This window comes from Quercus robur, chromosome 8, assembly GCF_932294415.1.
Source record: "Quercus robur chromosome 8, dhQueRobu3.1, whole genome shotgun sequence".
In the NCBI taxonomy this organism is placed as follows: domain Eukaryota; kingdom Viridiplantae; phylum Streptophyta; class Magnoliopsida; order Fagales; family Fagaceae; genus Quercus; species Quercus robur.
In genome coordinates, this window is record NC_065541.1 from 61,853,989 (window position 1) to 61,926,077 (window position 72,089).

Below are 72,089 nucleotides of genomic sequence, written 5' to 3' on the forward strand. Positions count from 1 at the left end.
TGTTGGGCATTGGTGGTAAACCTGCAGGCAGTTCCTCTAGAAATAGCTTTTCAAACTTTTTAATCAATGGTTGAATAGCCTCAAGTATCACAGCAACCTTCTTCGACTCTCCATCTGTCACCACTACTGCATAAATCTGTTTCAACTCCTTACACTCCCTGTCAAACTCATCCTCATTCTTGACTATGAGAAGTGATGGCTTCCCCTCACTTTAGAAGCTTTGGGTACATTGCCTTCCTTAATAGGATCAAGGACAATCTTTTTTCCATTCTTAAAGAACACATACACATTATCCTTACACCTATGAGTAGCATCTACCTCTTCTTAAGTCCATTCACTATGACCTTATTGACAGACTCGGCCTATCCATTCCCTTATGGATAAGCCGAAGTTGAGTACCTATTCTTGATGCCCAATTCACAACAGTACCTCCTAAAGGCTTAGCTATCAAACTGAAGCCCATTGTTCGAGATGAGGGAATGAGAGATCCCAAACTGAGTGACAATATTTTTCCACACAAATCTCTTAACATCCACATCCCTGATATTTGTCAGTGGCTCAGTTTCAACCCACTCAGTGAAGTAATCAGTGCCTACCAACAGCCATCTCATATTCCCCGTTGCCTTACGGAAAGGCCTTACAATATCCAAGCTCCACTGAGTAAAAGGATATGGACTAGACAAAGGATTGAGGACAACCCCTGGTTGATGAATATTTGGAGCAAATCTCTAACATTGGTCACACTTGTTCATGTATTCTTGTGCTTCCTTTTGTATATTTGGCCACCAATACCCTTGAGTGAGGGCCTTGTGAAATAGTGATCTGCCTCCTGTATGACTTTCGCAAATCCCTTTGTGTAACTCTTCTAGAAGCAGTTCTACTACCTCAGGATGGACGCATAACAAATATGGTCTAGAAAAAGAGCACTTGTATAACCTTAGATCCTCTAACAACCAGAATCGAGGAGCTTTTTTTCGCACTTTATCAGTCTCCCCTTTCTCCTCAGGCAAGATATCATCCTTAAGAAATAGCAAATAGGATCCATCCAACTAGGCCCTACTCTAATTTGGTAAATATGGACCTTTTCCCCCTTCATCTCAGTAGGTTTACATAGAACCTCGACTAGGACAACCCGAGATAAACTCTACGCCGAGGAGGTCGCAAGAGTGGCAAGAGAGTCAACATGCGTTTTCTGCTTCTAGGGACTTGCCGTAAGGAAAAAGAGTCAAACCATGATTGCAAGTGCCTAACTTGATTTAGATACTCCTGCATTCTCATATCCCTGGCTTCCAATTCTCCCTTCACTTGGCCTACAACCAATCTCAAATCTGAAAATACCTCCACTGATTTTCCTCCCATTTTTTGAACCATAGTCATTCCCATCAACAAAGTCTCATACTCAACCTCATTGTTCATGGCCCAGAAGCCTAACCTTAAGGATTTCTCAATGATGATTTTTTCAGGAGATACTACAACTAGCCCCACTCTAGATTCCCTTTGATTTAATGCACTATCAACATATACCTTCCAAGATAGAGGTTCCTGTAAGGAGATCATCCCAACTGATTTTTCATCCATGTTCTGCTTCTCGCCATTTTCTTCTACCGGAGGCTCAGCAAACTCAGCCACCAAATCTGCAAGGACCTGGCCATTTATAGAGATGTGAGGCATATACTTAATATTGAAAGCTCACAAGATCGTTGCCCATTTTGCAATCCTCCTTATGTAATCAACTTTTCGAAGCAGTGATTGAAGAGGGAGTTGGGTAGAAACCACAATGGTGTAAGCTTGGAAGTAATGAAGGAGCTTCTGTGTAGCATGTACCACTGCCAAGATGACCTTCTCTAATGGTAAATAACGAACCTCTACCTCGTGCAATGACTTGCTCACATAATAAACTGGTCTTTGTACCCCATCATCGACTCATATCAGTACCAGACTCACCGCATAAAAGGCTACCGCAATGTAAGCAAATAGAACATTCTCCTCCTTGGGCTTGGACATAATGGGTGGCTGAGAAAGATATTCTTTCAACTGTTAGAAGGTCGAGGCACATTTTTCGGTCTACTCAAATCCCTTCCACTTATGCAACAACTGGAAGAAGGGCCTATATCTATCGGTTGACCAAGAAATGAATCGATTCAAAGTAGCAGTCATTCATGTCAACTTCTGGACCTCTTTGGGATCTTAAGGAAGCTGTAGATTATTAATTGCTCTAATCTGATTAGGGTCAACTTCAATTCCGCGATGGGTGACCATATAACCTAGAAATTTGCCAAAGCCGATGCCAAAAGAACACTTAGAGGCATTAAGGCACAATTTGTGTTTTCTCAGTATCTCAAAAACACTCCCGAGGTCGTCTATATGCTCAGACTCTACTTTACTCTTCACCACCATATCATTTATATAAATCTCAATATTTTCACCTAACTGAGGCTCAAACATCCTAGTCATCATCCTCTGGTAAGTAGAACTTGCATTCTTCAATCCAAATGGCATCGCTTTGTTGTGGTAATTCCTAGTGAGTGTAACAAAAGCAATATTTTCTTGATCGTCCAGAGCTAGCAATATCTGATGATAGCCTTGAAAAACATCCAAGAAACTCATCCGAGGATGGCTTACAGTTGCATCCACCAATTGATCTATTCGAGACATGGGGAAGGGATCCTTTGCACAAGCTTTATTTAAATCCACGAAGTCTACACATACTCGCCACTTCCCACTTTTCTTCTTCACCACCACTATATTGGCCAACCATTCAAGGTAAAAAACCTCATTTATGGTCTCAGCTCGTTTAAGCTTAACCACCTCCTCTTTGACAGCATTAGAATGTTCCTTAGATGAGCGTTGAGATGGCTGCTTTTTGGGGATGACAGAGGGATTGACATTTAGATGATGGAAAATGAAATTTGGATCCAGCCCAAGAGCCTCTAAGCATTCCATGCAAATACATCAATATTTTCCCTAATAAAAACTATCAACTCTTCCTTCTCCCGAAGAGGCAATTGGACTCTAACCTCACCAATAATAACTTTTTCTAATTCCTTACACTTTGCCCCTTCTATCACCACATCCATAGACAACACTGACATTGTTGATTGCTATAAACCCTGTTTAGCAGAGGCTGAGGACTCAACTCCAGTTTGATATCTAATTGCAGCCACCAAGCACTACCTAGCCATGGACTAGCTCCCAACTAGCTCCTCAACCTGGTCCCTAGAAAGATACTTTACTTTCAGGTGCAAGGTGGAAGATACGACCCCATGGTATGAAGCCAAGGTCTTACCACAATAGCAGTATAGGGGGAGTAGACGTCTACCATGATGAAGTTCACATCCACGACCTCTATCCCTACCTGAACAGGTAGTCGGATTTGGCCTTTCAGAAAGATAATCTTCCAATCAAACCCTATTAAAGGGGAATCATAGCAGGCCAAGTCCTCGGTCCTCAGCTTTAGCCCCTTAAATAGGCTAGGGTACATGATATCTGCACCGCTACCTTGATCTACCAACACCCTCTTCACATCATACCCACCTATCCTAAGGGTGACCACCAGAGCATCATTATGTAGCTACAAGGTTCCAACCTTATTTTCATCTAAAAAACTCAAAGCTGGCTGGACCTTTATTCTACCCCTCTTTGAATCAGAGGACAAGTCCTCTACAGATGGCCGAGCTATAAACATCACCCTAGATGGTTGAGAACTAGTCATTCCTGGAGCAACAAGAATGACACTAATTTTACCTAAAGGTGGTCTTGTAGAAGCATCTCTTTGAGCCCCCGACCCTACCTAACTACCTTATCCGTTAGGTTGATACAGGAATTGCTTTAACTTCCCAATCTTAACCAATTGCTTTAAGTGACTCCATAACATCTTGCAATCTTCTACAGTGTGCCCCCGCTCCTGATGGTATTAGCAGTGAAGACTTTCGTTATGCCTCGTGGGGTCTCCCCCATCTTATTTGGCCATTTGAAGTACAACTCACTCTTAATTTTTTTCAAGATTTGGTGCACAAACTCTCAAAACACAGTGCTAACCACCTGAGTAGCAATAGATCCGGATTGCCCAACAAAATTTCTCTGAGGTCGGTTATTGTTGTATCTATCCGACCTAACATCCCTTCTATCCTGTGAGACCACCTTAGCTTTCCTTTTCCCTTATTGTTGGTCCTCCTCGACCCACTTATATTCGTCAATGCGATCCATGAGCTGATGCACACTCCTAACAGGCTTCCTTGTCAAAAAATTTCTCAAATCATGCTCAGCATGTAGGCTGACCTTGAAAGTCCTTATAGCCATATCATCAAAGTTTCCATTTATCTCATTAAATATCTCCCAATATCTATCAAAATACATTTTCAGGGTTTCCCCTTCTCTGCATAGTCATAGACAACAAGGAGTCTAAGGGCCAAGGAACTCTACCACAGGTAAGAAAACGAGCTCCAAACACCCTAGTCAATTCCTTAAAGGAGTTGATGAAACCTTCCTTCAAACCATCAAACCACATTATCAAACTGGATGAGAACACCTTGCACATCAAGGTTTCATTCTTAGAATAAGTAGTCATTCTCTGGTTGAAGTGGTTGACATGCTCTACGGGGTCTGTCCTACCATTATACATAGTGAATGTGGGCTGAGCAAATCGTCAAGGAAGCTTTCCTCCTTTAATCCTACAAGTAAAAAGGGACTTAGAAATCTTGTTAAGAACCCTGCTCATAGCATCGTTGCCCAGACCTCTATAGGATGGACTTTTACTTCTACACTTATAATGGTGATCCTCATCATATGAAAAAGACTCAATGGTAGGGGTCCTTGACCTAGATTTGTAGCTGCCATCCCTATCGTCATCAAAAAAAGGATTAGAGCTTGAAGGAGTGTTTCTCCGCCGCTCGCAACGCAACCTTCTCCGTAAGCGGTCAATCTCTAACTGCATGCTTCTAGTATTCTCTTCATGAGAGAGGTGACTCCTACTTCGAGATTGACTCCTAACTAGTACTTGTGGTATGTACACTAACCTCCTGGTCCCTTCTTCACTTAAGATTGAGGAACTAATCTTAATGTTGGGAACTAACAAACTCCTCTGGGTTCAGCCCTGAACCCACCATAGCTAGACGTTAAACTCAACAAAGTTCAAGTTTCCCACATAAGGCACCAATTGTAAAGGTAAGTTTTAGATCCTAAGCCCAAAAGGTAAAATGATTAAGGCCCAAAGAGCCCAATATAAAGAATTTGTAAAAAGTGGGGTAAAAACTAGGTTTCAATGAATTGGACAATGCTCACAATGGACTAAAGATGGTGAGAAAGCAAAAAAAAAAAAAAAAAAAAAACAAGTTCATTACGAAGAAATTCTTCCTCGACAAAGTCCAAGGAGAGTAGTTCTTGAATATATTTCTCTTAGACTTGATTACAATTATCGTCCTTAGTGCTACAATGTTTTTTACTACAAATTCTCCGATCCCCCTTACAATGGGATTTTTCTTCTTTATATTACCCTCCTTTGCTCCATCTTGGCCCTCCCCATGTAGATCAAATGGTTGGTTTTTACTTCTGTCCCATCAACACCTTCCTGAAACTTTTAGGGGTAGCTGTAAGGCTGAACATCACTATTTAGGTATCACTTCTACATTAATGGGGCCAAAGAGTTAGTTACAGAGTATTTAATGTGATGGTAGCAGCTTTCCCTTAGATATTTCTTACCTTCCCCTTATCTTATTCATTTCTGATGATTATCCTTACCAGGAGAACTACCCGGAACGTTGCTCTTGATGTCAGGTCAACCCTTCTGACCTCTGCATCATTAAAACCGAGGAGGCATTTGTCCTCGAACCACCTTCCTGAACCCTCACGACCAGTCCCCTTTCTCCATCCACTAATTTGCACTTCCACACTAACGTTTACCTGTCCTCAAACCATCAAATGTCTTTGGATAGGACCCACGGCCCAATATACATTTCTGGGCCTGTCATCCCTACAAAACCATTCTTGTTTTTCTTGAGATACAAAATTAGTTCTAATTAATTTTTATATTTACGTTTTATAGCAAATCTTTTACCATTCATAATAGTTAATCCTCTTAATTTTATTGTGACCTAAATGATATTATTTGGCACACTCATGACTTCTTTTTATTTTTTATTTTTTATTTTTAATGCAATAGTTTAGGATTTTAATTTGGTTGAATTTTTATTGGCTCAATATAAAGGCCTTGGAAGTGGGGGAATGCAAGCCAAATATATCTTCTTCTTTTTTTGGCTTAAAAAAATTCAATTACTATTCTATGTTGTATGAGACATTTTTGTACAGTTTAAGGACTTTCGTTTATGTAATGGAGAGCTTTAGGGCTCTTTCCTAATTTCTTGGCAAAGGGGAGCCTTATTACATCAAAAATATTAAATTCATTTTGCTATAGGAGAAACTCAATTATCAAATTTTCAAAAAAAAAATTAAATTATTTTTTCAATTAAAATTCTATTACTAACGTTAGAAAATTTAAATAGAAGTTTAATTAATCTTAACGTGTGCTCAAAGGCTCTTCTATTTTTTTTAGATAAAGTGAGCACGTGCTCATAGACTATTCTATTTTTTTGAGTAAAGGTTAATAATTCGCATTTATTATAATTTAGAAATATATTTTTTATTTTTCAAACAAATAAAAAGGATAAATTTTAGAGATAAGCAGTAATTTTTTTTTTTTTTTTTTAATGTGAAGGTAAAAAAAACCTAAATTTTAGGAATTCTCTTTTTGAATTCAAAAAAAAAAAAAAATTGTTATTTGAAATTTATGACCCTATTTGTAAATGAAATTACCCTTTATTAATGAGAGTGTTTTTTAACCACATGAAAGTCCAGTTGAAAGAGGGGAATTCTCTTATATATGTATGGATAGATAGATAATTATTAGTTGGACAAAATTAAGTCTTACACTATTACTTTCATCATAAAACTAAAGATATTTTCTTTTATTAAGTATCTTATTGTTCAATTTCGATTTTTAATTTTTTGGGAAAATTTTCTTTTTTCAAATATCAATTTTCATTATTAACCCGCATTCACACCAAGCTACTGCTTTTTCTTTTTCTTTTTCTTTTTCTTTTCTTGTTCGAGAAGATAGGTACTGCTAATTTATAAGAAAAGTTTGGTTATTCTTCTTTTCCTTTAAGGTTCGTTATCTTATTATGGAGTGGCTTTAAAACTAGTTGCAGTCGAGTTAATGGAATCATGACTAGAAAGTAAAAGTTTCTATAATTTTTTTTTTTTTTTTTTTTAAAAGACTAGAAAGTAAAAAAGATGAGCTCTGTTTCAATCCGAAGTCATTTTCTACAGCCATCTCAAAAGAAAAAGAAAAAAAATGGTAATCTTTAACAAAAAAGAGATTGCATTAGCTATGTGGATATATGCATCATTTTCTTACCTCACGTATTATGAGGAGATATGCCTATATCCAACTCTTGAAATATTCAACAATATTACAAATACAAACATTTTTACACCAATTTTCACAATTTGTTGACTTATGCAATGGAGTGTTCGTTTCAAGCCTCTATTTGGCATCCCTAGCACTAGAGACTACAAATCTCGCACCAAAGATCCTAGAACTTCAACCAACGGAGCCAAACTCCTTTTCTCCCTACTGTCTACCCCTCTCCTTTTAATTCTCTCACTCATCATTCAATGCCAAAACCTATCCAATGAAACTCCCATAATTAATTGTTGATCCAAAACACTCAATCCAATCAAGTAGTTTGATGGATTTCATCAACGCCTGATTTTGTTTCTCTCCATCCAAAAATAAAGCATAACCTTTTAAGTATGGATCATGCTAACGAATGCCCTTAAAACATTGGTTAACAATCCAATTAAAAAAAGTTTTTATGGAAAAAAGAAAAAAAATTAATATTTTAACAGCTTTTTTTTTTTCATTTTTCATAAAAATGATGTCAAAATTTTCCTAAAATTGATTGTTAACCAATGCCCTAAGGGCATTCGTTAACATTTCCCTTTAAGTATTGAGACATCAAAATCTTTACAAAATAATTTATTATTTTTCATAAAATTGAGTAAGTAATAAAACATTGAAAAAGATTATGTACTAAACTCCCCAAGTTGATGTCATTTTCAAGTTAAATTCTAAAGTACATACACAAATAATTACTTTTTTGTTTTAAATTGTAATAATTTAATCATTGCATGAGTTTAACAAAAGTGAACATAAGTTGTATTTGAGATTTACATAATTACTATAAATCATTAAATGAGAATTATAAGTAAAATTTTGATTTAGATAAGGAAAAAAAAATACAATTAATAAATAAAAATATAAATCTCTTAAACATAAAATATAATATGTTATATCTTTATGTATTACGTAATCTGACATTTTTTTTTTTTTAAGAAAATCATAATCGACATTTTATGATTTGGATTAGTATTAAATATTATATATACATACAACGTGTTTATCTATGTATCTTTGAAGATGATTGGAAACATGTATATTAGTTATAGATTTTGGGAAATTATTCCTCTCACCATTGAACCCTCTAGTTCCCTTCCATTTTTAGGAGGATGTGAGACATGTGACATTTATTTTTAAATACCATGTATCTTATATAAAAATATTAAAGAAATTTGAGAATTCAATTGGAGAGGACTTTATACCATAAATTTGCCTCCCCATAAATTTGACATGGAGTGCAAAATCTCTATTTGAGATTTTTTGAGGTTTTAATGGGCATTTTCACAGTGAAAAGTATATATTACCAATTTCAAATATAAATTATCTTTTCCATTAAAATTTTATGAAGTCAATTTGCATATAACCAATAATCCAATGGATCGGGAATAAACAAAAAAGAAAGTACCCCCAAATTATCTTACATGCCGAAACTGCGAGGTTAGATCTCCGAAAATTGTAAAATTTTCTCAATGCAAATGTTCTCGAAAGAAGGAAGCGTATACCCTAACGCCTAATCAGGTGTCACTTTTCTTTAATTCTTCCAGATGAACTCCAATACGAAGGCTCAATTAAAAATTTTCCACATACGGGTTCGATATCCAAAAGACATTAGCGCAAGCTCCCAAAGCATATTTGGTATGCTCAATGGATTCACCTTGGATCCAGGTATTTCAGACCAGTTCACAGATATCTCAATCATTGGGATGCCAAACCACTTACACAGAAAAACTAACTCAACATCAAAACACCACCTGCACAGAGTCCACATTGTAAGTCAGTTCCCGCAACATGTTTTACAAAAAAATTAGAATAATATTTGAATACCATGAGTTTCCTTCAACTCTACAAATTATACAAAAGATGGATAACATGGAAGAGGTAAATGGATCCTTTATTTCTACAATATCCTTAAAACGCACATAAATGCTGTTACCTCTTCAAACGAATATTTGTGAAAAGCTTCCTTGCAGCAGCCCTAGTAAACATCTTAAACCCACACTGTGATGCAGTGAAGAGACAACGTCAGGATAAACAATTAAGTGTATTTTACCCAAGATTATCGCACAAGCTTCATTTACAGCATAAATGAAGTACTGGACTTCTACAGTGGTAGTAGACTGGACGTCAAATAAAATAAAAAAAATTGAAGCAGAAATACCTGAGTGTCACGAATTCCAGGTCCCGCAGTTAAGACAACCACAAGATGGAAACCCTTCATTAAAAAATTACGGTACCATTTCCTCTGTGACATCAAGCAAAATGATTTAGCAAAGCAAAATATAAAACAAATTTGGCAAGAAAAGTGCATAAAACATCAAAATAGCGAGCAGCTTAGCAGACTGAACCGTAGCTAGAGCCTTTTCCTCAAGATGAGCACGAGAACCAAATGCAGCAATTGGGATATCAGATATCTTAATACTCGAATCACTGGCTGCTGAATCCCCAGAATGATACTCGTTTCTGGCAAAAGCATGAATCTGGTAGGCATAATAACAGATAATTTGCAGTAGCTTTATTAACATCTCCACATTAAACTAAAATTTCGACGACTAAAATGTTTATACGAAAGTACCAGTATAAATGAGGGATAATACAAACCTGATTTTCAAGTTTTTCTAGGTCATTAACCTTGGTTGCTCCATCAGCATCCAGCATTAGAAGCAGTTCACCACGTGAATGAAGCATTCCCTGTTTTACAATGCTTTCACAAAGGTAAAGCACTTCAATCAATTGTTGTCAAGCGTAAAAGAGGAAAGATGGAAGCTTCTCAAAAACATCAGAACATGTTTATAAGTGAATTGTTAAAGTTAGACTCACTTTTCTAATAGCTTCTCCCTTGCCATGATTTCTACCAAGAAGGATAACCCTCACATTGTCTACAGTGTATTTCCTTACAAAGTTAAAAGCTGCTTTTTTAGTCCCATCAGAACTTCCATCATCAACAATCACCACCTGGTAAAAATCATCCATTCAAAAGTTAAGCAGCAACAAAAAAACGTAGTACAAAGTACAAACCCAAGCTAGCAAAACAACTGACATTATTTTATTGAAGGAAAGAAAAATGCATATACGGTAGAATGAGTGGCAGAGACAATGTAAGATATTTTCTTCCACTACCTTTTAATGAGAACTTATGTAAATTAACAAGAAGGCCTACAAAGCAGGAGGAGGAAAAGCAGTAGCTGAGAATTAATTGTGCCAGGGGGAAGAGGTGATACTCATAGAAGTGAGAGTTCAAATATTAGGGCCAACGTTTACTCAATTAAACACGCTAATGCAATAGATATATCAGTTCAATAGGCTTCAATGCCTTGTTATTAGGAACTTGACATAATAGCATTTATGAAAAATAATCAAACCTTATGATGAAGCACACAAGATCTCATTTTGTAAAAAACAAAAATACTGCAGAGCTCAAAATGGGAAAACCTGTCTAGCATCTGCTTGTATGATAACCCTCCATTACAAATCCAGTAAAGAACTAGAAACACAAATATCCCTATTTGAATTTCTTTTATAAAACATAAATACAGCCCCAGATACGATCTCAGGGAGCAATAATATAATCATAGGCCATGATAACCAACTCAGATTATTTAGTTAATGGAGGGAACAAAATGATACCTCGTAAGAAAATGACTTATCCTTTGCCGCACGTTGTTCAAGATAACTACAAAGAAACAGACATAATTATCAGTACAATTCAAAATGCAACCCTCTCAGTAGTAGCCACCTACAGATATTATTTAACTACTTCATAAGTGCAGTTCTTAGGCAACTAGACACACATTTATGCAAAGCCCCCCATCTTCATTATGTACTACTACATAACAATAAATGGTTATGCTACACATAAATAATAAAAATTTGTACAAAATAAAAAGGATGAAAGTGTCCTTTGTGAGTCAAAAAATATGAGTTTGAGCAGGCACAGATCCATATATCATTCCAGGTGCCAAGTCTCAATTGGTTAACAATCAAGCTCTGAAAGCTCAACACTGCCCCCCAGCCCCCCGAAAAAAAGAATTAAGAAGAGAGAGAGTTCACAGAGCTGACTAAGAAAAAGATGATATGAAAGTAGACACCTTTTCTGATTTTCATGCTAAAATTCAAGCAAATATGAAAAAAAAAAAAAAAAAAAAAAAAAAAAAAAAACCCGGCTTGGTGAAAGAAAAAGTAGAGTGCAATTACTTATGATTGTACTTACTTCATAGTTTCCTCAAGTGCTCCAGGAAGTCTATGCTCTTCATTGAATGCAGGTATTATCAAAGATATATACTTCTCTGCCGGATCAGAAACATGAGGACAAGGAACCTAGAACAAAATCCTTCAGAAATGTCAGAATCGCCCAAAACGACTACAGACAGTCCATAATATTCATACCAACATAACATTGTACGGTGAACATACTTATCACAATAATAACAACAAAGAGTCTAAAACAATAACCAACATATTTCTAGAAAAAGACCAAGAGAATTCTAATATTTCTTCACAGATACTTTTGAAGACAACATATTGCTCACTAATAACTAAAAACTTGATCTCAGAAGTTTATACATCTGCAAGGCATTTATTAAATTTAGATTTAGAAACACACATCATATATCCTTTTTGGATAAGTTATTCTTTTCATTATGTTCTAATGTTAAAGTCTTTCATATGAACTTCAGATATCATGATGGAGTGTAGGTCGTTAAGGTGGGGGGGAACATAATCTACTGTATAAAAATCCACCTTGGATTATGTCTCTATTATTATTCTTTTAGAAGCACAGATTGTTTCCATGAAGCCTATGGTCCAACCAGAAAACTGTCATCCTCTGTAAAAAGGGTGTTACCTATGCCTTATACTACAAAATAAAGATATATCAGAAAATGACTACACCAAGGGAGCATAAAAGCTAGTTTCGGAAGGGAGGAATGGATCTGAACTCTGAAGAGAATGGTGGGCACCCACCATCCCCCATTGGAGTTTTTATCGTTCCAATTTTATGACATCATACGTCCTGCAAGGTGCGTTTTCAGGGTACAGAAAGGAGAGACAATGAAATCAGTCATTCCATTTCATTCCTCTCCAATGGTCATATTTTTGTATGCAAGGGGATCGTGATATGCTTTCCATTTTAAAATTTTACCTTTTATCCTACTTTCTAGAGAAGAGTATAACACCAATTTTTCGTAATCACATTCCTTTCCATTCCTTATCAAAAACCACCAAACAAAAGATTCTAAAACAGTGAGAGGAACATAGTATTCTTTTTCATTTCCCACCTCATTTTACTTTTTCCACTCTTTTATGAACTCTCAAATACACTGTAAACAATGTCTTGAGTTAACCACCGAGGCTTCAAAATATAAACGGCAACAGCGATTCCTCAACAGAATCAAACCAACCGTGCAACACAAGAACAACATTTGGACCATTCTTAACAAAAGCATTCATTTCAAACCACTAGTTTCCAAGATGAATTTTGAAACCCATGCATAAGCCTAATCTCAATCCCATGCCCTCAAGATTCACACTCGCAGATAAAACCATAGTTGAAAAACAAATTTCCAAAAAAACTCCTAAATAGCAGGAATTCCAAATTCGTTTATTTCATTTTCTCATCAACCAAACGGAGGGTTACAAATCTCATAAACACCACAAAACCCTAATTTGAAGCTAAAATCGCAAAAATAATATGCAATGTAGATTTACCTGCTTTAACGAATTAGGGTCCTCGAAGATCGCGGGGGCTTCGACATGCCTGGCCAATAATAAATAAAATAAAAAGAAAAATTAGATCAAGCAACATTCAATTTAACAAAAACTAAAACCAAAAACTAAAATGGAAGAGATTGTGAATCGAAGAGAAATTGACAGAGGATTAGATTGGGTACGTGTGGTTGTAACTTCTTCGAGAAGCTTCGATGAAGATTGCAGAAAGTAAAGCAAAGAGTGCGATGATAATGAAGGCGAGCAAGAGCTCCAGCAGCGTCCATAGAAACCCCATTTTCGGTTTGCGGAGTTTGTGATCGTTTTGGTCAGCTAGGCCTAGCTGACCTTGGAATTGATTTGATTAACTACTGAATGAAATGGATGAAAAGCTTGTATTAATATGTTTATATTGGATTATTTGAGAGGTGATAACAACAAGAGCCCGTCTAGCTCAGTTGGTAGAGCGCAAGGCTCTTAACCTTGTGGTCGTGGGTTCGAGCCCCACGGTGGGCGATGTTCTTTTTTAACTTTTCCTAGTCATTTTACTTTGGATTAATTGCATTTTCCCTAAACTATTGGCTTCATTCCTCCCTCCCTAAATATCAAAATTGACTAATTGAGCAATGGCAACACACTCAATCCATTTAGCAACAATTTAAAAAATAAATAAATAAATAAATCAAAGACAATTTTCCTATTAACGCTTTGTTTATTTCAGTATTAACGTTTTCTAAAAAATTATTCATTTATCATAAAGAATTTTTTGGAAAACTATTTTATTTTTCGGTATTTGGAAACAACCTTGAAAATGACCTTGAGAATGTTTTTTGGTGTTTGGTATGCAAATTTTTTTTTTTTAATTTCTTGTATAATTAAAAACATGTGTGTTATGTAAACCAACTAATGTAATCAATATAAATAAATAAAAAACCAAGAATTAATTTGTTTTTGTACTAAAATTTTGACAATAGATACAATCAAAATTAGTTGTCAAATTTTCATGACCTTTGTTGGAAAAATAGTATGTAGTGAATAAGAAATTGATATTTTCTATGTTCACTTAGATGCTATTAAAAGTGGTAAAAATTCTGAGTCCCACATAGGAAAGGAAATAGAAAATATATAAGTTTATATGCTCATGAGTTGGACATTGTGTTGGACTTTTGGCATATGTGGACTAGGCCTAATTGTCCAAATAATAATATTTTATTATTTTAATTTTTGAGTCAGTTAATCTGTGCATAGCAGTTATTACTGAAACAGAGTGCCTGTTCAGTAACATACAATTTTTCATTGTCCCTCATTTATAAAAACTACTTTACAGAAAACTCTTTAAGTGAGAATATTTTGTGCATTCATTTTGTGTCTAAGAGAGAGAAAGAGACATTAAATAGTTCGCAGAGCACGACCTTGTGTGCTTCGTTTTCGTGCATTTTATCTTGAGAGACAGACGTCCGTGAGTCTCAAAACACCACAGTGATTGTGTGAGAGGCGAAATCTGCTTTTAAGTAGATTGTGTCAAATACAAGACTTAATCTAAATCATTCATTCTTCACGCATTTAGTCTGTGAGTTTTTAATTATTTGCAGATTTCTTCTTAAATATATTTAGTATTTGTTTATTGCTCTTGTCTATCATATCTGTTTGTGTTATTGCTTATATTTAGATCTGTGTGTTGTTTCTTTTACTTTATCACAAAAGTAAATTGTTGAAATATATCTAACAATCTCTACCACTCATCTTGCTCATATATATGGATAGTAACGTACACACAAACACACACACACACACACATGCACACACACATATAAACCGTACATACATATAAAGCTGGCTTTATACTAGAAGCAAATGTTGGGGTCGCCTAAGGTTCCAAGTAAAAAAAAGCCCCCAAATTTTAACCAATAGTGTTTTTTTTTTTTTTTTTTTCATTATAAATGTGTGTTTGGCAAAAATTAAAAGCTAGTTTATTTTACTATTTAGCTTATTTTTGTTACTATTTATGGGCCCCATTGCACTTTTTGATATTATTCATGAGTTTCACTGTACTATTCAACTAACTTTTACCTTTATCTACAATACTTTCAGTAAAAAGTTTTCAGTTTCAGCAAAATAAGCGGATTCCAAACAAACCCTAATAGTATTAATTAAGTTCAAATATTAGTCAATAAATAAAATAATATTTTTTATCAAATGAAAAAAAAATAATAATAATAAATAAAAAAGAGAAATGCTACGTCAACAATATTTTTCATAATAAATTCTAAATAGTGGGTTCAGGTTATTATTAATGACAAAAAATTAATTTCAATAGCGAATTCAAATTAGAACCAATAACAACTTAGAGCATCCACAGCATATGTGTTAAATGCCAAATATTTGGCACATTTGCCACACCAAACACAAAAACGGAGTTTTATCAGATGTTCCAAATCTCAAAAATGGTATAAATTTTATAGTTTTTTATTCTCTTTTCTCTTTTCTCTCTCCTCTCTCTTCACTTTTTCTTTTCTCTTCTCTCTCACCGGTTCCTTCTCTCTTCTCCCTGTACCGGTTATTATCTCTATACTCGTCTCTTAGAATCTTCGACCAGTCCGGGTGTTCACCGGCAGCGACTATGGCGTAATTCTGACAATGACAACACGGTCCACTGACGAGGGCCTAGAGGATAGCTTCTTGGAAAAGCACGAACTCAGAGTGGTTTGTTTGCAGAACTCATCAATTCCCTCTTTCTTACCTCTGTTTCTCTCACCGATTCCTCTCAATCTTTCTCACCCTTTGAAGTCACCACCACCGATCTCGCCCAGTCATCGTCAATATCGCTCAACCACGCTCGATCTTGCCGATCTCACTCACAGTCTCACCTTCTCCAGTCACAACCAATCTCACCCTGAGGTCGCCGTCGATCTCACCCTCTTCCCTCTCCTCTCTATCCACCTTTCACTCTACCTCTCTCTGGTTGTGGGTTTTTTTTTTTTTTTTTTGGCTGCAATTTGGGTTGATCTGATATTAGTGAGTAATTGTGGTGGTTGGTTTGCAGTAAAGGTGGGTTGTAGCGGTGGTGATTGTGGGTTCTGATATGATGGGTGAGTTGTGGGTGATGGTGGGGTGTGGGGGTGGTATGGGTTTTGTGTTTTTTTTTTTTTTTTTTTAAATTGTAGGTGCCAGGTGGTGGTGGGCTGTGGGCTGTGGGCTATGGGCTATGGGCGATGACAATGGCAGTGGTAGTGGGCTGTGGGGGTGATGGCCGGTAGTGGCTGTCGATGTTGTTGCGGCAATGGATATTGGTGACTGGTGGTTGTGCTGTTAATGTTGTTGCTGTTGTTGATGATAATGGAGATGAGATAATATATTATTTTAATGTGTAATAAATATTATTTTAATATATAGAATTGAATTATAAAATATCTGATAAATGAGATATTGTAAAATGATGTGGTAAAATAATAAAGTAAGCTTTTGGTGTGTTAAAATGACATTTTTTTTTTTTTGCAACATCTGCTATAGATGCTCTTAACACATAAAATTTCTTGTAAAAATATTGTGAATGTAGCACTTCTCAAATAATTAAAAAAAAAAAAAAAAAAGCAATACACAAAAAAATTCACAACATTTTTCACAAGTTGAGTTGACAAACTTTTACTAGTTTTTATCTAAGTTCATCACTAACATCACTTTTTTACTTACTACTGTCATTCTGCCACATCAACAAGTATAAAAAGTTTTGTCAAATTTTTTGCGTATAGACTTTGTAAAAAAAAAAAAATTGTGTAGCTCACGTGAATTAGTTGTAATTTTTGCATTTAAAACAAAACAATAAAGTTTAAGTAATATTTTAAAAAAATTTTAAATCATATTTAAATATATAAAAAGTTTCAATTTCAATTTTTGTCTTAGGCCCTCAAATACATTAAGCCGCCTCTGCATACATAGCGCATAAAAAGCAGTGGGTCTCATCCTTATTTTATATATTTTTTTACACTTTTATGTGCAAAAAAAGAAGTAACTTCTGCCTAGAATCCATCAAACCGAAAATTTCTTAGAGAAAAAAAAAATCAAGCTTGGAATTCAAAACAAAGAATATATGATTAGATAAAAAGCCAAGAGAAGAGAGAGAAAGTGAGAAAGCTTACTATGAGAGAGAAAAGACGCCAAAAAATCATGTTTCCCGCGACTACAAAAGAATATAATATTTATAGGAAATACAACGAGTGAGAGAAAGATTGTTTTCCATTTTTTTTTTTTTTTTTTTGGAAAACAATCTATAGAAAATAAGCCTTATTTTTATTAGGATTTTTGTTGACTAAAAATTGTTTTCCATTAACCATTTTTTTTTTTTTATGCTACCAAACACTAAAAAATATGGAAAACTATCTTTAAAAAAAGTTTTCCAACGAAACAAAGAGAACATAAAATTCAACAAAATTACTTATTACAAATCATAAGAAGAAGAGGAAAAAAAATATTTGGTATAAGCCACACTATTTTTCATCCCAAAAATCTTTTTGGCCTGTGAGAAAACAAAACAATAATAATGTTTACCCCTTAAGATGTAACGACCAAGTAATTGGTGAGCAAAACTGCGCATTACCCACCACCATGGCTCCAACTCGACATCCTCCTTCAACCATATCTCCCTCACCGTTTTCATTGGGCTCAAGTCCTCCACCTAACTCCTTAGTTGCTCCTCTCACTAGCAACCATGCCACAAACATCACTATGCTCGTCGTGACAATTACCGCAAAGCAGACTCAAGCCAAGAGTACGAGCGGAGCTCTACAACTTAGTCATGTCCCCTTTGAGCCAAGTGAAGCATTCTTGAAGGAATCATATGCTTCTTTTAAGCCTTTACCTGGTGCAGTTGGGTAATTTTGAACAAGAGACCTTGCCCATGAAGTAAATTACCACACCTATGGTTCAACCAATTAGGAGACAATCAATTTTTTTTTTCCTTTTTGAAAGCAATTCATCCTTCCCAAACATAGAATACAACTCTAACCACCTAGATTCAAAAGTTAAGAAGCTTTTGAGAAGATTATGTGGATTAATATCTAAAATTCAAAAAATAAAAAACTTCACTCAATAATTGAGGATGGAGACTATTACCTCATCACTTCTTTTGCAACTGCTAAAGATATTTGGAATTACATAAGTATTATTTATTCTTAGGAAGATTTTCCACCTTTCTATCAATTGCAAAATGAAGAACATGCATTATCTGGCAATTTGAGCCACTATCGTGGAGATTGTATTGAAAAATGCCACATATACCTTGCTAGTTGTCTAACATCCTAAACCCTTCCTCCCTCGAACCAATTACCCATTCCCCAACCTCCTTGCCTATGCATTTAAATAAAAAATCAATGGGATATTGGTCGATTTCAATGATAAAAAAGTTCTTTGTATATGTGTTTTGAATCTAATGGAAAATTTGATATTATGGATTATTTGCATGTTAGCAATAAATCAACGGGACATTGCTCGATTTTAAAGTTGGGTGATATTATAGTTGATTCCTTACTTAGGAGAAGTGCAATTTACCCTTTTATTTATTTGGAATAAAAGGTTAAAAGACCATTTTTCATTTGCTTTTGGTAAAAACAGTCAATTACATTTATACTTTGCCATATGCAAACAGAAGAAGTTGCAGGCCTGTGTGTAACTTGAACCATTTGGGGGATGAAAACCAAATGCTAATCTTTCCTTTCCAGTTTCCTTCCCAATTTCCACATGTTAACACAGTTGTATTCCAATCAAGACATATATAAAATTGAGGTGTTCGCCTTAGTCAAGGATAGCAACATATAACCAAATCACTAGAACCTCTCAACAGCATGATGTTACAATTGCCCAAACAGGTTTCCAATAGGAGATGACAATGGAGCTGGCAGATTTGGAATAATTGTTGGAATGGACAGTAGTTGTTATCGAAGAGCAATTAGAGCTTATAGTGTATCTTTTTTATTGATTGGACCCCTAGCTAAATTACTCGCGTTACAGCTGCTCTCTGCAAGAATTAAGTAAGGAAATTCTCTACCTTATTGGCTGAGGTGTCATGAATTAGTTTGGTTCCCAATGACTCTTCCTGTTAGACTCCTATGTAAGATTCGTAGTAATTACTAATTAGATATAGTTGTTAAGAATATATTTTCATGTATCAGCTCACAGCACATTCTACTAACTGATGATTGCTTCTCAATCTACTTTATGCCAACTATTGAATAGGACTAGCTTCATTTGTTTAATTAAACCCTTTTCTTGAAATTTAGACTTGTTAGGTCCAAGTCATATCAGGTGTTTTAGGGCATCTCCGATTGGTTCGGCAGTCCTTGTTCCTCTCCAATTTTTACAAAGTGAAATCCAAATTTCATGTTCCAACAGTCAAAAAGAGTAGCCTTGCATTTCAAATATGTTCCATGTATGTTATATGCACTATGTACAATACATACCTAATGTAACTTTTTGTTTTTTTAAAATAATTATAACATGTTACTAATTACGCAATTCAAACTCTTTCACCATCAAACTTTTAAGCACTTTATGCATTTATGGCTCGAAACTTTGATCTCTTTGGAAACATCAACATATTTAATTATTTATATACAATTTGTTTATCCCCGTGTTTAAATTATAGCAATAGTATAGTACTATCCTTCATGGTGATTTTTGGTACTGAAAATTATTCTGTATATAAACTATATATAGCATGTGATTCCTATTGCTCACTACTCCTTACACCAAGAACATGGAATTGTACAGAGTACAGACGCATATTTATTCTAGTTGCCTCAGAAGGACAAAGATGTCCAAGACTCATGTGATAAAAGGTAGTTGGCATGGGGCCTTCTCTCATGGCCATGATTAAGACCAGGGAGGTGGAAATAAGAAGAAAAAAAAAAGAATGGTTTTCCTTTCCCGTCACTTTTTTTTTTGGTAGACCATAATTCCAGAGAGGTGGAGAAGGTGGCCCTTTTGCTTTTTTACAGTACCCCATTTCTGCTTTTCCATCATGCCAAACAGCCTTTTTTTTTCCCTCTCACCACCATCATCTTCATCACATTCATCCATGCACCACACATCATTGCAGTTATATATATCATCCATTTATTTATTTACTTCATCATAGTTCTAAGTTATGACTACTACAATTTGAGTTCACATGTTTATTATGAGGGAAATTATTTTTTAACCTTCGAGAAATTTGGCTTTGTAGAACGAGTATTAAAATATGTAAAACAGTCGAATAATATCTATGGCACGCGTTCTAAACCAATTGCCAGAATGCATGTGTAGCTTCGACATTTGGGTTCACCGTTCACGGATTATATCTAGGCACAAGTTACTAGAAAACAGTGCTAACGGAGGGAGATTGGGTTGGCCCTGAAATTGAGATATCGTTAATGCAAGCTAGCTTCCTTTTATTGAGGTATTCAACTATTCATATGCAATTAGACCCTGAAATATATTTACTGTAAATATGGTTGATAATATTTAATCTCAGGCTATACAAAAGTAACAAAACAATCTCTAATTAAGCAATTCAGTGCCAAGGGATTTATGATGTTCTGGACTTGATGCGCAAACGATGAATTTTCACGTCCAAGTGTGCGTTTAGATTAACTTTTCCCTTTATTAAAAGTGAATTTTTAAAAAGTTATATATATATATATATATATAAATCAATCAATCAAAAAATAATAATAATCCAAAGCTCATCCTAAGACAACTGAGAATATAGTGGCATCAAGGTCCCAAATGAGAGTTTGGCATGAAAAGGATAGTCATAACTAGCTACCCTACACATATAGTCAATTGTATTATTTTTGTACTATAGTTTGTACAAAGAGAATGGAAGAATGAAAAAAACTAATAGAATTGATGCGGCAAAGGAAATATGAATAAGGAAAATTATTTACTATTTTCTTAAAAGAGAAACAACAAATATTGACAGAAATAATTATATTTTTACATAGTTGTTATATTCAAGATAACAATCACTGAACCTGTAACATGTGCCACACTGCAAAAGAACAGAGGCATACAATTCTGTGTCATATATAGAAGTCGGTCCAATTTATTCATACTAAAATACAGTTTCTTTTTCAAAAAGAGAAAAAAGAAAACAAAAACAAGATCTCCAACAAATAAACCTATCCCCCATCATAATCATAACCAAGAAAAAATCATTAAAAAGTCAAACTAAAATTATTATATAAAAAAAAAAAAAATTCCTAAGATAAGATGACGAAGATGATGATGATGGCATTGATATTCTTTAAGCAAGCTGATGATAACAATAAAAATAAAAATAATAAAAAGAAAGAAAAGAGAAAGAAAATGTTGCCTAGTGAGCCATGGCCACAGGAGGTGGAGTGGCATAGCTAATGCTTCTTTGGTTAGGCATAGCAAGCATTGCAGTGTGATCCAAGAAATCATTGAGTGCAACCACAGACTGTAGTATGTTCCTGAGATCATCAGCGCATGAAAAGCTCAAGCTTCCGACTTTCCTGACTGCGTACACATAAAAAGTTATGCACCCTTTTCTGAACTTGAACCTAGCCATCTCGGACCCTGCCAAGCCTCTGATGAGCCTCTTGTTCACTTCTCCAAGTGGTATCTCCGATGGCCAAACACGGTCTAGAGCTGACTTCATGGACTCAGTTTCAAAAACGAATAGAAGTACTTTGGATTTCTTGGTGCCAAGGCCTAGTGTGAGGGTGTGCCAGGCATGGTGTGCCAAGATTGTAAAGTTTGTGGGCAAGAAAGCTGTGGTTGAAGGAAAAGGGAGTTTATTGCTGTTGTTATTGCTGTGGGGTTTGGTATTGGTATTGGTATTGGTTGGTGGAAAAGAAAGGAGCTGTAAAAGTTCAAGAGGCCTAGCACGACGGATTGTGAATGATTTTACGATGAACTGGCCGCCGAATCGGAGACCCTTTACGTCGGAGCAAGGCTTGAAAGAGAAATCTGAGGTGGGTTTGGTGGTTTGGTCATTTGGGTGTTGGTGCTTCTGCTTCTTGTTGTTCTTCTTCTTCTCTTTTTTTTCCATGGCTGGGTTTTGGTGGTGGTGGGGGTTTTTGTTTGTGTATGATAACAAACCAATCTAAAGCTTTTGGTGGTTTACAAAATTACAATAATGGGTTTTTCTTTTTGAGATTAAATTAATAAGAATAGGGTGTACTAAAAGCTTTATATACATTAAGACTAATACACTCAATCATACTTTTATTAAAACTCTATTATTTAATATAATTAATTAGAAAATTTTAAAAACCAATCATGGTTAAAATCAACTTCCTAAATTATATAAATACACTCAAAAGATACAAAAAATAAAAAATAAAACTAAAAACAAAGTGTTGTTTAACAAGTTTTTCATTAATTAATTCAAAAGTTTGATAATATCAAAGCAGTTTAAGGGCCTTAAGTGATATTTCAATGGCTATGGCTTTGTGATGCCCCATATCAGCGGTTCAAATTCTACCTCTACTTCTTTTACTATCTACCCAAAAAAAAAAGTTTAAAAAATTCAATTATATTAAGTAATAGAGTTTTAATGAGAATGTGTAATTGTATTTATTAACCTCTATTTTTTATTTTTACAAAAATCTTATGTAACATAATATTATTGTAATGTATAAATAAAGGTTTTTTTTTTTGTAGGAAATATATATAAGGGTTTTTACACTAACTTTGTATTGAATCTAAATTGAGAGAGAAAGAGATTACAGTAAAAAAAGATGGGTTACTCTGTAATGGACAACCACTTTAATTAAATTTCATTTTAATTTTTTTATTCCAAAAACAAAGTATTTTTAGTTTTTGTTGTCAGTTTTGTATTGTTCTTATATTGTCATTGTACTATTTTACAGATGAGCTTTGAGATTGAGATGCAGTTGGTTGGAGCTCTTGAGTACACTTCCTTTTTCTTTTTAAATCTTTTTCCTTTTACATAAAATAGCTAATGATGTTTTTATTTTTTATGAGTAATAGCTCATGATGTTGCGAGGCCCTTTCATCCAATACACTGGACAAGATTGACAAATGGCACTAGAAGCAAGCCCAAACCTTTTATGTATCGTCTTTTTCCTGTGGTTGAAGCTTTAAACACCCCAGTCTCTCCCACCACAAATTAAAAATTAAATAAATAAATAAAAAGCTGAAACTCACAAATACATCATACATTAATGTAAATGCAGTTTTTTCAAATTCTTCACAAAATAATGTCCATGCAGACCAGAGAGATGTGTCAGGTGTGCATTATCATCACCAAGTTGTGGTCATATATATCAGGAACCCAACCATCAAAAGATTTCATTGGATGACAGAGATTTTTTACTAGATATGAAATCTAATTTCGTTTAAATACATTTATTCATTCTCAAAGCTTTTCTGGGTTCGATCATTTCCAAACCCAATGACAGAGAAAAGTGCTTAATTAAATAAATAACTAAGCACAACATGTGCAATTTGATGATTTCGGGCTCATAAATGATAATTACACACTTAATATGGTATTTATGCACACTAACTTAGGATTGGGACCACATTATGAATCCCAAATAAAGGAAATTGCCGTAATCTAGAACTGACTTGTTTCCCGTAATCATAATTAAGGCCATCTGTTTATTCAGTCCTTGCATCGGCTGGCTAACACTTTTTTAATCACCAATATCTCAATCATTCAATCTACCCAAACTCAACCATTTTTGTTGCCAATAAGAAATGTACTATTATATACTATATATGTTATGTGATCCCTTGGTTGGAGTTGTATTATTAACAGGTTTGGTAGAAGTTGTTCACCATAAGATTTATTTTATAACAGTATACATATAAAGAAAAAAAACTAAATAGTAGGGTTATATATATATTTATATATATAAAGTTTCAATCTATGACATTCACTTCTAATGATTGTACTATTTATCATTAAATTAAGATATCAATCAGTTTTTTGTATAAGTAAGGATTAAAGCTCAAATCTCTTATTCAAGTATCAGAGACTTTACTAATTAAATTAACTGAAAATTTAAATACAATTCCTTAATCGATATGCTTTAAATTTTTAAACTAAATTCAAATATATGGTTGCATTAACTAATCACTAATGCGACACAAACAATATTATCTTTTTAAAAAAATTATTTGAAGAATTTAAGATACAACGAACATTTTTTTTTTTTTTTTGAGAATGATACAACGAACAAATTAAGTATGTAAATTAACTTATTTTCAGCCAACTTTATTCTACTCCCTCCTTCCCTCAATCCATACTTGCCCTAAAGAAGTATAGTAAATTTTAGTCATTAAAAAAATATTAAAATGTAAGTTAAGTATCAGAGAGATGAACAAATTAAGCAAACAAGTGGTTGCCTTCATTCTTTCTGTTAGAAAGAGAGATAAGGTTGGCTTACCTCATTGACAACCCGAAAGTCTTCTGATTAAAGTTGTTTCCTTCCAAAGGCACCATTTGCCTTTAATAATTTCATGGGAAAGAAATTCCAGAGGTCAGTGACTCGTGAGAAAGACCAACCTATAAAGCAATGACAAGAGGGGCCACAAACAATGTCCTAGCCAACACAATTTTCTACTATGGGATGCTATGCTTTTGTTTATCGTCCTTTAATAAAGGTCTAGCGAATTTTGTTGTGTTGAATAAATATATAAGAGAAACATATAGTCGTAAAGTGACTTCTGAGATTCCAAATTATGTGATTCGAATTCCAAACTTAAGTCATTATGACTACAAGTGAAAACAATACCAATCGATCACGTTTTTTTTTTTTTAAGTGTACTATAATTTATATAAATTAACTACTAGATTTTTTAGACCCAAAATTAAAATTATTGGTTTTTTGAATTTCAGGTACTAGATAGGTTTTATTTGTGGGCTCCAATTAACTCAATTGATAAGTCTTTAATGGTTAAATGAGAAATCCGGTGTTTAATTTTTGTTTACACCAAAAAATCGATTAATGTCATAGTCTAATGATAAAGAGTAAGATCACAAAAGCAAAAACCATAAGTTGAAACTTTATAAATAAATAAAAAGATAGGTTTTATATATTTATTTTGGAGAAACGAATTGATAGGTAAGTTGGTTGCTAAGGTTCCAACAAGTTAGCTCGGATTAGTTAAGAGGGTTACAGCTTACCAGAAAGCTTCTGTCCAAATCTACTTAATTGACGCGGAACTTACCAATAAGCATCAATTATCAAACATGCAAAAGAAGCCTATGTCCATGACATAATTAAGTGTAGCGAAGCTGATTTTTCCGACAAATTAATGTTCTCTGTCTGAATTTGAAATTTTGAACCATAAACGGGGTCGCAAAAGAAGCATCTCAATTGAGGATATTAAATTAAAGAGAAAACCTTCGGTCAGGTCCTGGTGTAAAGAAGACATTTTACGCCACTAATGATGTGCCACCACGTCATATTTCCATTGATCTTACAATATACTCTTGCACACACAAGTATAACTCAATTAAACACAACATTCTCAAACACCTATCAAACCTGAGAAGCTCCAACGCCTCTCCTCTCCTTGTACCACTAGACCTCCACCCCGCCGTTGGAGCCGCCGCACACATCAGTCAAGAGCTAGCGTCGCCACACCGGATTCTCATCAAGGTATCACAAATTTAATGGAATTTTGGGTCCAGCTTCCTTCTCATTCTCTCCCATATTTATTTTTTTTTTTGAGACATGGGTTTGTGATTTTAAGCTCAAAAGAGAGAGTCTTTAAGGCTTTTCTGATAAACCCATTTGATTTTAAGCACAAGGAAGAAAGAGAAAGTCTTTCTTTTTTGTGTCCGCAAAAGTCTTCTAAGCTTTTGAAACAAGCCCATTAGATTTTTATCAATCTTAAGCTAATTCCCACCTCCAAGTTGTTTCAATCTTTAAATTTTTTTTTTTCTCTTTCTTTATTGTTTCTGCAGAATTTTTAAGACATGGGTTTTGTGAATTTAAGCACAAAAAACAAATTTCTTGAAGCTTTTGCTGTAAACCCACCTCCATGTCATTTTTTTTTCTTAATCTTCTTTTCCTTAAATGTGATAGTAGTCATTATCATTAATACGTATTCGAAACCCAATGTTTCAGTGTTCTTGCTTTTCAATTTAACACCCAATGTTTCACTGTCCTTCATCAAACACATCCCTACAGAACTATCAGCCACTAAAGAACCATCTCCAGCAAGAACTCTCTTAGGAGCTCAAACATTTGACGAGGAGTGGAAAAATGAATTGGGTTTCAAAGCTCAAACCTTGCCTGACGAGGAGAAACCGGTGCGACGGTGCCAGCTCTCGACCGATGTGTGCAGTAGCTCCGACAGTGGGGTGGAGGTCTGGTGGTACGAGGAGATGAGAGGCGTTGGAGCTTCTCAGGTTTGATAGGTGTTTGAGAATTTTGTGTTCAATTGAGTTATACTTGTGTGTGCAAGAGTGTATTGTAAGATCAATGGAAATATGACGTGGTGGCACATCATTGGTAGCGTAAAATGCCTTCTTTATGCCAGGACCTAACTGAAGGTTCTCTCTAAATTAAATTAGTTTTCGACATTAATTTTTGACGTGGTCAGCATCATAACAGTTTCACAACAAATTATAAATAATAAAGTTATTAGTTGTTTTAATATGAGTTCATTACTTAAATTATTTTTTTACACCAATAACAACTAATAACAACATGTCACATAAAAAAAAATGCCACATAAAATTTATGGTGAAAATATTATAAACATAACATTTTTCAAAATTTTTTTTAAAGAGTTTCAACTTATGTGATTCACTCCTGATAATAGCTCTTTATCATCAGACCAAGATACCACTCGATTTTTGGTGTAGGTAAGAATTAAACCTTAGATCTCTTATTTAATCATTAGAAACTTTATCAGTTGAGCTAACTGAAACTCACAACATTTTTCAAATGTAAATGAGTTATGAAAAGTCATGATTCTAATTATTATAGATGAGCAAAGCAGGTTTGCTGTTATTCTCAAGCACGTTAGGTTTGCATGATTATCGTGTTAACTGCGTACTTCTTGCACATTTAATTACTTTTTTTTTTTTTTTTAGAAAGTGCACATTTAATTACTTGATTTCTAATTTTCCTTTAGCAACAACTATTAGCTAGGAGCCCTTCTCAAAAAAAAAAACTATTAGCTAGGAGCCTAGTACAGTAAGTTCCGTACTAATCGATTTAATTATTATAATTTTTTTTTTTTTGAGAAACATTTAATTATTATAATTTCATCTTACTTCATTGTCAATGTAACATAATATCCAGTGGTGCCGGGGTCCCTTAGTTATGTTATGGTTTTTTTATTTTTCTTTTTTTAACAACAGCTTTTCACAATCCATAGATAACTTTTCTCAATATTACAATCATGTAATTTAAATCATATGTGCTTATATATTTTTTATGTACTAAAATCATCTCATCAAATAAATAAATAAAAATAAAACCATTTTATATTGTGTTTTTTTTTTTTAATTGATACTAAAGTCTAAAACAATGAATAGTTAGTTCTAAATTGAGAAAATGTTTTATGGTAAACTTTTATATTTATTATAATATATATACACATACATATATATATATATATATATATATATATATATATATATATATATATATTTATTTATTTATTTATTTATAAATATAAAAAATAGTGGTAAACCCGAAACAGTACATCAGTATTGATCGGTATCCGAAATATATTGTACCGCTGGTCAAACCGGTACAACCTCTAGTACGGTATTGACTCCCTTGCAATCACTACTCTCATATTCATATCTAATAATGCTCATCATCAGTTTCAAATTAACTTGATTATGGGACACATACAATAGGAAAAATCAACTTGTCATAACATGTGCAATCGATCAATAGTTAGCTAGCATTTGTTGTCCATATATAGCTAATAGCCTTAGCCCCCATATATACAGTGTTCTCTCTCTCTCTCTCTCTCTCTCTCTTTGTTAGCAATGTGATGGATCTAGAAATAGAATCCTAGATCACTCCAAACTCCAAAGGTCCAACCACCAGTGGACCAAAAGTTTCGGGCTTAGTATATATAGTTGTTACGTGATGTCAATGGTCAACTAACGTTTGTTTGATTGGTCATGAAATGCCTTTTTTTTTTTTTTTTTTAATGGGATATATTGCTTATAATTAATTAAGCTGCATCCTCCCTTTCTTTTTCTCAAATGAGTTATTAAAAGAAAGACCCTCAAAGGGTCCTCTGTGAGCGTTGTCTTACTTTTTTTTTTTTTTTTTTGCTAAGTTGTGACTTGTGAGCAATGTCTTATGTTAAGAAGCGAAGATGAAAACTATCTAGTAAATGTCTAAATTACCATAGGAAAGAATTCATTGTACTTCTTTTGGAGCAACTTTATGGGCTTCATCCTCCCTTCTCATTTTCAACGAAGTTAGGGGAAAATAAAAAATAAACTAAATTCTACAAATACCCTTACCAAAAAATAAAAATAAAAACCCTAGAAGCCAAAAAAAAAAAATTGTCAAAATCAAAGTTCTCTTAGCTAAAAGCCTGTTATCACGTTACTCTATTTGATAAGTGTTGGTGAATATAAGAATAAAGGATGGCAATTACTGAAAATTACAAAAAATTTATGAATTAATTCAAACAGAATTGAATTGAGGTACAAAAATCTCGCTCTCTTTAAGGAGTTTCAAGCGCTCTATAATTGGCAAAGCTCAATATTCGGTATAACAAGCCTCAACCTTATCGTGACCTGTCTCTTCCATGATATAACAGTATAATAAGGTTTTTAGGCTTAAACCAACTCTATACAAGTGTGTGAACCCAAAACTTTACCACAAGAACACCTATCTTTACCCATAATTTCTCTAAAACGCTTTACAGGTGAGCATGAGTAGGCTTGAAGAGTTTGTTTTAACTCAACCTGCTCCTATTGAGTTGAAAAACTATTAACCCAATTCAACTCATATGTAGAACCTCACCCAAATGAGTTGAGTTGAGTTGGCTAGTGGGTTGTATTTACATGTTTCATCTCTTGTAAAGAAATGAACTTTCATCAACAATTTAATTAACACTTTTTTAAAAAATAAATCAATACAACTCATATAACATGTCTAAATTATATTCCAAATTTATCAAAATTAATTCTTATAAAACCAAAATAAGTCAAACACAAAAATTAAAATTTTCATATATCATTTAGTACTCTCGCTAATTCCTATTTTCTTCTCTATTACGCTTAAGCTCAATAACTTGTTAAACTTATAATAAATAAGGAATTTTTTTAAAAAAATAATCTTGAAAGTCTCTTTTTTTTTAATTTAATTCACCAAATTATTATTAATTTATTAAAATGTTCCAACAATAAATAAAACCAATCTCACGATTAGAGAAAACATATTAGTACCACCTAATGTCTTGTCATGTAAACTTGAATAGCGAGGCCTAGGCCTACTACATCCTCCAAAATTGGCCGATAAGTCTACAAATTACTAAGCCTTGCAGGGAAATTTTTCTTTAGCCTTCCACTAAATAGAAATCCAATTGATCATTAGACGTGAAAAAACAAGTTGAGAAATTTTCTTCTTTCTCTCCGTTCAATCATGATCCCCCAAAATGAAGAAAATTCAACTTTTTTTTTTTTTTTTTTGGGACTGAAATGATTGAAAATTCAACTTCTACTATGTTTAGTAAATGAAATTTCTCCATAGGTTAGACTAAAAACAGTGCACTAGTTTTTTTAGATTAGAAAACAATATTTAAAACCAATTCTATCCCGTTGATTAAGATGACAAACTCTACGGGGCTATAAGCTACTCTATAAAGCATATAATTTCCACCGAAGAGTTAATTGACAACATCATTAAAGTCTTCGATTAGGGCCCAAATTTCTGGGAGGTCAGGGCAGATCAGAGATTACCTTTTTTTTTGTTTTTTTATAGGAAGATCAGAGAGTACCTTAATTGGACTTAACAACGCATGTGACATTGACTGAATCAACAGGGATGTATGTATAATGATAGATGATAATATAGCAATTTATTATGTATCGGCCCAAAATTACCCAATTTAGTGTAAAATTCGTCTGCATTTAACCCTAAACCGTGTATTATCGACATATATCTTACCAGTGTTTTCTATATCACATGTTTTTTTTTTTTTTTTATATATATAAGATAAAATTCTACTCTAGCCTAATCTAAGTGTATATGTGTGTAAAACTCTCTTCTGGAGACTTGAACCCTGGCCCTTACCCTCCACACCCCACAAGCACTTATACTTGTGGAGTAACCATCGCACCAAGGGTGTGCGGTGGTCTATATTACATGTTTAATCATACAAAAATAATGTAGACGTTTAAGACTTTACTTTGTAAACGTATGTTGTCAAGCTAAACCACGTTATTTTTTTCTTTCTATTTGCTTCTGCCGGCTACAAATCTCTCTACAATTTTCTATTCCCTTCAATTGATTTTAACAATGATAAATAAGATTTTGAATTATTGATTGAAAAAGCAATTGTGTGTGTTTGTGAGATTATGTTAGGATTGACTACATGTGCGTTTGGATGTGGATTAAAATTATAAATTATTTCACTATTCAGCTTATTTTTACTACTATTTATAGACTCCACTGTACTATTTCAACTAACTTTTACTTTTATTTACAGTATTTTTAGTAATTAATTTTCAGTTTCAATAAAATAAGCGGTATCCAAACAAAACCGCATGTTAACATTATGCTTGTTCCAGTATCCATTAAGACCTTCTAAAAGAAAAGAAAATGCAAGTTGATCTACCCACCAACAACCACAACAAAAAAATGCAACCTAAACTATACACTTTCTTTTTAGAATCCCAAACCCTACACTTTCATTTCACATGAAATCGGGAGTATCATTCTTGATTAATCAAAAATTTATAATTTTACACAGTTCTCCACATTATTGGCCTACAGTAACTACAATGGCCTATCATTGGAGTTAGACAGGCCCACCTTTTATGCACAGTGCAACTCACTGTTAAATAAATTATTATGCAACAATTAATTATATAACCGCATATAATTAAATACTTCCTCCAAGTATGGTTACAGATACCAGGCAGTCTTTACACCCACAACCTTTATCTCAAAATCTCATGCGAATGTACAAGTGCCATAACCTGCACAAGACACACACAAAGAAAAGAAATATTAAATTTTGCTTAATTAAAGTTTCAGTCCTTGTGATCTCAGGCTAATACTATAAAAATGAAACCCTTTTATAGTGGTACTCTGATTATATAATATATTATAAACCTGTTTAAAAACTCTCATATACTACTTTCATGTTTATATGTTCTAATAAATATTACTGTTTTCTTTTAAAAAAAAAATATTGTACTTAGTTTTTTTTATATATAATCAAATTCAATCATGTAATTACACCGACAAATATAGTATAACAATTAAGTAAATGTATTTGAATTTAATCTTGATATAAACCAAACACACTTACTTGGGTTGTGGGAGACTAGGACTCCAGAATGAGAGAAATCACAGTTGTAAGAATGTTGACCCTTGGCCTTAAAGAAAGCATTCATGGCGTAGGATGCGTGGGACCTAACATCATTGGGTTGGAAGCAGGCTCCACCAGCTTGAATGGGCCTGCAATCCACCCCTTGGCTGCATACATAGTCTATGTTTGCCTGTAACGTTGCATTGCTAACTCCTGCTTTTGGCATACACCATGCTGCGGATCGGGGTCGGGGTCCTGTGGTCGCTCCTTCTCTTCTTCCTCCACTAGACTGTATAATAAAAACAAAAACAAAATGATTATGATATATGTAGCGGACACCAAAAAACAATTAGCGTCTTAACTTAATGATAAAGAACAATTATCATGAAACGAACGCCATAAATTTGAAGTATTATCGTATTTATTTATTTATGGAAATGCAAAAATTAATTTAATAACGTGTAAGCATAGCATTGGATCTAACAAGACAAGATCTCATCATATGCCAGGGAAAAGGAAAAGAAAAAACTACTGTAGGTTTGCTAATCCGTTTTGAAATTGTTCCTTTCCAAAGTACTTTTTTTTTTTTTTTTTAAATCTCACATTTTTTTACGTGTAACTCAATCTGCATGAACTTTATGCAATTTAATATAACACAGCTTTTTAGTTGAAGCATTAAAAAAAATGTAAATAGTGAAAATATGATTTCGATCTCCAAGTCATGTGGCTGATTTTAATTTTATGCAAGAACTATAAAATACTTCAATTTAATTATTTAAGTTTTAAAAATGTCTCAGTATCACTTTTTTTCTATCTTATCATTTCTATGTAATCACCAATTGTTATTGTGACAAATGTTTTTTTGTTAAACATTAAGATACGTTGAATTTAATATTTTAAAAGAAAATATTACGTTCTCTAACTTGCATATTACGTATGTTTTAATTTTATAATATTAATATGTGATCAAATATGTTTTAAGTATTTCAAAATCTCCATTTTCTTTAAGGAATTTGTAGTTCAACTGAAACCTTTTAATGTTTTCAGTGAAAATGTCTATGAATCAAATCTCCTCAACCCGAACTATCAAATTATAAAAATAAAAAATAAAAAGCTCTTTTATGTGAGCTCCCCACTAATTTCAAATCTAGAAAATCATAGGTTAAGGACCCTCTCCTTTAGGCTTTGAGAACTCTTTATTTGTTTCTCCAAACGACTTGAAGCTCCTTCATAAAGTTTCATCTATGTATGCTAATTAAAATGAAGGACTCAAAGGCTCAAAGCTTAAGTTTGTTAAGAATATGATGACAACTAAATTACAATTTTGTGAACTCCAAAAAGAAAAGTAACACCTGTGCATCTCACTCAATGCACATGAGATATTCACTTCTTCTATTTTCGCTTCTTGAGTATTTTATGGTCTGTTTAGAGTAAAGGGGAGAGATGGGGAATAGAGTAAAATAGATAAGAATTGGCCCCAAAATAGCCTATTTTTAACCAATTTTACTTTACTCCCCCTCCTTCCCCTCTCAATCCAAATAGGCCCTTAGAGTTTATCCCTTACCAAGCTTAAAACCCTTATCTTTGATTCATCCAAAAAACAATAATAAAGGCAAGGGTAACCTTAAAACATTTTTAAAATTTAATTCAGAAACCTTTTTTTAAGGAGATGATAGGGAAAATTTAAAATTTAAAATTAAAATTTTAATTCAAAGTCGGCATTAAATTCTAATACTAATTAGTTCAAACAAAAAATTTATATTGTGACCAAAATATTAATAGTATGATGAATAAATTTACAAAATCAAGAGCCAACACATATATGATCAATATAACTGTGTGGATCATGTGTGTGGAGAGAGAGAGAGAGAGAGAGAGAGAGAGAGAGAGAGAGAGAGAGAGAGAGAGAGAGAGAGAGAGACTATTCTCACTTCATGTCCACATTGCATGGAATAATAATTTTTTTGTTAGACAACAATTGGTTTTTGGGTGTAAGCAGAAGATCAAACTCTAGATCAGTTATTCGGTAACAAGAAATTTTACTAATTAAGTTAACTAAAACTCACTCTTATTTCCACCGTTAAAAGCAAAAGGAACAATCAAATCCGAACAGCTATTTTTTAAAACCAAACGAACGAACATAAAAGTTAAAACTACTCCATACTCTTCCATGGCCCTCTTAAAGGAACCAACTTGCTCTCCGCAATAAATTCAAAATGATATTCTTTTCTTTCCATATTATAAATATTTCAATCGACCATGATTCCTTACATCCAATAAATACTTACAATATAAATTAAATCCAAACAACAACAACAACAAAGTACTTTAATGGTTTAATCCCAAAATTTTGGAATCAACCATAGTTCATCAACAGAATCATCGGGACTGATCATATGTTTTTTTTTTTTTTTTTCGAAAAAAAAAAAAAAAAAAACAAAACAAAATGAAACACAAATATCAAACCTGACCGCGCAAAAGCCCAGCATCATAAATCGGAGTGAAATCTGGTTGGAAAATACCCCAGTTCCTCTCAGCATTTGGACCTGGCTTAAGGTTCTCGTTAAACATGGCGAAAAGGTACGTCTCAAATCTTCGTTTAGGCATCAATGGTGTGCCTCTACGTGAGTTAACATGCCTAACCAAATGCCCATTAAAAAGAGACGCATGCTTCGTGCTACAGGCCACGTAGCCATCGCAGCTGGTTGGCCAACCGGTCTCGCCCACGACCATGTTCACGTCTCCATATCCACTAGCTTTCATGGCCGAGTGCATAGCATCCATCATGGCGTCGAACATGTTTGTGTACCTAAGGCCAGTGTATCTGTCAAGGATACCCGCATTGCGCTTGAAGAGAGCGTAGCTTGCCATATTTGGTGCGTAGTTGAAGTATGGGTAGGGATTGACCATGAAGGGTGACTTGGTTTGGCGTAAGAACTTGAGCATGGGTCCGAAGACGATCCGATCGTAGCCTGGCCTGAATCGGCCTTGACTTGGTGGCTCCGACTTTCCGAGTATGGCAACAGAATGAGGGGATGTTACCTAGTGATGATATGCAATTTAAGAAAATAAAGGTTAATTATTCAATACTCGAGGAGCAATGTTTTGAATCTGATATTAAAATGTCAAATTAACATCCGAATGATGTCATATAGTGAAAGCTAGGCATAAGAAAAAAATTTTGAAAAAAATTCAATTTGTAAAGACAAGAGCAATCAGATGCTTAAAAGGTCTTTAAAACTAAATAGATTCAATTTTTTGAGCTTTTAATACTCTTTTTATTTGTTATTAAAATCTATGCAAAAGAAAAGAGGTTGTGTTAAACATTTTTATGTGATTATTATGTTTCTTTTTTAATTCAATAATTTTAACTATTGACTTTTTTTTCTTTTTTCTTTTTTTGAGAGAGATTTTAACTATTGACTTAATTTTTTTGTTTTCATGAAAATCTAATCAGATAAAAGAAATGTTAATTATTTAGGTTTTTTTTTTTACATCAGGACACTTTTATGTGATTATTATGTTATTTTTTTAATTTCAACCTTTGACCTTACTGTTTGGAAATAGGATTAATTTGTTTGTTTTCATGAAATCTAATCAGAGAAAAGTTGTTATTCAAATATTTTTCTTTTTAATAATTAAGGCACCTTTATGTGATTGTAATGTTTCTTTTTTAATTTCATCTATTGACTTTACTATTTGATTGGATTAATTGTTTGCTTAGATTGGGTTCTAGATTTAAAATACAAGAAACCAAATTTCCATTAAAAAAAATCAAAATTGCCTAAAACAAACGCCAATATAAAATTAAAAAGAGCATATATACCAATACCCAAAAAAGAGAGAGAGGCTGAATTAGACTAATTTCTCTAACTCTAACCTTGATGTTATAGATTCTGGCGAGAAGAAGAGCCTTGTGGATTGACCTCATGGCAGGAACTAGCTTTAAGATAAGGTTGTTATCACCGGTGTTAAAGATTTCATTACCAACAGCAATATAAAGGAACCGTGTCTGAGGGTAGAAAGGGACAATGTGATTGGCAACCCATTGGCGAGCATTGTTAAGGTCTGCAAGGGCTGGGATATCCCCATTGCCAACAGTCACGGTCACGAAAATACCAGTATTGGCAAAGGCTCGGAGCACATCAGGGTTGGTGTCAAAGATTTTGACACTGTCAAAGATGGTCCTAGTTTTGATAAAGTTAGCAACTTGAGCTGGTGGTGGGAGGTTATTTCCATTGGTGCCATAATTTATGCCTATGGAGCTTGAGATTGTGAAGAGGTGAAAGAGAAGAGTTGAGAGGAAGAAGATGCGTTGAAAAAAGGCCATGGTTGTGGCCTTTGTTGTTCTTGTGGGTGTTGAAAGAGAAGAGAAAAGGAAGGGAATTGTGGTATATTTATAGTGTGAGGAGGAGAAGGATTTTATTACTATTCCGAGTGTGATTCGGTTGTTTTTGGATAATTTTTGTTTTTTTTTCTAAATTGGTTAAGCTAATGCTAATATTTTTGCGGATCAAGTTTGTTTGTACATACTAAAATTAACCTTTAAAACTAATAGTTTTGTTGTGGACCATATATTTTTTTGTGCAATCCTATCCCATTCTCAAACAATTTTACATTTTTGAGAGAATTTTTAGGTGTTTTTTAACCCCACACAATAGGATGTATACTGTTCTGCACATGTGAGGTCCACTTTCACGTGAGAGGGAAAAAACTTGCATCCAATGCATAATTTATTTTCTCCCACGATAAGATGCTCAACTCGTAGTAGAAAATTTAAACAATAGTGCATTCAGATATTGGAAAAAAGAGATCAAATAGACTTTGCTTTCTTTACTTTTTTTTTTTTTTTTTTAATCATTTTTTTTAAATTATGCCAAGGTTTCAACACTATAATCATTAATTTAGCTACAAAGGACACAACAATTTGAATCAATCTAAAGGAACATTGTCTAGCTTATTGCTGAAAATTATGGATGATACCCCCAACAAACACCATAGGATTTGAAATAATTTGTTAATCTTTTACTTTTCTTTTTCTTTTATTGAGAATCATTGAAAAATGGTTGTTGTTTAATGTTTACGTCTCCAAGTCCAAATTCTGGTCTGTCGGAGAGTCTTGGATAAGGCAATACAGTCAATGGTACAAATTGGCAACAGTCGTAGATTTTGCTGAATCATTTAAAAAAGTATGACTTCGGCTCCCTGATCCTAGCTCGTATGATACACGCGCTGTGAACGCCAATATAGCCGTTTCGAATTTTCCAAGTGTGAAACCGACCACCACATCTTTTTGACTATTTTTAACACCATTCTAGGTTGTGCTCCAATAACGTACGCGCTTTTCCTCGTAAAAGGAAATCTAAAAAGTGTTTTGCGCGTAACGCGGATTTTTGAAATGTCAGATCTCTCACAGTCTAATATACATAGAGATTGAATTTGGGTTTGGGCTAATTGCCCTTTTTTGAATTGGGTTTAACTTGGTTTGGTTTGGTTCTTGAGTGCAAATCCAAGTCCAATTCAACCTTTGATTGGGTAAGAAGTAAGAATTGCTTCGGCTAAGGAGCTTGCAGCTTGAGCTTCCCATTGAATAATTTTGTCTTCAAAACTAGGATGAAGTGGTGGTAAAAGGCTTATACATTTTGGGCTCAAACGGCATTATTTTATAGCTATGATTTTATGGCCATTGATCAGTCTCATGATCACCCATCTTAAGAAAGAAAAGATATTTGGTATCAAATGATACTATGTTTTTTTTTTTTTTTTTTTTTTAGCAAAAACGATAATAGACTCTATTATTTATACAAAAATTATGTTGTACAATGGGGAAGAGAAAAGAATGGCATTCTTCTAATCAAACAATGACATCTTCTTTCTCTTTTACGACACTAGCCAAGGCTAGAGCAGCACGATTACATCGTAAAAGAATGCTAATTAAATTAAATAAAATAAAAAAAGAATAGAAAAACTATTGCTAATGTTATCCTCATCAACCTCAAGAGAGCATCTTCTATCATTATTTAGAAAATCAACTGAGTTCAGAAAATTTCAAATTGCAAGGTTATCCTCATCATTGAAGTTGCAGTACAAAGTGAGTTCAAATTCTTCTTCACTTGTGTATTGAATTTGAAAGATGATGCACATAGAAACCAGTAAAGCATCAAACGACAACCTCTTTATTTACCAAAGCATCAATATGATATGGGGAAGAGTCTTTAATCCAACAAAGCCAGTTATGTCTAGCTGGGTTTTAGAAGATAAAGAGCTTTGGGACCTTTTTCACTTGCCAAACAACGAGATTCCTGTACCACCTCTGGTATCCCAAGCCCTTAGCGATTAAGACGTAAAATCTTCATGGAGGAGGAGGACGGGGTGGAAAAGTACCCCCAACAAAAGACTGAGATACACTTAGACTATCAGTACTAAGAATATGTTTCTTATGAACTTGAGATTTTAGAGAAAAATACTCTGAAGACGTACATTTAGCCAAGTGTTGAAGACAAGATGAGTCATTAGCTGAAGTGTGATTACTGTAGCTCTGTAAAATGCGTTTCCATGATCGAAAAGATGATTTTTTCTGACCTGACATATCCTCATTGTTGTTGGGAATTATCTCCATCTCCATATCCTCCTTCAAATATCCCCCATTTAAATTTATGTTATCCACTGCCTTATCCTTCCCACCTACCAGTTGTTGATTAGTATTTAGAAATTGGTACTTATCTGACTTATCAGCTACTGGAAGAGTCCTATTTAAAATACACTTCTTAGAAATAAGATTAGGCTTATCAAGTTGTCGCCCAGAGTCATTGCAATCCACTAAACTACTAACTGACAGATTTTCTTGAGATTTTGAAGCTTGAACTAACGTGGGAATATGGTTTTTTGAAGATGGGGACACGGATGCAACTCTATCACATTCAAAATTTGAAACTTCAACAAGATCAGGAAAATTTGAAATTTTATGCTCCAAATGTCATGAGTCATCCAGTCGTTGTTTGCATATCTTCACAATAGATTCACTGACCATCGAAATATGAAGTTGCTATTAACGCAATTTAGAAGGTCCATCAATATTCTTTTCCCCCTCAGTGGCCAGACTAACCTCTTCTTCATCATCATCCCTAGACCTTGGTGTTGTGAAATTTTAAAGTACTCGCAAGTGTACAAACTGTACCGAAGTATAGTTAGACAAGAACGAGGTCAAACCCACAGGGACTTGTATGAATGTAGGAAAATTAATTAAACCTTAACCAAATTAATCCTAATCTAGTTTAATAAAAGTTGGTTGTTTGCAATTAAATATACTAAACAAATAATAAAATTAAGCAAATAGTTAAACTAAGCAAAAGATATAAAGCAATAAAAAGATGTAAACAATCAAGAGAAAGGAATTAAGGTTTTGGAATCTGCCTTGTAAGTCATATCAGTATATATTTATGATCATTAATTTTTCCCAACTCACTACATGATAATCTAGAAATCAATCTTGCTATCATGGAAAATATTCTCATTAAAATCCTTATTTTAAAAATCAAAAGTATGTTCTTCTTCGTTTCTTAAGTATAAAATCAAATCATCAATTGTATCCGTAGCCAAACAAATCACAAGATATATCCAATTCTAAAAATCAAATCATAAATTGTATCCATTGATAGACAAATCACAAATGATATCCAATTTTATAATCAAGAATTAATAATTCAAGCATTCAATTAATTAAGACAAATCTTAAATCATGAGAAAAACATGATTGAACTCATATCTAGAATCTCATCTTAGTCAATTGATATGAAACAGGAACAATTTAAATCATTAAAGAACAATTATTGTGGGAAAAATCAAATCACATAAATATTACTGATAATCCTTAACAAGGTTTCATCCTCATGCCTAATTATAAATTTAGCTACTCATAGTAATTGAAAGAAAACACAAAAATAAAATACTAAGTATTAAACTAGACAAATAAATAAAACTATCATGGAAGAAAACCAAAGAGGTAGCCACAGCCGCAGCTCTCTATGCATTTAGCCCTCAGCCCTAGCACTAGCCTCTCTGAATCTTCCCCTAAAGAGCCTTTAAATAGGTCAAGTAATCCTATTACAAGTTGAATTCTCGTTTAGAGAAAATCCCAAATTTTTAAGCTTCACTTAACCAACGATTTTGGCCCATATAATATCTGAATTCGGACTTTTGGCAAACTACAAAGTTGTAGCCCTTTAAGTTAAAATTCCAGCCCAACTTGAATCATCTCAATTGGATTTCTGAGCCGAAAGTTATGCCAAAAATACTAACTGATGTGTAGTTTGGAATCCTAATCCGAATTAGAATTAGATTTGGTGCAAATTTCCTTTGATTTCTTGCTCCAATTGAACTTAAATTTAATTGGGTTGGCCTTCTTTAACTTCATCATGACCCTTGTAAAAGTAAAGTCCATTACCTTTCTTCTTTGCACAAATCCATTTATTTAATTCCATTCTCCTACAAAAGACAAATTCATGCAATAAGATTCAATTAAGCACAAAATTGATTATTCAACATTATTCCAAAACCAAATATAAAATGCATGAATTAATTCAAAATAAGTATGATAATGCTTTCTAACAATGATATAAATATGCAAAATTAAGCTATTATCAATGCATATCACTTGGTTGGCTGGGACTTCCTTTTTTCTGACTGATTTTTGGAGCTATAGCGCACATCCATGGACTAAATACTCATCCTCATTGTGTGAAGGCATCCTTTATTTATCCTCTGACATTCACGATCTTGATGAACGAGTATACCACATCGATAGCAAAAGGTTGGCAACCTCTCATACTTAAAAAAGACTCAACCGTCTTCCATATCTTCAATATAAATCATTTTTCCTCTCATAAGAGGTTTTGTGATGTCAATATTGACCCGAATTCAAAGAAAAGGACCCCAAGCAAGGCCACTCTTTGGAGCATCAACCAAAAGTGGAACACCAATCTCCTTCGCAATACAAGTGCCAACAACCTTATTCATACTTTTAATAAGGATGTTGAAAAACCGAATCCAAAAAGGGGAATATTGGAAAGCAACATTACGCGGGCTAAGGTCCTCATGGAAACATTTCAAAAGAATTAACTTCCTATCAAAGGACCAAGGGCTTTTATCAAGAACCTCCTTCATATCTTCCTCTCTTACAAAGATAGCTAGAAAAAGATTACTTCCCACTTCTTTAATAGTAACTCCATGCAAACCACGCCAAAGTTTTTGGATGGTAGATTTAAAGGCCTCCTTGTTAAAATCCTTAGTTGATTGGAGTTTGAACAAGATACTAAACTGAGCATGATCTTTAGAAAGAGCCACCTCTTGAGAACTCACCGCCAAAGCCCCTTTTTCTTCTTCTAAAAGATGGAACTTCTTCCACAGCTCCTCCATAGCGACATCCATAATACAAAACCTTTGTAAGTCTAATAAAATAATATATGTAAAAAATACCGCAACAAGGCGAAAAAAGAGATATGTGAGTAAGAAAGATAGAAAAAAAAAATCCTCTACTACAATCAGCGAAGCTAAAACAGAGAGGTTTAAATCTTACTAATTCAGTAACAAATGAAAGACATGTGTTATTGGATAGTTATTTTTGCACACATGTCTTTCGTTTATAAAATTTTGATATGGATAACGTGGTATCATTTGATATAAAATACTTTTTTCCATCCTAGGACTCAAGATAAGTAACAAGTCTTCTAAATTATGAAATGGACAAAATGGACAAAACTTGAAATTTGATAAAATCATTTTTCCCATTTACATATACAAATTTTGTGAATCTCTTTAAGTTATAAGCATGGTTTCTAAGTTATCTTGTTTAAATCCAAATGGCATTATTTTATAGCTTTGATTTTATGGTCATTGGATCAATCTCATGATCATCCATCTTGAGACTCAAGATAAGTAAAAATTCTTCTAAATTATGAAATGGACAAAATGGGCAAAACTTGAAATTTGATAGGATCATTTTTCTCATTCACAAAGCACTTAAATATATATTCCAAGTATAGAAATCACCAAATGTAAGAAAATGACAAAGTTTAGTTACAAAATTGGTTGTAGCATGAGGCTACAACCTTACTCAATAAAATAAATATTACTACATATTTTGAAAATCTAACTGTTGAATTGCATGTTCTTTATGCTCTTAATACACATGTCAAATTTTGTGTTAATCGAATATTATTTTCTATATGATCTATAAAGTTATATTTTATGCATAATTTTAAACTACAAAAACTTGCAATTTAAAAAATTTATTGATGACATAGCTATTAATCTTTAATTTTCTAGAAATTTTACAAGCATGAAGGATATAAAAAGAAGATGTAATCTAATGATGGATTTGTCAAAATTCACCTCCAATAAAAAGATATTGAGTAAGGTTATAGTTTTGAGGTACAACCAATTTTGTAACTAAATTTTGTCTATAAGAAAATAGATTAAGTAATTATAAATATGATCCCATCACTAGAATAATCCTTTTTAGTTTTCACACCCCCCCCCCCCCCCCAAAAAAAAAAAAATCTCATTCCTAAACAATGTTAGTTGCAATTTCTAGCAAATGAAACAATTTTACAATTTATTTATATATAGTGAATCTCTTCTTCCTTTGCATTCTTTTCATCACCCAATGTCAACATTCCAATTGCAACATAATCAAATCATCAATTAGAATAACTTGTACTAGGTACTAGAGGGGCGGAGCCCCCAAAATTGTGAAAATTTCTTTATATATATATATATATAATTATTTTAATGTTTTCAAATTTTAGTCTATAAAAATAAGAGTTGGTCCTCCCAAATATTTGAATTAGTTCAATGATGCTTTTAATATATATATATATATATATATATATATATATATATATATATTTGGTCTGATAGTTATAGAGACATAAGTTTATCTTTAGCAATTTTATTTTTTATTGTAAAATGTGCTCTTATATCTGTTAAATATTTGATAAAATTTGGCACCAAATATGTTTAGATCTATCTTTTTCAACCTGTTATGTGGCTATTAACAAGTTATTAACTTATTAAAAAAAAAATCTTGTCACTAAAACTACACATGAAATGTCTCTTTAGTTACCACATAATGGGTTAGAGTAAAATAGTTTGAAATATAGTTGGAGCATAAATTATTACTCCAAGTTTTGGATCATTCATGTTTTTGAAAATTTCATTAGTTCAATTGAAAGATTTTTTCTTACTTTAGTATAAAATTTGATAATTTGTATTAAAAATGAAATTTTTTTAGAATTTCACTATGAAAATGGGAAAAATGAATTTTATTTTATGAAAAATCGCCATCAAACATAATTTTGATTGAAAATACAGAAAAAAAAATGGTTTTGTATATATATAACCTATCTAATAAAAAAGTGTCACTACAAAAAACGCTAGCTATAGGCGCTTTTTTTTTAGCCGTGTTTATAAAAACACAGCTATAGATACCCTATAGTTGCATTTGTTATAAATGCGGCTAAAATTATGAACCTATAGCTGCATTTTTAGTGTTTGCAACGGCATTTTATCAGGTAGGGCCTATGGCTACGTTTGAAAAACGTGGCTATAGGTCCAGGCCTTTTTTCTTTCTTTTTTTAAGTCCTACAGCCGTGTTTAGAAAACACAGCCATAGGTACACTTAAAGTCGCGTTTTACAAAAACGGGGCTATAGTGTTGCCTGTAGCTACGTGTTTTAATCGTGGCTATAGGTTGAACAATATATATATATATATATATATTTAAAAAAAAAGGGCCTATAGCCTCGTTTTGAAAACGTGGCTATAGCCTGCCTACAACTACATTTCTTTAAAACGTGACTTAAAGCATGTCTATAGCTGCGTTTCTTTAAACGCAACTACAGGTTTGGTATAAATTAAAAAAAAAAAAAAAAAAAAAAAAAACCTCAGATTACTCTCTCTCTAACCCGATCTCTCACCTTCTCTATCACTCTCTCCCTTTCACTCCCAAACCCTCACCGCCGATCCACCCCTCTCTACCACTGATCCTCATCACTCTCTCCCTTGAACTCATCACTTCGATCACCAGCACCACCACTATGGTGGTCTTCTCCATCTCTGAACCAACTCTCTCAACCTAGAAATCTCTCTCTAATCCTTGGATCTAAATTGTCTCTCTGTCTCAGACCACCATGGCCGAAGCCTCCCTAGCTCATCACCGCCACCACCGACAGTGGTTTCACGTCTCAGCCTCAAATCAGAATTATCAAGAAAAAATAAATAAATAGAAGAGAGTGAGACAGAGTCTGCAAGGGTAGAGATAGAAATTTGTGGGCCACCAACATGTGAGCCACCTCCACCAGCCATACGTCCTCCCGCCACCAGACCTCCGAAACCGCTACTAAGATTTTTTAAGAATTAGACGGTAAATATGATTTTGGTTAGATTGGGGTTTAGACTAAGGAATTCGGGTAGAATTGGTTCTTTGGTTTTTGTGGTATTTTGATTATATTGGGTTTTGCCTAAGGAATTTGGATTAGAATAGGTTTTGTTTTGCCTATTTGGGTTGCATTCGTTTTGGGTATCTCCCTACATGCATGGAATTTCTTTTTTTCTTTTTTATAATTTTTTATAATTGATATATATTTCATTACCTCTTTGTTATATTTTTGTTTCCTATTTTCTCTTTGTTAGTTTTTGTAAAGTTTTTGAGTGCTTTTTTTATAATAAAAAATAAAAATAATAAGTTTTTCCTGCAATTGTCAATAAAGGCTACGGCGTTCGCTAATCACATTGATTGAGGCATTAGAATGAGTACCAAAATTAAAGGTATGTTTTTACGAATTTTCCCCTTTATTTTTCCGGTTCTTAATTTGTACTTTGTTAACAATTAGTTGATTTTGTATTTACATTTAAAAACACAGAAACATTGTCACTTTTCGTTTTGGTGGATTATGGAAACGTTTCAATAATATTTTTCACATTTTAGTGATGTTCAGTCTCTTAAGTGGTAGTTATCTGTGAACTTCTTTAAAAGATAACACCTGCTTTAAAAACCAATTGATGAAACTAAACTATGGAGGCAACATTCTGGCTCCTAGGTAGTTACTAATCTTGTACCTTTCATAATCATTCCCACAAAAAGCCAAAAGAGAGAAAGAAATTTCCCCCTTTTTATCCCTACGCTTTTCTCCCTTTGTAATTTATTTCCTGCACAACTTTGAAACCGAAGACAGTTCCTTTTAGAGAAGGAAAAGGAGAAAGATGAGAGGCTAGTCTGCAGTCTTCACCTCCAATAGGCACCTCTTCTTTCTCCCACCATTTTTTTCCCTAATTTAAATGGTTAATTTGACATGCTTACTATTTTTTTTAATCTTTGTTTTTTGTAATTAATTGTTGTGTTTGGTATTCGAGACAAAACTTTAAAGCATAAAAATCTAGAACCATCTAAAAACCAAAACTACAAATTGTTTTTTATTTTCATTTTACTTTTTGCTTCCAATTTGTGTTCTGTTTTTTCTTTATTTCATATATTTCTTTCTTTTTGGTTTTCACTTTTCAGGAAACAGAGGTCTCTTCTCACGAAACCTTGCAGCAAGTTGTTCTCCTAGGCCCAACACAGAATTCTGATGTTTACCTCTTATTTCTTTCTAGACTTTGTTTGCTCAAGTAATCCATGTTATTGCTCTTCTAACTCACTATTATTCTCAACTTTATTCTTATCATCTATTAGAGTTTCAATTTTCATTTGGTTTGGAATTTGTTCTTCTCATATTGAAGTTGCTGATTTATGCCCAATATGTTTAGAATGAGAATTTAATCTAAAGTTAATTCATATGCACTTGAATATTGTCTAGGCAACTTTGGTTAGATATGGGCTCAAATTGCAAATTTGGAAGTACTAATACATACGTGTTTAGGAAGTTTTTTTGTTACATTTGAATTTTACAATGATTCATTGAGTGTTGTTTCTTTTACATGTACACAAGTTGTTTGATAAAATTCTTAAGTGATGTCTTGTTGGCCTTTTTTATTCTCTTCCCCAGTGATGCTATTAGCCCAAAGCACCGACTCCTTCAAGAAGGTCACTCTTTTCCTCCCTTTCCGACAAAATTGCATCATATAGTTGTGAATCTTTTTAACTTTTATTTAGTTTTACTAATTCTTTTATTTTCAAATTGCTTTTAGTTAAAGTATTGTTGATTTCAAAAGTCAATTTGGATTATAAGACTCTAATCTACACCTAAGAATCAATTAAATTGTTTGTTCGTTTTTCAGATTTCAATTTGCTTCCAACAAGGTTCCATTTCTTTATTTCAGCATGTTTTCTTTCCTTTTTTTTTTTTGTTTCCCTTTTTTATTGTTGTGTTTGGCTACAAAGAAAATCTCAGATATTTTTAGAAGTATAATTTAGGACTTTTTTGATTTGTAGGTGGTTGACAACTTTCGTTGTGATTTGATGGTTGGGTTGTGTACATGAAAGCTTCTTAGAGAGCAACTTGGCTATTGTGGTGGTAGTGTACAGTTAATGAGGAAGGTTGTGACTTGTGAGGTGATTGGAGTAGCGGTATTCCATATTACCCTTCTGTCACTCTCAACTTCTCGCTCAAGGTAATAAAAAGTTTCCACCTTTTCTTGAGTGTGAAAGGATTGTGGGCTATTTTTTATTTTTTGGTTTTTATGGGTTTTCTTAATTCTTTCATATTAAAGTTTATTGCATTGATTTTAGCAATGCTAATTATTTTTTTTGGGGGGGAGGGGGAGGGTTTGTGTATAATATGATTGATAAAATTCTTCAATGAAGGAGTGGTACCGGTATACTATATAGATGAAAAAAAGAGTTGTAGCTATAGTTTCCTTTATTTTAATTTTTTTTTGTTAGCCCACCAAGGAGGTTAAATTTAATCTCAAACTATTAATATTGAACCATAGTTTTATATTGTTATTTTGTTGTGAAAGTTTAATACGTAGAACAAGCTTCTTCTTCTTCTTCTTTTTTGTGTGTATGTTTTCCCATTTATAAAATCTACTAAAAGTTGAAACTATCTATGTTTGGTATGGTTTTTGGAGCCTAGATAAGCTTGCTGTGAGGTAATAACTTTAAAAAAATAAAAATAAATAAATAGAACAGTGAGAAATGCTTCCGTCATTGATGATGAAATTTATATAACAACTGATATCTTTTTGAAGGTAAATATTGCAATATCTATGGTTCATTATAATAGATAACCTATAAGGACCAGATTTGAGTCCCTAGCCCAAAGGGTGGATGGACTCGGGCCCAACAAGCCCAAAATAATGAATTTGTAGAGAGTGGGTTGGAAAACTGGGTTAAAATGAGTTGGACAATGGATAAAATGGGCTCAAATGACAAGAACAAGAAGATAGATTGATTTCAATTAAAGAAAATTGTCCTCGGCACGGTCCGAGGATACCAGTTTTTGTATATTTCTCTTAAGTTTGATTACAAATTTGTTTTCTAATTGCTACAATGTTTCTCTCTAGATTTCTCAATCTCCTTCTCTCATTGCTCCCTTCTTCTTTTATACTCTTTTCCCTTTTCATCTCTACCCTCCACGTGTAGACCAAATGGTTGGTGCTTGATACTTGTCCCATCAACACCTTCCTAAAGTTTTTAGGTAGTAGTTGTAAGGCTCAAAACCAATGTTCAGGTATCACCTCCACATTAATGCGACTAGAGAGTTAGCTACAGAGTATTTAATGCGGTGGTAGCAGCTTTCTCCTTAGATATTTTAGAACTCCCCTCTGTCCTTTGTTTTTACAATGCTTATCCATGCCAACAGAACTTCCTAGAACATTCCCCCGAACAATAGACCACCTCTACAAACCTCGACTTTGGTTAGTCGAGGAGGCATTCATCCTCGACCCAACCTCCTGGGTCATTATAATCAAAACTGACTTCTTCATTTACTAACATGGGCTCCCTTGACAATGTTTACCCTTCCTCGAATGCCCTTTAGTCCTCGGCTTGGGCCTTAGGCCCACTATATATATAGATAATGAGCTCCTAGGCCCAATACCCCTACATAACCTATGGCTGCTCATTTTCAGTGCCTTTAGTCCCTGTTATCTCTAGCGATTGCTTCAGCCGCCCTAAGATGTTTGCTGAAGCTTTGCAAGAGTTTCTTTCTGTTGTCTTACTTTAAGTCCCCCACCCTCGGTTCGTCTTCTTCTCCCTTCAATTGTAACCTTCTTTGGATATCAGTTTATTTATTTATTTTAATTATGTATTGGTATATTTTAATTATGTATTGATAAGCTATCTCAGTAAGCGAAAAAGATATTACAGTACATAGTCTTCTATCATATAAGTTACAAAAACTATGATTGCAGACTACAAGATGAGAAAGCATGGTTTGTTTGGCTGATACTAGAAAATAACGTAGCAAAAGGCCATAATGTTTCTATGATTGAACACAGCATGATATTTCTGTTTTGGTCTCTTTTTTTTTTTTTTTTTGTGTCAAGGATATTTAAAAAAGAAATTCGAACCCATCAGATTGAGAAGTCTTTTTTACTCATTGTTGGGGTACTTTTCTTTACACTTAATGTTATTTAAATAACACCTATTTATTTTCCTTTCAAGTGTATTATTGGAAATGCTTAAATATCTTTTCCAGCTATCACTATGCTAGCCCACAACCTTTCTCCTTTCTACCACAAAATTGGGCTACGCTATAGGACCCAATACTTTCTCATAAAACCCCAAATTATTTAATAAAGCGAGATAAAATCTAATCTTTTCTAAAAGACCAAAAATACTTATGCTTGGCAAGGTTTGAAAAGCCCATGATTCAAATCCATGGCAAAACAACTTTATCAATGGAATTCAAGTCCATAATCAAAGCCCATGGTTTAAACCTATGGTAATTTATTTATCCAAAAGTCCAATCCTCATTGGCAATATTTGAAGTCCAATTTTCATTGGCAACATCAAAGCCCAATTTTCATTGGCAACATCAAAGCCCAATTTTCATTGGCAATATAAAAAACCCACTTCCCGCTGGCAATATCAAAAGCCCAATCTTCATTGGCAATGTCAAAAGCTCAATCTTCATTGGCAATATCCAAAAGCTCATTTTTTCATTGGTGCTATTTTATCAAAAAACCCGAGAATATTAACGCTTGGCAAAGAGAAAAGTATCATGACACAATTATTGCTTAAGTATTACTATGGCAAAAAAAACCATGGCAATTGTTTTATAAAAGCTCACAGGGAGTTATCTTGAAGAATATGTTCTCACATTATAACCCATGAAACACATGGTCTTCACTTGTATAACAACATCCATAATATATATCTCCAACGCTCATGGAAAATGCTCGATCCCACAAGTTTATCGTTTAAAATATGATGCTGCTATTAGAAGCCATGAACGTTATTTATGATATGGAATCCATCATAGTAAAGGTTATTTTCGAAGGTACTTTGAAAACTTGTCATATTGTTTCAAACATTACACTTAATTGCCCAAAAGGCCCATTGCAAGTATCTATAGAAACCAAAAGAATATTTACTAATAAAAGTCCATGAGGGAGGAAAGCCCATGGCAACATGTGTTGTTGATTTTGTAGGATGCACACAACCCGACCTAAAGAAACCAGCCTAAGTGAAACGGGCCCAATCTAAGAGATCCCAGCAATAAGCAAAGGATTGAAAGTAGGCAAAACAACCCTTGTTCATCCTTGACCAAAGTACAACAAGAGAACCAAGTCCTTAAAGATGAACTAGAGGTTGTCCCATCGACTTTTGGGGCATTCTCTACTGGACGTGAACAGTACCCGAGGCTTGTAACATCAGCTGAAGTCTAAAGGGTGATGGAACTCCATCATCTTTTTCAAGACTGCACCTCCAGCAAAAGGGGAGCTGAAACCAAATTATTTAAACTCCAGCAAATTGATGCTATAAATGTTAAAAACGTTCAAGACGTGATTCATGTGCCAAGCCCATGAATCCTAAAGGGGAAAAAATTGGGAACATATGGTTTGGAGGGCATAAAGGGACCTCCAGCGGAATCCCCTAAAGTAGGCTTAGAACTTGACACCTGGCTTGGGGTGTTGAATCTTATTTCTTGGGAGTCTAAATCTCACTTGCAGCTTTAGGATTTTGCTCTTGATACACGCCCCAATCACATTGATTAAGCTCAGCCCCAGAAATCCTGGCATTTAATGCAAAATCTCATCATTACCCAAAGAAGCAAAGCAGCCCATAAAGCAATCCTTCTACTTCTGACTAAAAATCCCAGGAAGATTAACCCTGGTTCTCCACCTCTAATTAACCCTACGTTTTTTTTGGACTCATGTTAACTAATGCTTCTCTAAAGCTCCATTATAAATACATAAGCATCTCAGCCCACAGGGACTCAACAACTCCCTCTGAAACCCCTGGTCTATTTGCCATTTTGCTAGTAGTTTAGCTTTCTTTAGGCTCACTACTCATCCCTTTCAACCCACGTTCATATAACCTCAAATATTCTTTCCTCTCTTTTACACAAACACAGCTCATAAATGCCTCCCACTACTCACAAAAATCCTTAATCTCAGAGTTAATCTCATCCCACTCACTAAAACGGCCCATATTGTCTCATTTATGCCTTATGAACACACACTCAACAAAATTTTAGTTTAATACTTGCTGCACTGAGCTAGGATCCCTCTCTCCTTTCACACCATGCCAATTAATCCTTTTCCTTTTCCCATGGAACCTTTAATTTTTACTTTTTATTTTACGGTTGAAGGATATAATGTATATATAACAATCGAACTTTTCCCTCACATTGATGTAATGATGGCTAAAAGTACAATGAACTCCCCTGACCAAGACATGCAAGGACCCCCAGGAGTTAATACATTCCTAAATTTATTTAATCATTGACCATTGGACTGTTTAAATCTGTTTTTTTGGACTAAGTGTAATTTTAATCTTACCGCTGGAGATTTATTTCACTCGAACTATCAGACCAGGACCACTAATGTACTAATTAAATATTATAAGATATTTTTCATTGGGCATTTTGTTGCTGTTTTGTCAAGTGCAGCCTTAATTTCTTGCTTGGATAGGCTTTGTCATCACACCAAAAGCCTTTGGGTACCATCTCAAGAGCCAATAGTCGAGTTTCGACTTGACTTCCCAACATCTTAGAAAGAGGCATCAATTTCCCCCTTAACACTCATAAGCCTAACTTTTAGTTACTTCTTGAAGTATTTTTTTGTAATGCTTGGTTTTTATTTATGCAATAAGTTTTGGATGTTCTAAAAGATGTTTTTAAAATAAAATAGTCTTGAAGATGTTAGCACTATTTAAAGAGTGAATTGCACTAGAAATAGGATCAACAGAGATATCCAGTTTGTGCTGAAAATTTAGAACTGGGTATTGTTGAGAGTAATTCATCTAATGAGGAGAAAGAATAATCTATTTAGGTAGTATTTCTGCACTAACAAATGCACTTAAGAAATGAGAACCGTGAGAACAAAAAAGAAAACTTGATACTTTACAACTACTAAGTTTGGCTTAGGATATCAAATTTTAAGGCCTACTGCTATTGGCATCATAAAGCATGAAACAACTTACTATGCTCTATTTTCCTTAAATACTTGGTATTATTTAGTTAGGAGAGATGATTGTTAAATAGTATTAATGTTATAGGTTATAGCATCTTATAAAATTGATCTTGAATGCCATTAGATATTTTATTATGAATTAAACTATCAAAAATGGTTGGGATAAGTGTACCATTATTGGACTGTACCATTATTGAAATGCTGAATGGAAAACCTCCTTGGAGTGATTTTACAGGGGTGAGGACATTGTTAACCTTGTTATGCTTCATTGATCATAATCTAGGCATGTAAAATGTCATCTACATGCTATTATTTCATGTGCTCAGAATGAATTCAACCCATCTCTGATTTATATCGACCTATTAAAGAATCACACTTCTTTTGAGAAATTTCTTGTGGCTAATTTTTTGATGTACAACTGTTACTTATTTGTACCATCATGTTTTGAAGGAGGAAATTAAAAAAATTAATCACTATTATTATTAATACTATCTGTAAGGACTCGATTTGTGACGACCCATAATAATGTTGGGTTCGCACGTAAAAAGGCCCAAACAATATCATTTATAGAGCGTGGGTTTGAAAGGCTAGGCCTAGGTCACCAGACGGTGGTTTGTCGTGGTGGTCATACATAATTAAATCGAGTTCGCTCTAGAAGTCTTTCTCCTGGAGTCGGGCTGGGAAGCTCTGGTTTTTGGCCATTTTTCCCAACCCCTTTTCCCGGACTGCTTGTCCCTCTTTTTATATTATCCTGTGTTCCTTATCCTTCGTCCATGTGTAGGATCGACTTTTCCAATACTGATACTTGTCCCATCAGCCCATACCCAGAGTGGTTGGGGGTGTTTGGGAAAGTTTAAGGGCATGGCTCTGTCATGCGCAGAATGCTTTATTGCAGTTTTGGCAGCCTTTTACTTGTGCTGTTCCCGCATTGTGATCTCTTTTCCTTTTAGGGACATTTATGGCATGCCGAGCAGGAGCTCGTCCTCGGCCATTTCCTTAGACCGTCCATGACTCTTATGATGCGTACTCGGCCCTGTATCTCCTCGGCGCAGGCCTTGGGCCTTAACATGAAATGGGCTGGGGTCACAAACTCTCTGGCCCCACACTATCCTTGTGTTTTAAACTTGATCCCTTTAAGTATCCAACTGTTCTTTTTTTTTTTTTCAACCTCAAGCTATGTTCAAAGTTTTGAACAGAACCCCACCCATACCAGAAACATTATCCTCAAAGGGAAAGGATTTCCTTCATTGTTGCTTTCACAAGTACACTTAAATATTTTTCTTTTGGATTTGATGATGAACTTAATTAAATCAAATGGGAAAGAAAACTCAAAAAAAAAAATAATAATAATAAATAAAGGAAAGAGAATATTGGCCTTAGCAGTGAAAGTGATGTGAAAGTGGGATCAAGTTAAGCTTTGAGTTGTTCTGTTTATTTTGTGTACCTTATTGGTTTGAGAAGGTAGATTAAAATAAGTCTTTTAGAGTATTTTTAGTGATGTCATATATAGAAATTGTGTTAGAGTCCTCAAAAAGGTATCTCCCTGAGGTGTACAATTTGTGGGATGGTTGAGATGGAGGGACCATTGATCATCTAAAAGGTTAATAGAAGGATTATAATTTAAAAAGAAAAGGCATCATAGTATTTTACTTCTATTAGGTTTTCATAAACTCAAAACTTTTGCTATTTGATTTGGCAATTGCAGCTGGTTATAGAATCGTACACTAGGACCTTCCATGTCTTGTATGGTAGATTCAAATGAATAATTTGGGAGCCCGAATACAACAATTTATCAAAATCGCATTCATGTTGAACTCTAATTTTTTAAAAGGTTGGTACACTTAAATCTCTATTTGCTTAAGTGGTGAACTAATTTAAGAAGCTTCTTTGCAGCTATGCCTAGGTCAAATTAGTACATAGGTCTTTATCATTTTCCATAAAACAACAATAACAACAGTAAAGCAACAACTATAATGTGGGAAAAGACAATCTTGAAGTAAACAACTCTTTGAATCCTAAGCGACAAAGAATCCCAATTAAAAGGGTGTAAACCAAACCTTACACTTTTTACCAATTCAATGAACAAAGAACAATGATGCAAGTAAATTTAAGTCTCAGAATCCTTTGGATTGGCCCAAAAAAATTCTCTGTCTCTGGCCAATTGGTCTTTCTTTATGAAATGGTTGTGGTCACTCAAATCAACCACCAAAACAGGTATATTCTGTATATTCTGTTACATGCATCTTTCATGTCAATTAATTTGATGTGTTTTCATATTGTGATCCTTTTTGTTATTGCTGCATTATAGACATCCTTCTTAGTCTTTTTGCGTAGTGAATCACACATTGGATATGATCTTCCAATTGAAGCAAAATCATTATGAAGGGTTACTAAGAATTGCTTTACTTTTTACTGGAGCAAATAGGGTTTTCTAAGGATTTCTTGTGTGATGGGTTACTTTTTACGCGCCAGTATGAAGGGTTACTTTTTACTTATGTGTTAATTTCATTGCTATTCCTGGAATTCCAAGGTTGTGAATTTTAATAGTTTTTGGTTGTATGCCTGATAAAACTTGTAGGTTCAGAAATGCAACAACTCATATATGGACAATAGCAGAGTTGCAAATGGTAGCTCGAGATCTACTTCTAATGTTCCTTTGAACGTGTTGGTGCTGAAACATATTAAGGGTAGAACAAATGAGAAGAGTAAAGATGTCACCTCACTTGATTGGAATATGAGTTTTATCTCACTATTCTGACTTAAGTTCATAATAGCTGCTAATTATGCTCTAGATGAACCCGCACTATTGTTTAGTTATACTATCAAAGTTTGCATGTCATAAGCTTCTGCTTTTTTAAAGCTTAGCTTTCAACTTGTTGGCTTTTATTCTTCTGTAGAATATGGTGCTTTATTTTTAGGGCTGATACTTGGTTAGGATTGGAATTATCTCCTGAGAGTCTTGCTTTGAAGCTTAGAATGAAATAGTCCAATGCTAAAAGAGTGCCCAACTGCCAAGAATTTAGTATGGTCCATGTTTTTAAAAACATGGGAAAAAAACCCTATAGCCGCGTTTTTAAAAACACAGCTATAGACAAAAACCTTTTAGAGGCTTTAGCTGTGTTTCTAAAACACAACTGTAGGAAGCTTTAGCATCGTTTCTAAGACGCAACCAAAATTGTACCTACAACCGTGTTTCTTAAATGCAGCCCAAACATGGTCTATAGCCTCGTTTAAAAAAACGCAGCTATAGACCCGCAAGAGCTATAATCATGGAGTTTAGGCTGCATGTGTAAGCGCAACTATAGAAAACGCGGCTATAGACCAAACGGGCCTATAGCCACGTTTTTAGGGTCTATAGCCGCATTTCTAAAACGCGGCTACAGCCCTCTTTTTTGTAGCGTGTGTGTGTGTGTGTATGAGGGATTGTCTTGATTAATATATTAGTGCTGAAACTTGGCCCCCCAAACAAAAATTTTTGGCTTCGCACCTATAAAGTTTGGTATTGACAAATATTTTGAGCAATATGTTTCAAAGGAAGATCTTATACCTGTTCACCAAGCTATGCAATAAATAGTATTGGCAAAATAAATACGGTATGGTGTCCACATCTTCGCACTTGAATCTCATCTAAGTTGATTGTAAACTGAATCTAAAAAAATAAATAAATAAAAAAGGTGAATTGTAAACCGATTGAGAAAAATGATAAGTTTTGCACCATGTAATCACTTCCATAGTAGTTTGAAATTTGAGAACAATCCAAAGTTAGACCTGCATATTAGCCACGTGTGGATTTTGTTGCAAAACGGTTAGGTTCCTTTGGACCTATTCAGGTCCTAGCAATGGAAGTGATTACATTTTTTTTTTTTTTTTTTTTTTTATAAACTATAGAAGTTGATTGTAAACTGATTCAGAAAAAAAAAAAAAAAAAAAAAAAAAAAAAAAAAAAAAAAAAAAAGGTGAATTGTAAACCAATTGAGAAAATTGATAAGTTTTGCACCAATTGGTTTACAATTCACTTTTCTTTTTCTTTTTTTTTTTCCTTTTTCTGAATCAGTTTACGATCAACTTCCATAGTTTATAAATAAATAAATAAAAATTAATCACTTCCATAGCTAGGACTTGAATAGATTCAAAAGAACTTGACCGTTCTAAGTGTCCGTTTAGCAAAGATTATTTTTGTCAATTTATTTTACTATTCAGTTTATTTTTGTTATTATTTATGGGTCTTACTGCACTTTTTGGTATTATTCATAGGTCTCACTGTACTATTTCAGGTAACTTTTACTTTTATCTATAGTACTTTTAGTAAAAAAAATTCAAATTCAGTAAAATAAACGAATCCTAAATTGACTCTATCTTTGATTTGTTCTCAAATTTCAAACTCCAAGAGCTTCTTGGTATTTTGTGCCACAGTTACATACATGAGCTTAGTTGATTCCTTTGCAAGGGTCCAGCTTGTGTCCAGTGGCCACTGGACCCGTTAGGATACGGACACGTGTCCACATCGCAACGTGTCCAGTGGCACTGGCCACTGGACACAAGCTCAACCCCCTTTGCAACCTTATCCTAACTTTTTTCTTTTCTTTTTTTTTCATTTTTAGAACACTGCTTCTTAAATTGACTAAGTTCAATTAATGGGATCATTATGAAGAAGTTATTAGTCTTAATTTTTAATAATGACAGGAAAGTGCTATTTTTAATTCATCTTTAAAGAATTATTAATGACATAGCAGAGTCATTATTTGTAATTAATTACTACCATGGATAGTTATGGTAAGTTATTAATTAGATATATATCTTTAAAAGGAAAAATATTTAATGGCTCACTTTATACATAATTAAGGTGAATGAGTTGTCATTTCCTTTTAAGGACAACCTTGGCAACTCTCTTTATTTGGAAATGCATTCAATTTGATATTATCCTACCAAAACAATGGAATCTCGAAAGAAAATGTCGGATTCTATTGGTGGCATGAAGTATTTTGATTAAATATTCTCTCGTCGATTAATATGATTTCAGTTTATTTCTCGGATGGTGTAAGAACTATTTTGACAACTTTTTGTAGGGGAAATTTAGTTAATCAAACTCAAAAGTGATAAGTAAAAAAAAAAAAAATCATTAACTAATATGTAAGAATTTTAATCCATGTATCTCACGGTTAAGTAACAATAAGCATTATTTTCATAGAGATTTTTTTTTGAGGAAGATTTTCATAGAGATTTTAGTTAATTACATGATGGAAATTGTGTCAACTTCAACTTGTATCGATTACTAAATGGGTTGGGGTTCAAGTTGACCTTAAACCATGTAATCAACCAAACTTAGTAATTTTATGTATGAAATCAACCTAACCGCTAAAACCTAAAATAACAAATGCGTTTACGTAAGAAGGTTTTTGAATCGAAGAAAATTGGATCAATGCTAAGTTGAGTTCAAGTAAATAACTTTTCAACCAAAATTAAAACTGACATAACGCGATTTGACATATGTTAGGTCTCTATATTAAAAAAAAAATGCCAAAAAATAAATAAATAAATAAAATTGCCGTAGTTGAATTTATCCGAATATATTATGTAATGGGATTATAAATATCATCTAATTTCACCAAAAAAATCCGATAACACATCTTCTCCCCTTCTCCGTCTTCTCTTACTCTAATTTGTTTGACCCAAGTGCTCAAATGTTGCGGCGACAGAGTCCTGCATGCACTAAACATCTATTGGTATCAGATTCAGATACAGAGTCCGATAATCTAAGTGACTATCATGGCCCTCGGCCATTGAAGCTAAATAAAAAGGAAAATGAAATCGACAAGGGAAAGGACATTAAGTGGGAATGTAGTAAAAGGAAGAGAAATAAAAAAGAAAAAATTGGTGACGGGGAAAGTAGCCAGAATGTGAAGGCATTCAAGGAAGATCCAGGTTTAGAATGCTAAAATTCTTTTACTATCCACTTTTTAAGTTTGATCTTTCCTTTTGGACATTTTTTTCCCTAATGTTACATCTAGTCCAAGTTTCTGCATACTATCCAAAAATCCATGCTTTAAGTCCATAAGAAAAATGAATACAAATTAGATACCTTAAATATCTTTTCATTTTTAATTTCTTTGAAGGAATCTTTTCATCTTTTTATCCTTAGATAAGATGGATAATATACTTATTGAGTCTTTCAATAAGTTCAAACTTTAGATATGAAGCTTAATCAAGCTTCAATTTTACAGATTTAATCAACGCTACTTTTTAGTTGGAAATAGGTGTGGCCGATCGAATATATTCACCCAAAATATCATAATGGATCCAACAATATTTTGATTCATGAGTATGAAGTCTACTAATCTAGATCATAAATAGTTAAAATTATTACCATGCCTAAGTGTAAAGATATAATAAAGAATAAAATACTTATTTCAAATGTATAAGGTAAATAATATTGACATGAAATATGCTATCAAGATATTGGTATCACGATTTTGAGTACAAGATTTGTTGACTTTGATACTATAGGCACTGCACAAGTAAATTCATTAATTCGTTCTCACATTTTTTTGTTTTTTGTTTGAGGAACACAATTTTTGTTTTGTATTGGGAATTATTGGTGCATGAAATGGTATGAATCAACTGCTATTCCACATAATGTTATAACTTATCTTGCTAAGTTTAATTATGTTCATTACAGTCAAGATACATGAACTTGTCCTCAAAATAGCCTAACACATTGGCTCAATGAGAATCATGATTTTCCTACAAATCTCTTTGCTATGGTTTAGCTGGTAATCAGTGGATTTGAGCTGGAGATAATTTTAGGTTCTAATATTGCTTCTAATGAAGAAAAAATTCATATTAATTAATTGTTATATATGTCATACTTAAACCCAATGTTAATCACGAAATTGTCCCACTAAAATTCCAATCCAGTACCAAGAATAAAATACATGAAACATGATTGTGTTTCGTAATGCAGATTCGGTGATTGAACAAGCAAAAAAGTACCAAGAACACATGAAAGAAATTCCAATCCCTCCAACTCATGGATCTGATGTTGTCTTCATCACATGGCGAGGATTAGCGAGATACATGATGGAATTTTACGGGCAGCCACTGCATTACCTAACACATGTTCTTGTAAAGCAGTGGGATGAGTCGAGGATCGGCGCCGAAGACGAAGACAAGCCAATAATTAACATCATTAATCCTATCAAAGCTGAAACTATCATCTGGGGCATGGAAGAAGTCCACAGGCGTTGCACTTCTCATGTTCACCTAACTAGCCTCTGGCTGTGTGACCCAGGTTACCATGCTTTTGTTGATGATGTTATTCCACCGTATTAAGCTCAGTTGGGGGAAAAAACTGCCATCTATAATGCATGGATAGTTGTATTACTATTACATGCTTGGATTATGTGTGCTTTTTAAATTTTATGCATTGTAATTCAAATAAATCTACCTTAGAAACTCATCTTCCCAAAACTTAGTGTTTGGATCATCGCTTGTTTTTTTTTTTTTTTTTTTTTTTTTTAAGACAATTTTAATCTATGGCATCGTTTGTTTTATATGTTCGAATGTAGCCCTTTAATTTTTAGATGGATTTTGATGTTCCAAATAGATTTCTATCTCGTTGTGATGATTGTTACTGTTATATATATATGATCTTTCATTGACAAAATTGGGGGAATTATGTATTTATGTTACTTTTGCCTCCTATTATTTACGCTTTGAAGTTTGAAATCCAAACAAGCCAAATTGAATACTGAAATATGTATATGGTCTATATGTGTATATATAGGATGCATATCTTAGTTTTACACTACTTTTTCTAGTTTAACTAATAAGTACTAAACACAGATTTTAATTGGTAAGAAACCAGTTTTTTTTTTTTTTTTTGAGAAAAAGGTAAGTGAAATTTTATTAAAGAAAAACAAACGAACTACAACGCAAAAACAAAAAACTAACTCAAGGAAGATCCGACTGGAAAACACCATCCACATCATCGGGTAATTCTTCTACCCAAACCTCAAAATCTACAGATAGAACTGCTTTTTTAGCTAAGCTATGAGCTAATCTATTCCCCTCCTGCCTAACATGTTGAAACTCACAGCTTCTTAAGACAGCTCCCAGACGCTTTGTCTCATCCACAATGTGACCAAATAACAGAGGACAAAGACCACTTCGACGCAAGGCCTGGATAACTGCCAGGCAATCTCCTTCAACAATGACACTTAATAAACTCATTTCCCTGGCGAAGACCACAGCCCTTCGCGCCACCAGAGCTTCAGCCATCTCTACTGACTGCACCTGACCCAGATTCTGTCTAAGAGCGGCGATAACTTGACCATAATTATCCCGGCAAACCACTCCGATCCCAGCCAATCCTGAATCCTCACAAAACGCAGCATCAAAATTAACTTTGAAGCAGTCCACTGGCGGAGGAGACCAGCGCACCCTATGCCGAGGAATAGGCGCACCACACTCCTGAGAATTCACGCTCCAAAATTCATCCACCAATCGCTGGGCGTTGTCACCAAGTTCATGCAGCTTCCACGTTGACTGATTTTCCCTTAACCGGTTGACTGATTTTCCCTTAACCGGTTGCGACGCTGCCATAGGCACCATGCCACAGTAGCGAACAACGCTACCTTCCTAGCTGGCCCAACACTGAAGACTTCCTCCAATAAGTCACAAAACGTCCGACATTTCTTCTGCACCAGTGAGCGAAACTCCAGGAGCGACATCCACACCGACCTCACCTGATCGCACAACCATAAACAATGAATTATCGACTCCGTGTGATCTCCGCAGCCATCACACTCTCCTCCAACAGGGATGTGCCGAGCCTGTAAATTCTGTTTTGTGGGCAGAGCATCCTTCGCAGCACGCCAAATAAAGTGTCGAATCTTCGGAGGCACCTTCATCTTCCAAATTTTCTTCCAAACCAACCCGTTGCTAACCAAAACTGATGAACTTGGCTGAAGATTTGATTCGGCTGAAACCAGCAAGCGGTAAGCACTCCGCACACTATAATCCCCATCATTCGTCCACGGCCAAACTAAAGTATCCTCTGCCTCAGCTTCACACACCTGTATCCTTCGCACCAAATCTGCCTCCCATCGAATCAAACAATTCTCAAGACGACCCGGGTCCCAAACTCGAGTATCCGGATAGAACAGATCACACACCCGATGCACTGATAAATCAACTCTTGGGGAGATGATCTTGCTGTGATTAAGGTCAGGCAGCCACCTATGTCGCCACACATCAATTAGCTTCCCATCACCAACCCTCCAAATAGCCCCTTTATCAATGACTTCTCGTGCTTGTAGAATACTCCGCCATGCAAAGGAACATTTTGGATGAACAGCCGCCTCCAGAATATTACCCTGCGGAAAATACTTGGCACTAAAAACTTTAAAAAGAAAGGAGTCTCGATTATGGATAAAACGCCACACCTGTTTAGCTAGCAGTGCGTTATTGAATTTTTGGAAATCCCGAAAACCCATGCCACCAATTGATTTTGAAGAAACAAGAGAGCTCCATTTGACCCAGTGAATTTTCTTCCCACCACCATTACCCCACCAAATTTACGGACCATTGCTTCTATATCCTTACAAAGACTTACCGGAAGTTTGAACACACTCATTGAATAAACCGGGATAGATTGAACCACAGCCTTGATCATAATCTCTCGACCAGCTTGAGACAGCAGCTTTTGCTTCCACCCTTGCATCCTACCCCAGATTCTTTCTTTGATTTGAGTGAAACACGCCGTCCTATTCCTTCCAACCAGCGAAGGTAAACCCAAATACTTCTCATACTGTCTAATGGCAGGGACATCAAGGGCCACTTTTATAGCTTCTTGAGTTGCTTCATCTGTATTTCTGCTAAAACAAAGAGTGGTCTTCTCCTTATTTATCACCTGACCTGACGCTGCCTCATAACACGCTAGAAGCTCTTGAATTTTATTGCACTCATCTAGTGTAGACCTGCAAAAAATTAAGCAATCATCTGCAAAGAAGAGGTATGTTAGTTTTGGTCCCGCTCTACACAGTGAGAACCCCTGGATTTCACCATTCATTGCTGCCCCACGTAAGAGTGCATTCAAACCTTCAGCACAAAATAGAAATAAATAAGGGGACAGAGGATCTCCTTGTCTTAATCCTCGAGATGGGACAATCATACCCTTCGATTCCCCATTCACTAGGATAGAATAAGAGACAGTGGTGATACACTCCATAATCAAGCCTACCCATGCAGCCGAAAAACCCATCTTAAGAAGAATCTTTTCAAGAAACACCCACTCCACCCTATCATACGCCTTGCTCATATCCAATTTCATAGCCATAAAGCCTTTCTTCCCTGTACAAGTAGTCTTCATATGATGCAAAGATTCAAAGGCAATTAAAATATTATCTGTGATCAATCTTCCAGCAATAAAGGCACTCTGAGTCTCCGAAATAATAGAATTAAGAATGGGTTTAAGTCGATTGGTAAGAAACCTGTTTATGGTAGGCTGGTAGCATTAATTTTTTTCCTTTGTAAATACTAATTAAATATGTCTTTATTACATTGTTCTTACATGGTATTTTAATAACCGAGTTGGCATTGCCAATAATTGCCATTCAATTGTTATTATTAATACTCCTGTTACTTTATTTCCACTTAATTAATATTTACAGTAAGAAATGGGCTAACCAGTAAGTAAGTTCATACAAATTAATTAAATTAAGGAAATAATTAATTTGTTTGTCTTGCTAAATAAGTCTTAATTCATTATTGTATGAAGTTTGAACTAAAGTACTTAACATTTTAGAGATATAATTATGGTACTTTTTTTTTATAGAATAATTATGGTACTTCACCACTAAGGTCTAAACAAGTTTTCTCAAAAAAAAAAAAAAAATTTCTTTTTTTTTTTTTGAAAAACTTGTTTTGTGTTTCAACTACACTTTAGATCTCAAAGTACATGCGTGGTTAGTGTTTCAACTACACTTTAGATCTTAACGAGTGTCCTAAGGACACTCATTAGCATTTCCCTTGCTAATTTATAGCAATTAAAAAAAATTCCAATTTCTCCTATCAAATAAATAAATAAATAAAATGCTATTTCGTTGTAAAAAAAAAAAATTGCCACTTCTTTTTTTTTTTTTTTTTTTTTGAAAGAATGCCACTTCATTTTTTCTTTTCTTTTTTTTTTCAATATTATTCTAATGAGTTATGTGATATTATTTATAAAAAAAAAATTCTAAACAAGTCAATTTATGCTCATTATTTAAAAGTTATAGAATATTCGAAATTGTGCCTCTCGGGAATCTAACCCAGATGACAACCAAAATCCACATGGATTTTTGCATGAATACAGCAATAACTCATCTCTAAATCTGGCATGTTAATTATGTGTTCATATTAATCAGCCCAAAAAAATTTATATGTTTACATTTAAGACTTTCAAGTAGCAAAAAATAAAATATATTAACAATCTGATATTTGCATGGGGACCCTTATATTTTAGTTTATTAGAAATTTGCCTGGTATATTTCTCGTATTCTTATAAGAACCAACTTATTGAAATACTTTTTTAGTAATATCATTTGTACGTATTTTTGAAGGAGTTTTGCATCTTCATTTTTTTTTTTTTTTTTTTAAGGAAGTAATCTTTAGCATTTGAAAAAAAGATAAAATTGGCAAATAAGAGTTGCTAATAATTAATACAAATTATGTTTAGTGATGGGATGTCTGAAACCTGATCCACCTTGTTGGGTGACTGTTCATACAGTTATTACGATATTTTCAATATTTAAGAATATATTGAACTCCTAAGTTCATTAAATTAAATTCACACTATCATGTAGTCCTAAAAATAGTACAATTTGGCCAAAGGCCTTGTAGTGAATTGGCACCTCCCCATGCACAAAGTGCTTTAGGGTCTAGGGAAAAGGGTTCAAACTGCGGAGTTAGCAGCATGTTGTAATTAATTTTCAAAAAAAAAAAAAAAAAGTACAATTTGGAGATTATAATAAAATTGCAGCAACTTTGTGGCCAGACATAAGCTCAGTTTTGGATAAACCGCATAAATCAAGTGATTATGTGTGTACGTTGTTTTCTTGTTCCCTAAGTCTCTTCTCCAATTTTGATAAATCTTAGGTTAGGATTGTATTGTTTCCTTAAATCACAAAACTAAGGAGGTGTAGGTCATCTATAGTAAGCTTGTATTAATCTATATATGTTGAAAACAAAACATAATTTCTTTTTTTGCTGGGGACAAAACATAAATAATGCTGGCACAAATAGTGATAAAAAGGAAATATAGGGAAATGAAAGGTAATTAATTACTTAAGTTACTTTCCAAAACAAGCCAATTTATAGCGGCATGAAAGCAAGATTTTCCAATCACATTACTTCTGCTTATCGCCGAGTAGCAAAAAAAAAAAAAAAAAAATTTCCCCATTCGAAAGAAAATTTTGTTGGCCATGGAGCGTAGTGGTAATCAGCAGCGAAGCCATGCACAAGCCAACAACAGGAACAACCATATTCACACATTACTATCACCACTGACATGGTCTACTATATACAAAGTTCTGCAAAATCGAAGAAGGGGAGTCCGCGATGGGACTAGGTGCACCTTCCATGACAACAGTTGCAATGGTTTTGGCTGGCTCCTCCCAGGTTGGGTCGCTGAGGAGCGAGTCAAGCAGACTGGCAGGGTCTATAGGGTAACAATATTATTAATTTTTTATACACCTTTTCCTTAATTTTCTTTTTTAACATAAATCTTGCATCCTCTTTTTTATTACTTAAATGTTATTCAAGGGTATTTAACTATTTATTAGATTATCACTCAAAAAAGGAAAAAAAAAAAAAAAAAAGTAAGTATTGTATTTTTACATGAAACAAGAATATGGAAATTTGGTTTTATGCCAAAACGATCCATCTATAAAGACTTTTATATGATTTTGATTGACCTAGAAAAAACATATGATAAGATCCCTAAAGAAGTTACGTGATGGGTTTTGAAAAAAGAAAAATATATATTTTGTAGTCTACATTTAATATGAAAGTAATAATGTGCATGTACGTATGATGTACAATGATATTGTGTGATATTTTATTATTCCAACAAAAAATTTGAACAGGAAAGGAAGAAATTTTTTGTTTCACAAAAAAAAGGCTTTATTTTTGGGGCTTATACCCTTGGATTGTTAATGTGCAACCTAGGGGTGTCCAAGCGACCCGCCCACCCTCCCAACTCGCCGCCATCCGATCCGACAACTCCGGCAGTCAGACATGGGTTCGAATCTCTCTAAACCTAACACTGTCAGGTCGGTTGTGGGTTTCCTTTCTCAAAACACATGAAACCCGACCTGCTCGTGATAGTTATTGTTTCCGGTGATTTTTCAAGGATTTCAAACTGGATCCGATGAGATCTCATCAAGATTTAGTCCAAATCCTTCGAGATTCGACGAGATCACGTCGTTATCTGACAAAATCTAGGCCAGATCTTGTCGGATCCGGCCAAATATTGGCCAAATCTCAACAGATCCGACCAGATCTCGTCGGAACTGGCTAGATATTAGCCAGATCTTAACGGAACCGGCCAAATATCGTCTCCAATGATAAAACTTGAGACCGACCCAATACAACTTGAACCCAACGAGACCCGAACTAGTAGATCTGATCAGATCTTCCGGGTCAATTTTGGGTTATTTTATAATCCACCCGAATTATTCAGGTCAAGTTCGGGTTGGGCACAAACCCGACTCGTGGACAGCCCTAACCCACACACACCATATTTTCCTTGGTTTGACAAACGGGACTGTTTGTTTCAATCAAGTTCAACAAATTCCACCCATTTAAAGTTTTTTTTTTTTTTTAAGGACACAAGTATAACCCAATTGTGTTTGAAGTAGTTTCAGGAAAAATTAACACCCTTATAGATTAGTATCAATAGATCAACAAAATAAGCTGTATTCAAATGGACCTATAGTATGTAAAGAAAAAAAATCATCTCACTTTATTTTGATCCGTCAAAGATAAACTCATAACTCCACCATTGATACTGGGTTGCCATTATACATCTTCTATAATCTTAGATTCTATATATGCTTCTTCTTCTTCTTTTTCCTTTCCTGTTTTCGTTATAAAAGGGCAGACTTCAGTAAAAACTCGTTCAAGTATATCCTTTTGATAAACAGTCAAGTATCTTTTTCCTTGCATTCAGAAAATAGAATTATATTTTCCTTGCAATTTTCCTGCTTTATGTAATGAACTTGTTAATATTGTTGCGCAGTACTACTATGACCCTTCTGGGCGCCTGTACCACACTCAGCATGAAGTTACCAATGCTTGGGAAGCTCTGGGCATCGTTGTCGTTGACAAATAACTTTTTCATGGTTAAATTCTGTCTTGCTGCTATATCCATGCTTGGTAAGAGCCAAGTTTGCAATACTTAAATGATTCAAAAAGTCACACATGGACTAGCAACTCTATGTTTATGTTTATTTACTCTCTTGTGCCCTTTGTTGTTTATTCCATTTCACGATTTTGTATGATATTGCAATTGCAGGAAGAGTAATCCAAAGATCGCTTAAGATGAAGAACTTGATGATTCGGAAGAAAGTAATGTAGAACTTCCTGGTATCGTTTAGATGTTTGCTTTTTCTGTTCAGAGCTTAAAGGGAATAGCCTTTAAAAATAAATGGACCCTGAATATCTATTATGGTTTTCATGTTTTGTGTTTGAGGATTTTCTCTATATTTGAAGTCATTAAGACTAATTTCAAAAGTAGCTAGTTTATATTTGAATTGTTTGTGGATGTTTTTTCCTTTTCTTTTCTGATCAAAAGAAACAAGAAAAGAAAAGCATGAATGGTTGTCTACCAGAGAAACATACATGGGGGAAGAGATCTCACAGTTCTCATATATAAGGCCCCAAGTATGACATTGAAAGGCTCAGTCGACCAAGTTATGAGTTAGTTGATGGGCGCTTATAAGTGTTAATGATAAAGTTATTATATTCAATTTTTCTTAGCAGCTTAAATTCTTTTTTTTTAAAGTAATCAATTTTCATTTAGTACTAACTTACCTCTAATTTAGAAATTAAAAATTTTAGGGCAACAATGTGTTGAAATAACGATTAAGTGATACATTCATCATGTCCTATTAACTTAAGCCTTTGGAGATAACTTATTATTTAGGATGTCAAAATTGAGCATTAACGTGACAGGTGGAAGGAACCATCTAACAATTGACGAAGGATGAGTATTGGCCCAGTACAAGGCTTCTTCATGTTCTTTATTAACTCTTAACTATTTGGCGATACAACTGAAAAGGGTGAGAAATGAGCTAGGCTGTTGTGGTAAGCTGTTTTTCTAGCCATCCATGGCAGATCCATGGCAGTGGCACCAAAGAGGAAGAAGGATGAGGCTTCCTCCAAGGAAATGCCCAGGTTTTGGGATAGGTTAAGAATAACCTTTGATTGATTCACTGATTTTTAGGTGCGATAAATTACTAGTATTTAAAGGCCAAGATGAACTTTGCCAATACAATCTGTGAGAGAGGCTTTAGAGGATGAGAGGTTCTTGTGAGTGCAATAAAGATGACAACGAGGAATTTTAGAATTATGATTAAATAATTATATTTTTATTGTGCTTTTAGGATAATAAAAATTTATCATGATATCAAAGTTGAGTTTGATCTCAATCTTCACTCTACCTCCTTTTAAAATGTTAAAATCTCACTTGTTGGACCCCACTTATTAAGGGAAAGTTTGATCCTACACATGAAAAGGCCTAATAACGAGAATGCAATTGTTAGTCCCAAGTGTGGTGATCAAATGTGGTAGGATTCTTTGCAAGAGGAATAAAATCATCCTAAATAATCACAGATTTTCTTATTATAAAGGAGCATACATCCTTTCACAGAGGATCACAAGACTCACAACGTTGTGAGGAGTCTCTCCTAACAATTGCATTATTTGCCAAATATTTATAAATAAAAAAAAGGCATTATAATTTATAAAGGTTACGACCAATATTTTAAAAACCTAATTGTATACAGAATTGAATAAATAAAAGTTCATAGTTTTGAGGTTTGATATCTTAAGATTCAATGAAAGATCAAACCATGATTATATCATAATCTATATTACTAATAGTAGGATCCCCATTTGGGTTTGAATTTTCAATTGTACTAAAATGCCCTTTATTTGTTGTTGTGGGTACCTAAGGCATGCTTAGGCATGCTTGGCAACGTCCTAAGCATTCAAGCAATGTCCTTGGCCGTCCTCGGCATGCTTTGCAACGTCCTCGGCATGCTTAACAACGTCATTGACCGACCTTGGCATGCTTTGCAACCTAGGCATCCCACATCGAAGAAAAACCCCCCCACTTTCTGCCTTATAAGCTACGAAGCAAAGGGAGTAGTGTACTACCAAGTCTCTTGTGATCACAGGGATGCTTGGTGGTACACTACTCCCTTTGCTTCGCAGCTTATAAGGCAGAAAGTGGGGGGGGGTTTTCCTTCGATGTGGGACGCCTAGGTTGCAAAGCATGCCAAGGTCGGTCAAGGACGTTGTTAAGCATGCCGAGGATGTTGCAAAGCATGCCGAGGACGGCCAAGGACGTTGCTTGAATGCCTAGGACGTTGCCAAGCATGCCTAAACATGCCTTAGGTACCCACAGTTGCTATTTTGAGAACTAAAAAAAATGCAATTAATGGTGTTTTTGAGAGGATAATTAATGGTGTTAAATGAGTAAAATGACTAATTTTCAGAATCCTAAATTCTAGAATTTTTTTTTTTCCATTTCCAGGCCAATCTATTTGGTCCAAGTCGGTCCATTTTGGACCCAATGGACCTAAATGGACCGAAGTAAGAAAATTGGACCAAATTAGACCAACGTAGACCTAAATGGACCGAATCGGAGTGAGTGAACTAAAGTGGACCGAATAGACTGAAGTCAAAGAGTTGGACCAATTTAGACCAAAGTAGACTGAAATGACCGAAGTGGTTTTTTTTAATAAGAAAAATTAGAAGTATTCACCAAACAGCACTAAAATCGTCCACAAAATGGCATAACCACACCGCACTGCAAGTAACAATGCACCACACCACATGGTGCAGTGCAATTTGTGGTTTTATAATAAAAAAACCGTACAAACCACACCGCACTGTATCCTCTCTATATATTAATATATTTATTTTTTTAATATTAAATATATTTTTAATAGTTTAATAACCCCAGTTTTTTTATTAAAAAAAATTTTAATAACCCTAACAAGTGTTAATTAGGAAAGTCAGCCCAAAATAAATAAAAAACTAGCTCAATAATTTAAAACTTGGCCCAAAGCAAAGGAAAAAAAATCAATTTTGGGTTCGCCAAGAAAACCCAAAATTTGAAAAATATACCGGTTTCAAACCGTTCCAACCGCACCGCACATGTGATCACAAAAATAAAGTGCGGTATAATTATGGTTTTGGCTAAACCGCACCGCAAAGTATGGTGCTAAAAATGGCCCAAAACCGCACTGTACTACACCCAGAACACCCCTAAAAAAAAATACATAAATCTCAATAACAAATATACATAAGCTCTAAATTGAAGTGAATGAAAAGTAATATTTAAATAATCATAAATAATAATAAAAAAGTCTCTAAGCCGGAGGAATGCACGTGCAAAGAAGCTAGTTAATTTAATAATAAATTAAAACACAACTAAGTGTCCGTTTGGCATGATTAATTTTGCCAACTTATTTTTGCTACTATTCATAAGTCTCACTGCACTTTTTAGTACTATTCATGGGTCTCACTGTACTATTTCAGCTAACTTTTACCTTTATCTACAGTACTTTCAGTAAAATGTTTTCAATTTCAATAAAATAAACGGATCACAAACAAACCCTAAATTGATTAAATTTGTACAAATGAGCAAAATAATAATAATAATAATATCTAAGAAAATTTCAAAACTTTCAATTATAATTTTTACAAATTTTATAAGACAAATAAAAAATAAAAAAGTATAAGCAAGCATAAATAAGTAAATATGTTTATTAATTCTTCAATACAAAGCACTTTAAATATATATATATATATATATATATTTTTTTTTTTTTTGAATACAAGCACTTTAAATATATTAGTTGTTTATTAACTAATATATTAATTTGAGGAATTAAAATCAAATAAATATATTATTAGTCCATTAATATACACAATCAAAAAGGATAGCAAGTGTTATTTATTAAAAAAAAAAAAAAAAGAGAGAGAGAGAGAAAGCAAGTGTTATTTATAAAAATTAAGTTATAATAGTATTATTTATAAATTGAAATATAATCATTTATAATAAAAAAAATGTTCCAAGAATTTTTAAAACAACAAAACTAAAATAATAATATCTATACGCGCCGTTTTAGTCTTTACGCTGAATAAAACACATTTTGTGAGCTCAGGTTTAGGGTTTTTTCATAGAGAGAGTGACAATGGATGTGAATGGTGTTCCTCCCAAAGCTTTATCGGCGGAGAGCCTGCCGATATTCAAAGAAGGGATAGGTCTAGTTTTCTCTCGGTGGTCGGCGCTCCAAATGGCTGTCGAGAACGAGTGGGGCGGCCGTGACTCGCGTCTCAAAGCCGATCAAATCGGCTCCGATATCGTCTACTGGTTCACTCAGTCCAAAGGTACTAAAATCCATCGTTACCTTCTTTATACAAATTTTGAATTAGATTAAACCTGATCGGTTTTATGAATTAGAATTTGAAAATGAAAATTGTGCAATAGAATCATTTCTTGGTTATTGATTGGCTTTTTGTGGTTGGAATTAGCTAATTTGTGATTAGAGTACGATATGATTGGATTTTTATTGACGAAATTATATAATTGTTTAGTTTAAATTTTTTGATTTATCTGGATATTTGGTTGGAATTCACAAAATTGGTTTTTTTTTTTTTCCTTTCTTTTTTTAAGGTTTATTTTTTTCCTGGGATTAGTGGTTTAATTTTGTTTTATTAACTAAATGGGTTTCTTTTAACCTAACTAATGTAGCAAGTTTTGTAATGAAAAATGGTTTTGATTTAATTTGATTCTCTGTTTGAATTGTTCTTTTTTTTTTTTTCTTTTTTTGTTTACTTATTTTTGTTACTGTTAGTATTATTTGGTTCCGTTGAGTACTTCATTTTGCCAAGCAAAGCAGGAATTGACAAGTATTCTATGATAAGAACTTCCTCAAGAAATCTGAGATTGATGGGGGTTTAGTATTTGATGGGCTTTATGGTCCAAGTAATTTTATAATTCATTTTTGTGAATGTAGTTGATGGTCCAAGTAATGTGTTTGAGCTTGGTGAGAGAGTGTAATTAAGTGTGTATGTGTGTGTTTAACAGTTAGTCTGTTTCTCAAAAAAAAAAAAAAAAATTGATGTTTAATTTTTTTAAGATTTAGGTGAGGAACCTTGGTCCCCAATGTTTTGAATTTCACAATTGAACTGTTTTTTTTTTTCAATTATTTCACTGATAAATTTTTATTATAATGTTTTTTTTAGAGCCTCTTTATATGGATGATTTAGAAGCTGTACTTGAGGAAGGTTTGCTGACCCTCAATACCGAGGTTGATGATGGCAGCATTGAGGAGGTACACATTCTCTAAATTATTCAACCTTGACTTGGCAGAGTCCATGATTTTATTTGATAATGGGGTTTTGTTAGTACTTCCAATAATTATATCATGTTTTGTAATTTGACTACATATATCATCCTATTATAGTATCTATAAAGTGGTAAAGAAACTACATTTTTTTATAAAGCTCATTCTTTTCCTCGTTTTTTTTTTTTTTTTGGTGGCCTTGATATTAGGAGATCAGCCTCTCCAAAAAAAAAAAAAAAAAAAAAATTGACGGTAAGGCTGTCTATCAACTACCTTTCCCATGCCCTACAAAAAGTGGGAGATTTGTGCACTAAGTACGACTTTTTTTTTAATATTAGGAGATCACCATAGTTCTTTAATTGCATATCTTCCTCCCCTAGCCATAGTGGATTCCTTTATTTTTTATTTACGCCTGTTTGTATCTTTAAAAACTAGATAAGAATGCCATAGTTCATACTCTTTAAGTTTTACTCAATTGGTCAGGATATCTGTAATTTTAATGTCTCTCATTTGAATGCTTATGTTCTCTGGTTAGTCTTTTAATATGAGGTTAATATTTACTATTGAGTGTTGGTTTTTCCGCACTTTGTCTAACTACACAGGTAGCCTATAAACTGATGGTTATGCATGAAGAATGTTTGGAAGGGAAGTTTCAGGCTATTGAAAGCCTAAGGGAAGCCAATCAAAATAAAGCTGCTGTTCATCATGTCAGACAGGTGATTTTTGTGTAGAAATCTTGGCCTAAATCCTTTATGCTTCTTAATCAGAATAATGTCTTATATAAGGTGTCATTCTTTTGTTTTTCCTAGATTCTAGTGTGTTTTTTGGTGTTGCCCTTGTGAGGTAGTTGGAAATTTTTAACAGAATATAAATGTTTCAACAAGAGGTGCATCAGTTGACATGATGTAGGTAGTTTCTTGTATCACGTATAACCAAACTATGCCTGGTCTTTGGGTTAAAAGGCACCCCCCCCCCCCCCCCCACCTTCTCTTAAAAATGGGGTGGTAGGTCAATTCAGGAGTTCAAGTCTTGTGGATTGTGTGAGTTGCTTAGATGAGAATGTAACAACCAATTTCCATTTGCTGAAGTGGAATTTGGATTGGCAAGTTTGTGTGTTTTCTCTGCTGTAAGCTCTACTTAAGAATTTTCGGCTGGCCCTGCCTTACAATGTTTGCTAACCTAGTAAGAAATATTGTGAGACCAGCAATTTTCACTTAGGAATTTCTGTAA

The 72,089-nt window shown here is 33.9% G+C and overlaps 4 protein-coding genes and 1 non-coding gene across 5 annotated transcripts in view; 2 read left to right on the plus strand and 3 right to left on the minus strand.

Moving 5' to 3' along the window:
* Positions 1–8,763: 8,763 nt before the first annotated feature.
* On the minus strand, positions 8,764–13,509 carry LOC126697503 (uncharacterized). The gene is made up of 10 exons (XM_050394514.1): positions 13,342–13,509; positions 13,160–13,208; positions 11,664–11,770; positions 11,081–11,126; positions 10,274–10,408; positions 10,055–10,144; positions 9,802–9,933; positions 9,615–9,698; positions 9,390–9,454; positions 8,764–9,207 (listed from the first exon to the last, which is right to left on the minus strand). Exons 1-10 carry the CDS (start codon positions 13,452–13,454, stop codon positions 9,021–9,023), a joined length of 1,008 nt encoding a protein of 335 aa, XP_050250471.1. The 5' UTR covers positions 13,455–13,509; the 3' UTR covers positions 8,764–9,020.
* Positions 13,510–13,599: 90 nt separating this feature from the next.
* TRNAK-CUU (transfer RNA lysine (anticodon CUU)) lies at positions 13,600–13,672 on the plus strand. The gene has a single exon. It is a non-coding gene; the product is annotated as a tRNA-Lys (tRNA).
* Positions 13,673–21,103: 7,431 nt separating this feature from the next.
* On the minus strand, positions 21,104–22,253 carry LOC126697504 (uncharacterized). Its single transcript, XM_050394515.1, has one exon. It carries the CDS (start codon positions 22,203–22,205, stop codon positions 21,504–21,506), a length of 702 nt encoding a protein of 233 aa, XP_050250472.1. The 5' UTR covers positions 22,206–22,253; the 3' UTR covers positions 21,104–21,503.
* Positions 22,254–31,209: 8,956 nt separating this feature from the next.
* LOC126697505 (glucan endo-1,3-beta-glucosidase-like) lies at positions 31,210–36,039 on the minus strand. The gene is made up of 4 exons (XM_050394516.1): positions 35,541–36,039; positions 34,127–34,702; positions 31,661–31,949; positions 31,210–31,325 (listed from the first exon to the last, which is right to left on the minus strand). Exons 1-4 carry the CDS (start codon positions 35,988–35,990, stop codon positions 31,300–31,302), a joined length of 1,341 nt encoding a protein of 446 aa, XP_050250473.1. The 5' UTR covers positions 35,991–36,039; the 3' UTR covers positions 31,210–31,299.
* A 33,616-nt stretch (positions 36,040–69,655) lies between these two features.
* The window catches only part of LOC126697507 (uncharacterized), a 3,520-nt gene continuing 1,086 nt past the window's right edge, over positions 69,656–72,089 (plus strand). The window contains exons 1-3 of the mRNA XM_050394517.1: positions 69,656–69,900; positions 70,759–70,847; positions 71,462–71,575. Of these exons, the coding sequence (XP_050250474.1) occupies positions 69,705–69,900; positions 70,759–70,847; positions 71,462–71,575 (399 nt within the window). The 5' untranslated portion in view covers positions 69,656–69,704. The remainder of the gene's footprint in view (positions 69,901–70,758; positions 70,848–71,461; positions 71,576–72,089) is intronic.

Bases quoted from the DNA above. Each gene is read 5' to 3' on its own strand.
- LOC126697505 (XM_050394516.1), bottom strand. From the start codon at position 35,990: ATGGCCTTTTTTCAACGCATCTTCTTCCTCTCAACTCTTCTCTTTCAC. The intron at 34,703-35,540 runs GTTAGAGTTAGA...TATCATCACTAG, and splicing joins CCAGAATCTATAACATCAAG to GTAACATCCCCTCATTCTGT. The intron at 31,326-31,660 runs GTAAGTGTGTTT...TGTCTTGTGCAG, and splicing joins CCTAGTCTCCCACAACCCAA to GTTATGGCACTTGTACATTC.
- LOC126697503 (XM_050394514.1), bottom strand. From the start codon at position 13,454: ATGGGGTTTCTATGGACGCTGCTGGAGCTCTTGCTCGCCTTCATTATC. The intron at 11,127-11,663 runs GTAAGTACAATC...GTTTCTTTGTAG, and splicing joins GCACTTGAGGAAACTATGAA to TTATCTTGAACAACGTGCGG. The intron at 9,934-10,054 runs GTTTGTATTATC...TATGCCTACCAG, and splicing joins TAGAAAAACTTGAAAATCAG to ATTCATGCTTTTGCCAGAAA.
- LOC126697504 (XM_050394515.1), bottom strand. From the start codon at position 22,205: ATGGAAAAAAAAGAGAAGAAGAAGAACAACAAGAAGCAGAAGCACCAA.